The sequence below is a fragment of the Hyaena hyaena genome, unplaced genomic scaffold (genome assembly GCF_003009895.1).
Source record: "Hyaena hyaena isolate Hyena2069 unplaced genomic scaffold, ASM300989v1 scaffold_117, whole genome shotgun sequence".
Lineage (NCBI taxonomy): Eukaryota > Metazoa > Chordata > Mammalia > Carnivora > Hyaenidae > Hyaena > Hyaena hyaena.
Genome location: NW_024080749.1, coordinates 519815 through 591903, shown reverse-complemented (window position 1 = coordinate 591903; position 72089 = coordinate 519815). Strand labels below are relative to the sequence as shown.

The 72089-nt window shown below is 42.6% G+C and overlaps 1 protein-coding gene across 2 annotated transcripts; it reads right to left on the bottom strand.

The window, feature by feature from the left end:
• Positions 1–26408: 26408 nt before the first annotated feature.
• Positions 26409–71266, bottom strand: MOGAT1 (monoacylglycerol O-acyltransferase 1). Of its 2 annotated transcripts, XM_039236830.1 has the most exons (7): positions 70744–71266; positions 56196–56374; positions 55661–55865; positions 50993–51167; positions 50008–50207; positions 36220–36334; positions 26409–27074 (listed from the first exon to the last, which is right to left on the bottom strand). In XM_039236830.1, exons 1-7 carry the CDS (start codon positions 71258–71260, stop codon positions 26840–26842), a joined length of 1626 nt encoding a protein of 541 aa, XP_039092761.1. In that variant the 5' UTR covers positions 71261–71266; the 3' UTR covers positions 26409–26839. The 2 variants fall into 2 exon arrangements, with proteins under 2 accessions (XP_039092761.1, XP_039092762.1); XM_039236831.1 differs by lacking the exon at positions 26409–27074 and having other exon boundaries at positions 34632–36334.
• Positions 71267–72089: the final 823 nt, after the last annotated feature.

Genomic DNA, 72089 nt, shown 5'->3' with positions numbered 1-72089 from the left:
AAATGTGCTTCCCAGCCCCCCAACCCCGTTTCTCCAAACAATGCGGAGTCTTGTGAAGCTGCCCTAGTTTTTTTCATTGCTCTTTGTTCGTTTATGCCTAAGTGGAGGTTAGGAGGATGTGGGCAGGAGAGGGACACCGTGTGTGTGCGCGTGTGTGTGCGTAAGTTGTCTGTAAGTTGACTGAGGAAGGGAAGTGGGACGTATTGCCTCCGTGGCTGCCGAGCCTGAGTACATTGGGAGACACTGCTGGGCAAATAGTTCATATAATCTTAAAACAAATTATTCATAGATTAGGATTCAAGTGAAGAGTCCAGAAATTCATCTTGATCCCGGTTTAGAGAATTGGCCGGAAGGGCCATCTGAGGCTCAACCCAACTCTATCACGGATGGCCTTTACCATCCCTCCTTTTCTTGTTGTGGTTTCACTCCATGAATCTGTGATATTAAAGGAGAGATTCTTCCCTCCTTACCTGTAAGGATGGAACCCAAGAGAATTTCCTGTGCCTGGGAAACACTAGTGGGATGGGACTTCCTGTCCCCATGTGAAAAAGAAGCAAAACTATTTTATCTCCTTGCTCCAGTAAATAAATACTTGTTTCTAGAAGATCAGACTATAAGCTAACTAGAAGAGCTTACTTAGAAAGACCAGCAGCTTATTTAGGAAGACTGGCTTCAAGACCCTCACATCATTGTGGCCACCAATCCAAAGCTATCAGTACCAACTGGTGACTCAGCTTCTAAGACCTGCCTTAAAGTTGCCGGGACCAGGCATCTTCCACTGACTTTCTTCTTCTGGGAGTCTGCTACAACATTTTTTTTAAAAAAATTTATGTTTATTTATTTTTGAGAGAGAACGAGAGACAGAGCATGAGTCGGGGAGGGGTAGAGAGAGAGACAGACAGACAGACAGGCTGTCTGAAGCAGGCTCCAGGCTCTGAGCTGTCAGCACAAAGCCTGACACAGGCCTCAAACTCACGAACTACAAGATCATGACCTGAGCTGAAGCTGGACGCTTAACTGACTGAGCTACCCAGGTGCCCCTCTGCTAAAACTTTTAAAGATATGGTAATAGATCTTTCCAGAATAGCCTTAATAAAATTGCTTTGCTTGGTCAACAGGTCTTTCTGGTGGTCTTTTGAAAAGCCAACAGCTGACATGTACTTCTTACGAAAAATGGGAAAGAACAACGAAATTAATTTGACTCTCCTCCAGTTGGGAGTGATTGGTCGTTCAAAGTTTAGAGGTGGGCATGTAAAATAATCTGGTCACCAATGAAACCAGTGTGTGGTTCCTTAAAAAGCTAAATTTAGGGAGCGCCTGGGTGGCTCAGATGGTTAAGCGTCTGACGTGGGCTCAGGTCATGACCTCACGGTTCATGAGTTCAAACCCTACGTCAGGCTCTCTACTGTCAGCACAAAGCCTGCTTCAGATCCTCTGTCTCCCCCTCTTTCTTCTGCCTCGGCCCCTGCTCATACTTGCTCTCTCTTTCTCTCTCTCTCTCAAAAAAAACAAAAACAAAAACAAAAACACATTAAAGGGGCACCTGGGTGGCTCAGCTGGTTAAGCATCCAACCTTGTCTCAGATCATGATCTCACAGTTCAGGATTTCGAGCCCTGTGCTGGGCTCTATGCTGACAGCTCAGAGCCTGGAGCCTGCTTTGGATTCTGTGTCTCCCTCCCTCTACCCTCTCCCCTGCTCACACTCTGTCTCTCAAAAATAAGTAAATGTTAAAAAGCATTTTTTAAAAAGCACTAAACTTAGAATTGTCCTGTGCTCCACAAGTCTACCCATAGATGTATATACTCTCACGAGTTGAAAGAGCCTCGAACAGATATTTGTGCTCCCATATTCGTAGCTGCACTAGTCACAGTAGCCAAAAGGTGGAAGGAACCGAAGTGTCAACTAATGGATAAATGGATAAACAAATGTGCTACATCGTACAATGGCATTTTAGTTAGCCATGAAAAGGAATGAAGTATGCACCCAAGCTACAACATGGAGAAACATTGAAAACATTATGTCGAGTGAAATTAGCCAGACACAAAATGACAGATACTGTGTGATTACACTAATACGAGGTACCTAGAATAGGCAAATGCATCGACCAGATGTTATCAGAAGCTGAGGGAAGGGGAGAAATGGGGAATTCCTCTTAACGGGCACAAAGTTTCTGTTTGAGGTAGTGAAATGCTTTGGACATAGATAGTGGTGATGGTTACATGACACTGTGAATGTAATTAATGCCACTGAATTGTACACTTAAGACTGGTTAAATAACAATTTTTGTGTTGTGTGGATGTTACCACAATTAGAAAGAAGCCTAGAGGGTCATCTTTCTCTACACCCCCATCTTCATCGCCCTCCAGGACAGCCTTTAGGAAAAGAGAACACAGATCTCCTGAACTCACATGCTTTCAGAGGACCAGGCAAGTAACAGGAAGTGCCAGCCAAGTGTTTACACCAGGGGTAGCAGGGCCTGGGGTAAAGCAGAGAACATAGCACCCTGTCTAGCGGGCACCCCTGCGACCCACCTCCCCACGACTTGTTGCCATGCAGACATGTGGACTTGGTACTTCCGGGTTTTCTCTCGTTCTTTTATGAATATAATTTATTGTCAAATTGGCTTACATACAACACCCAGTGCTCATCCCGGCAAGTGCCTCCTCAGTGCAGATTTTCTCATTTTTAAAGAGACACTGAACATGGGGATTTATACGGGAAAGCTTCCATTTTGAACCCTGGTGCCACGCGGAATGGTCAGTGGGGCTGCTTTCGATGGAGACCACCTGTTTGCTACTCCCGGTCTTGTGCGTGCTGACCCGCCTCTCAGTGTGCAGCTGGTGCCCACATTCCACAATCTGAGCCAAGAAAGCATATTCTTCTGAACTGGGTGTATCAAAGTTACCAAACTGTTATATTTCTGTTTATTTATTTTGGGGAAAGTGCAAGCAGGTGAGGGGCAGAGAGAGGGGGACAGGGGATCAGAAGAAGGCTTGGCGCAGACAGGCTGACAGCAGTGAGCCTGATGTGAGGCTCGAACTCACGGACCGTGAGATCATGACCTGAGTTGAAGTCGGATGCTCAACCGACTGAGCCAGTTGGGTGCTCCAGTTCCTTACAGATTTTTAATAGCCCTTATTCATATTTCCTTTTAGGCTTTGTTGATATAATGGTCAAGTAGGGTCCTGTTCTGTCCCCCCCATCCCTTCTGATCAGGAATCTACAATTGTGTTTCACAAGTGATGTGGAGGAAATCTGCCACGTAGCCCGGGGCGGCGGAGGGGGGGAGCGGGGGGCGGTCAGGAGGAAAACTAAAATAGGGGATATGGGGAAAGGAGTAGGGGAAGAAAAAGGAGAGAGAATAAAAGGGAGGGATGAAAAAAGACAAAAAGGGAAAGAAAAAGAAGAATAGACTAGAGAGTGAATAGTCACTGAACTTCAGGGTGTGGTTGGTAGCTCCTGGATAAAGACCTTTTCCAGGTGTGGTCTCAATTGTTACAGAGACCTGGGAAGAAGATGTTCTTATCTTCAGTTTGCAAAGAAAGTGAAGCTCCTGGAAGTTACCTCTATGGTCCAGTGCTTAGTGGGTGAGTGATAGGGACCCCAGGTGCATGCCCCACGGTGTATATAGGAAAAAGACAGAGGCGCGCCTGTGTGGCTCAGTCAGTTGAGTGTCTGACTCTTGGTTTCAGTTCAGGTCATGATCTCTGGGTTTGTGAGTTCAAGCCCCACATTAGGCTTCATGCGGATAGTGCAGAGGCTGCTTGGGATTTTCTCTTTCCCTCTCTCTGTCTCTCTCTCAAAATAAATAAATAAACCTAAAAAATTTTTTTTATAAAAGCAAGAGATACAAGAAAATCTGAGGATGGAAAGACAGAAAAGGAAGTAGCATGTTTGGTTGGAAGCTGGGAATGAGCCATCAACTGTTGCTTTCAGAGTCTAGACTACAAGGGGCTATTGACTAACAACCTGTATTATGATGGTTAGCCCCTATAAATACTCCATCAGCTCAGCTTTCCTAACTGTGTAGGTCTTTTTTTTTTTAATTTTTAAACATTTTTATTTATTATTGAGAGACAGAGCATGAGCATGGGAGGGGCAGAGAGAGGGGGAGACAGAATCTGAAGCAGACTCCAGGCTCTGAGCTGTCAGCACAGAGCCTGAGGTGGGACTCGAACTCACAAACTGCAAGATCATGACTTGAGCTGAAGTCGGACACTTAACCGACTGAGCCACCCAGGCGCCCCACCAACTGTGTAGGTCTTGATGCTATTGGTTGGCTTATACAGCAAACCATCGTTTGAGAGACTTTGAAGGTTAAAACACACAGTCCAGTGGCACTGTGTGGGGTGGGGTGGGGGGCCTCCTGAAGGTTCCCCAGAAGGTTCTCAGTGAGCTGAGCAGTAACCAGCTCCAGGAGACAGCCTTGCATGAACTTTTGTCTTCTTTACACTCCTGTTCCCTGGGGTCACATTCCCTAAATAAACTATCTGCACGGAAGTCCTTGTCTCAAGCTCTTTGGGGGGCAGATTGGGCCAAAACAGGGCCAACGATTCTACTTCTTCACAGCTGGTTTTAGAAGAGGGTAATTGCCCCGAGTGGGGCTCTGTACTGACAGCGTGGAGCCTGCTTGGATTCTCTCTCTCTCTCTCTCTCTCTCTCTCTTTCTCTCTCTCTCCCTGCACTCCCCTCAAAACAAGTAAACATTTAAAAAAATAAAAGAGGGTAATTATGCCCCTTGAGACCCTGATTAACGACCTTTTTACAATCATGGTCAGGTGTTTTAGATCCTTATTATGTCCATATAAACAAAAAATCACCAAAGGAAAAAAATGCACGTGTAGAGTCACCACACGGGCTGCTGGGCTCCAATTCCAGATTTTCTAATTCAGTAGATCTGGGGTAGGATCTGGGACTATGCATCTGTGACAAGTTCCAGGGGGTTCCTTGGAGAACCACTGGTCTGAAGTAGCACTCTCCAGTTGAACTTTCTGTGCTGGGGGAAATATTCTATATCTGCACCATCCAGTAGGGTAGCCGCTAGCCACGTGTGTCTATTGAAACCTTGAGACACGGCTAATGAGACTAAGGGACTTCATTTATTTATTTAGTGTAATCTTCATTCAACTTTAAATTTAAATATCCACACGTGGCGAGTGGCTGCAGAGTGGGACAGCACAGGCGTACACTCTAGCTATTGCCGGATGGGCTCATGGACCAGCATTGGCATCGTTTGCAGAATATCAGAAATGCCTGTTCTCAGGACCCCACCTCAGACCTGCTGAATGAGAAACATCATTTTAACAAGTGGCCCAGGACACATGTATATGGACTAATTTAAGAAACAGTAGTTTGGCGGGGCTCGTAGGGGCCTCAGTTGGTCAAGCATCCGACTTCGGCTCAGGTCATGATCTCACAGTCTGATCCCCACATTGGGCTCTGTGCTGACAGCTCAGAGCCTGGAACCTGTTTCAGATTCTGTGTCTCCCTCTCTTTCTCTGCCCCTCCCCCACTCATGCTGTCTCTGTCTCAAAAATAAATAAACATTAAAAATAATTTTTAAAAAAGGGAAGAAATAGTGGTTTGGCAGCCATTATTTTCCCAACGCTGCACCAGATTTCCTACCCACCTGTTAGGGGTTAATTTATGTCCCGCCCCTCAGCCTCCACCAAAATACTGTGAAACCCCAACTCCAATAACTGTGAGGGTGATGTTTTGGGAAATACAGCCTTTCAGATGTACCTACGTTAAGGCAAGGTCATTAGGGTGGCCCCTAATCCAATATGACTGATGTCCCTATAAGAAGAAGAAAATTTAGACAGAGGCATAAAGGGAGAACCATGTGGTGACAGAGGCAGAGAGCAGACTGGTGTCACCGCAGGTCAAGGAACCCTGAGGATTGTTGGCCACCAAGAAAGAGGCAAGAAGGGTTGTCCCCTATAGGTCTCAGAGACAGCGTGAGCCAACACCTTGATTTTGAACCTCTAACCTCCAGAACTGTGACACCATAAAATCTGTGACACCATAAAAGCCACCCAATTTGTGATACTTTCTTATGGCAGCCCTGGGAAATAACACACCAACCTTCAGTGAATCCCACAGCATCTCTGATCCCAAAGATTTCCATCTGGGCAAAAGTCAGGCATTCTTTAGTTATCTACTAAACAAGGATGCTAGAGGGATTGAAGAGAACATCAGCGATCTCCGGAGAAAAGATCTCCAAGTGTTGCTGCAACTTGACAGAAAAATCTTGGACTATGACACGGTGAATTACACGCGCTAGGTAAACAGCTATGACAAGAAGATGCTAAACTGGAGGCCACAACCTTCGTGTTTACAGCTTTATGTCATATTTTTCTAGCACAGGCAAGGTGGTGGCTGCGAGTTCAAAGAGATGGTAAATGCAGAATATAACCTCAACCGATAAAGAGAAATGGACTTTCCCCTCAACACTCTGTTCCGTGATAACCTCTGACCTACGTCCACCCCACCCCCACCCTCCCCCACTCCCACCCCACCCCACCCCACAAAGGCATGAATTCCAGACTGGCTCGGTTATCTCACATTCGGCCAATAGCCGACTCAGCTCCCAACGCTTCGTCACCGGCTATTGAAGGAGCAGTAGTGACCGATGGGGTGACTGACCAATGGGCACAGAGCCGGCTTGCAGAAGCAGCCTTCCTGTAATAAAGAACACGATGTGCAGAGAACAAGCAGGAACTGCTACTTGTTGGAAAAAAAAAAAATTAAAAGGAAATGATTCAAGCCACTTCTGCATTGCAACGGGGGACAGTTCCGTAAAAAAGGGGGTGGGCAGTGTTTTCCACTAGAGGATCCATCATTCACGCCCTACTGATTGAGGAAAAAAAATGCTTTCCTGGGCATGGTCTGGAGGAAGAGTATTATCTTAAGAAATAAATACAGATTAAAAAATGTCACACAAGAAAGTAACAGATAGTTCTGGAAATAAACCATTCAAAGGGTTTCAGAGCTCAGCAAACTGAGAGATGGGTAACATGTATGGGGAAAAGTAGATCACTGACAAAATGATATTTATTTACTTACTTGTTCATTCATTCATTCATTCACTTACTCTACTCTTCTTTCTCCCTAAAAAATGATTTTTAAATTTCTTTAATGTTTATTTATTTTTGAAAGGGGAGGGGAGGGGCAGAGAGAGAGGGAGACACAGAATGTGAAGCAGGCTCCAGGCTCTGAGCTGTCAGCACAATTCCCGGTGCTGGACTCGAACCCAAGAACTGTGAGATCATGACCTGAGCTGAAGTTGGACGCTCAACCAACTGAGCCACCCAGGTGCCCCTATAAAATGGTTTTTAAAAGGAAAAGAGGATCTCTGGCACAGGAGCAGCCATAGTAGGTAAGGAAAGTCCTAGAATATGTATTCTGAGGGTTTGGATAGTGGAGATTCCTGCCTTATAACACAAATATATATGTATATATTTTTTATATGTATATTTTTTAATAAAAGTAAAACACTCTCTCAGTTAAGTGATGGGTGGTTGGGTTGTCACTTCTACTTCAGCAAGTTTACAGAAGTCAGTTGAGGTGATCTGGAAGGGACAGAAAGGTCAGGTAGATATTAAGTCCTTAAGGAAGTTTTCCATAAAAATGTGTTGGCAGAAAGCCAATAGTAGCCTAATGCTAAGCACATCAAAGTGCCTGCATCATTCACCTTCCTTTATCTTACCAGGTAGGGCATTTTATCATCTCCTATCGTCGCAAGAAGGGGGAGTATGGCACAATAAGACATTTGGAAAGAGAGAGACAGACCAGAGTCACATAACTTTAATTACAGTATATTGTTATAATTGTCCTATTTTATTATTAGTGTTGTTGCTCATCTCTCACTATGCCCGATTTATAAATTGAACTTTATCAGGGGCGCCTGGGTGGCTTAGTCGGTTAAGCGTCTCACTTTCGCTTAGGTCATGATCTCGCAGTTCGTGGGTTCGAGCCCCGCGTCGGGCTCTGGGCTGACTGCCAGCTCAGAGCCTGGAGCCTATTTCAGAGTCTGTATCTCCCTCTCTCTCTGACCCTCCCTTGCTCACGCTGTCTCTCTCTCTCTCTCCTAGAAATAAATAAAAATATTTTTAAAAATCTTAAAAAAAATTGAACTTTATCATCAGTATGTAGGTATAGGAAAAAACATTCTGTGTGTGTAGGGTTTGGTACTACCTGTGGCTCCGGGCAGGTCTTGGGGAATATACCCTGAGGATCAGGGGGGACTATTCCCTATTCTCTCCCTTCTGGAGAACCCTGATATATATACATATGTGTATATATATATATATATATGTATATATATATATAATCTCTCTGTAAGGGCACACAACAAACACTGCTTGTGAGAAGAGGAACCAGGTGCATGGCTGAAAGTAGAGATAAAGTTCTCACTGCGTATCCTCTAATATTTAAAAATTTCGAATGCTAGAAATGTACCACCTGCTCAAAATATAAAATAAAACAAACACATACGTTTAACAAGATTTGCTGTATTTGGTTATTAGTTAATATTTTGCATTATGATCCGACAAAGAATGTTTTGCTAGAATATAAATCTCTGGAAATGCAAAACAAAACAAAACAAAACAAAAAAACCACCATTTAAAAAATCAAGCCAATTGTTTTCTTTTTTAACTTTTTGTTTTGAGATAATTTTAGACTTACGGAAAAACCAATCAGTTTCTAACGTTACCACCTTTCCCTCCCTAATGTAGCATTCAAAGAAAGTTTCGTAATCGTCTAGGTGGGAGAAGGGTCATTAGGGTTATCGACTGTACAATCTTTCCTGTCCTCACACTTAGCTAAGTAGTGCCAATGTCTCTGATTTCTTGTCCACACCTCAGCACATGCACTTCCGTGATGTCAATCTTCAATTTGTTTCCAGCAGACCCAGGCCAAAGGGTGGTGGATCCTACCTTCATCTTCTTTCCCCACCTTTTCTGTTCTGTGACTTTCTGGTGTGAGCTCCATCCAGCACAGCACCTTCTGGATGCCGCCTAGACGAGTCCTGTTCCCCGGCGCCCACACACCCTTCCAAGTCACTCTTGCCTGGCCTCAGTCTCAGACGATAAATATTTGTTGAAACGTTGACTCTGGATTAATAATGCTGCTCCTAGGGGAACCTCCCTGCAATATGGAAATTCTATAGGCAGCATGATACCCGGGGGCCGTGTTGATGGGAGAAGGGAAAAGGCGATAGGGAAAACCTGAGTATCTGTAAAACTCTAACTCATAAACTGTGTGGCCTTGGCCACATCACTCAATGGCTCAAAGTCTCATTTTCCTGTGAAACAAAAGAACAAAACTAGATGAATATTTAAAAAATATTATTGGCATTAAAGATAGCTTTGAAAATCTGATAAAATAAATCTATAGGCCATACCCTCAGAAAAGTACACATTGTGCTTACATATTTTTTATTTTTTAATGTTTATTTATTTATTTATTTTTGAGGTGCGCGCGCGCCCGCGCACACCCACACACACACACACACACACACACACACACACAGTGCAGCGGGGGAGGGGCAGAGAGAGAGGGAGACACAGAATCTGCAGCAGGCTCCGGGCTCTGGGCTGTCAGCACAGAGCCCAACATGGGGCTCAAACTCATGGACCATGAGACCATGACCATGAACACTTTAACTGACTGAGCAATCCCAGCGTCCCTGTGGTTACATATTTTTGAATATCCAAAAGGGATGATAATATGACAAAATAGGAGGTCACAGACATTCCTCCACATTTCACACTCTAAAGAAGACACTGCATTTGTTTTGCTCCCCATGGGGCCTTAATCATACACATCAGGGTAACTTATAGAAAGGAGGACTGGAAGTAATAAGAGAGGCTGGGTTGATTCACTTAAGGGTCAGGGTGCTAATGTAGACAGTAAGTAAGAATAGATCTGGCTAGATAAAATGCACTTCACCAAAATTGCAAACTTTTTTGCTTCTGAGGACATCATCAAGAAAATGAAAAAATGGGGGACCTGGGTGGCTCAGTCAGTTGAGTGTCCAACTCTTTTTTAAAAATGTTTTATTATTATTTGAGAGCCAGACAGACAGATAGAATGTGAGCAGGGGAAGGACAGAGAGAAAGAGAGACACAGGATCCGAAGCAGGCTCCAGGCTCTGAGTTGTCAGCACTGAGCCCAATGCAGGGCTTGAACTCATGAACTGTGAGATCATGACCTGAGCCAAAGTCAGACAACTGACTGAGCCACTCAGGAGCCCCAAGTGTCCAAGTCTTCATTTCCGCTCAGGTCATGATCCCAGGGTAATGAGATCGAGCCCTCATGTGGGCCTCCATGCTGAGCATGAAGCCTGCTTGGGACTCTCTCTCTCTCTCTCTCTCTCTCCCCCTTGGCTCCTCTACTCCTCTCCCCTGCTTGCACTCTCTCTCTACTATATTAAAAAAAAAAAGATAAAGATAAAAGAGGTGAAGAAAAAACCCTACAAAATGAGAGAAAATATTTACAAATCATATATCTGACAAGGGACTTGTATCTAGAATATATGAAGAACTCTTACAATTTAACAATAAGAAGGCAAATAGCCCAATTTAAAAATGGTCGAAAGATTTGACTAGATATATCCCTAACAAAGGTATACAAATGGCTAATTCACTCATGAAAAGATGCTGGATATCGGTAGGCATTAAGGAAATGCAAATCAACATCACACTGAGATACCACTTCACACCCACTAGAATGGCCTTGATTTAAAAAAAAAAAAAAAAGGTGTTCAATACCAATTGTTGGCACAGATGTGGAGAAATCGAAAGCCTTTTAAAAAATATTTTATGTATGTATGGACTTATTCTTTTAAAAATTTTATTTAAATCCTAGTTACTTAGCATACAGCTCAATATTGGTTTCAGGAGTAGAATTCAGTGATTCATCATTTTTATACAACACCTAGAGCCTGTCATAACAAGTGCCCTTATTAGTACCCATCACCATCTAGCCCATCCCCACCCACATCCCTCTATCAACCTTCAGTTTGTTCTCTATTGCTAAGAGACTCTGATGGTTTGTTTCCCTCTCTCTTTTTTTCCCACCCCCATATGTTCATCTGTTTTGTTTCTTAAATTCCACCACATATGGTTTACATGGTATTTGTCTTTCTCTGGCGGACTCATTTCACTTAGCATAATATATTCTAGCTCCATCCACATTGTTACAAATGGCAACTTTCATTCTTTTTGATGGCTGAGTAATGTTCCATCATATACGCATATCACATCTTCTTTATCCATCATCAGTTGATGGACATTCAGCTGTTTCTATAATTTAGCTATTGCTGATAATGCGGCTATAAACATCGGGTTGCATGTACCACTTCAAATATGTATTTTTGTATCCTTCGGGTAAATACCTAGTAGTGCAATTGCTGGATTGTAGAGTAATTCTATTTTTAACTTCCTGAGGAACCTCCACACTGTTTTTCCAGAGCAGCTGCACAGTTCGCATTCCCACCAATAGTGCAAGAATGTTCCCCTTTCTCTACATCCCAACACCTGTTATTTCTTGTGTTGTTCATTGCAGCCATTCTGACAGGTGTGAGGTGGTATCTCATCATGGTTTTGATTTGTAGAGAAATTGGAAGCCTTAGACATTGGTGGTGAAAATGTAAACGTGTTTCAGTGGCTATGGAAAGCGATTTGGAAATTCCTCAAGAAGTTAAACGTGGAGTTATCTTATGATCAGCAATTCCATTCTTAGGCATATACCTAAGAAAATTAAAAACATGGAAAGAGGTGTTCACAGAAAAGCTCGTGCATGAATATTAGTAGCCACATTATTTAGAATAGCTAAGAAGAGGAAAATCCAAATGGCCATCATTGCATGAATGGATAAATAAAAGATGGTAAATCCATACAATGGAATATTATTCAGCTATAAAAAAGGAATGAGGTCAATACATTATACTACAATATGTATGAACTTGAAGACACTATACTGAGTGAAAGAAGCCAGACACAAAAGGCCACATATCATATGATCCTATTTGTGTAAAATGTCCAGAAGGGCAAATCCAACAGATCCAGAGGGAGTCAATTGATTAGTGGTTGCCAGGGGGTGAGGGAAAGGATAATGGGGAATGACTGCTAGTGGGTACCAGTTTCTTTATGGGGTGATGAAAATGTTCTGAAATTAGTGGTGATGATTGTACAACCTTGTTAATATACAACCCCCCCAGAACTGTACCCTTTAAAATAGTGAATTTGGGGGCACCTGGGTTCCTCAGTTGGTTAAGCATCTGACTTTGGCTTAGGCCATGATCTCACAGTTCATGAGTTTGAGCCCCACGCCGGGCTCTGTGCTGACAGCTCAGAGCCTGGAGCCAGCTTTGGATTCTGCATCTCCCTCTCTCTCTGTGCCTTGCCCGCTTGCTCTCTGTCTCTCTCTGTCTCAAAAATAAATAAACATTAATAAAATAAAATAGTGAATTTTATAGTGTGAGAATTATATTCAGATTTTTTTTTTTAAATAATAGGAGGTAGAGGAAGGATAGAAGAAATAAGGAAGATGAGGAAGCTGGTATGGGTCAGAGTTTGGGGAAGAGAAAAGACAGTTCAAGATCCCTGGCCTTGTATGAGATATGAGAGAGATGGATAGGTAAAGAAGGTTTTTAGGAAGTTTAATGTGTATTTGGGATATATTCCACTGTCACTTTTTAGAATCTTCAGAAATTACATATTTTTAAAGAATTTTGGAATTGGGGGGCACCTGAGTGGTTTAGTTGGTTGAGTGTCTGTCTCCTGATTTCAGCTCAGGGTCATGGAATTGAGCCCATTGGGCTCCAAGCTGAGCATGGAGTCTGCTTAAGATTCTCTCTCTCTCTGACCCTCTTCCCCACTCGTGCTCTCTTTCTTCCTAAAAAAAAAATTAATAATAATAATAATAAAATAAGTAAATAAAAAATTAAAATTAAAAAAAGAATTTCAGGTTTGAGGGATAGGATATTGAATTGCGATTGGTTCCAAAATAATCCACTTATTTTTGGTTTACACATTTATTCACTCAACAAATGCTTACTGAGCACCAGGCCCCGTTCTGTGGACACTGGGGTGCATTAGTGAACAAGAATGAGGTGCTCTCCTCCTGGAGCTTTATATTCTAGGTGTGTGTTCGTGTGAGAGCCGATGCGCACGCATGTGTCTGTGTGTGCACGCATGGGTGTGCACATGAGTACAGCGCAGGCACAGACTTGATGAAAAAAATAAAAATTCTGAGGGCTACATTTTAGGGATACACAAAACCCTTAACCCCTTGGGTTTAAGAAGCCCCAGATTCAGAATCCTTGTCCAAAATAATCTCTAAATGTTCCTTTTATCTAAAAACAAAACAAAACTGTAAATCAGATTTGAGACTGAGTGTTACAGCCTCCAAATTAAGTATAATGTTGAGCTCTAGTTCAGCCTATTGATAAAGAGTTTGCAAAATAAACAATGCTAAACTCAAACCTCTTAACCAACTCCTTCAATTCTGTCACAGGATTTCCTGAAGGTCCACTGTGCCCAAGACACTGAGATAGACACAGAGAGAGCCACATTTGGTGGGCTCTAAAACTGGAAGCCACTTTGGTCGTGATGTAATAATGACTTCAATCCCTTCATTGTATGTAGGAGGAAACTGATATTCAGAAGCTCAAGTAACTTGGCCAAGTTCCCACAGTTTGCTAATCACGGAGCTGGGATTACAGCCCCGATGTCCTAATTCTAGGCTCAGTCAGAGCATTCACTTAAAAAGAATGGATATGTTAATGGAAGATTGTCTATTTACTAAATCAAGGACCTATAGTTCCCTCTGAAACAATATATTGCTTCTTAATTCTGCCTCTACCAGTTACCAATAATGAAACACCATTTTGTTGGTTGATTTTTTCCCCATTTATTCAGTTATCTCTGAAACAATGCACTGCTTCTTTTTTAAAAAAATGTCTATTTATTTTTGAGAGACAGAGCATGAGCAGAGGAGGGGCAGAGAGAGAGGGAGATACAGAATCCAAAGCAGGCTCCAGGCTCTGAGCTGTCAGCACAGCGCTCGACGTGGGGCTTGAACCGACGAACCTGAGCTGAGGTCAGACACTTAACTGACTGAGTCACCCAGGCGCCCCAATGCATTTCTTCTTAATTCTGTTTTATCAGTCAACAACGATTGATTTTTTCATTCACTCAGCACTATTCCAGGCACCATGAGGAATGGGAATATCATTCAGATACAGCCCCGACCTCAAAAAGCTAAAAATCCAGAAGAGGAAATAAGACAGAATCACAAATAATTATGATGTAGAGTAGATCATGGTGACACAATTAGATACTCCCATATGTCATGAGGTTCCAGAGGGGTGAAGTCACGTCTGCTTGGGAGAAAGGAAAACAAGAAAATCTATTCTGACTTCACGAAGCTTCAGAGGAAAAACTTCTGGAGTTCATGCAAATTGTTCAAGTTTTCAAATACCAGTTTTCTATTTATTAAAAAAAAGAAACTATAATGGTAAAGCAGCAATTTCTTCAAAATCATCCAAACCGACTGTCTCTAACCATGGGACACATTTTCTTAATTGGCTGCTGAGACTTTTGGAATACCTAACCGATCCTCCGGGCAAATATACCTAAGTGCACCCACATTGACCTCAGTTGTGTCTATACTCAGAGTAAGATTAAAGTACTTAAATTCTGTTCTCTCTAAATTGATACCTTTAGCCTTCATATTTTAAGTCGCCCACCGTAATTGTGTAGGGGCCTTTTTAAATGACTGTGTTATATGAGTTTAATGAGACTTGATAGCTTGAAATGGAATACATGCCTTAAACAAAAACCCCTTCAGTTTACTAAGTTATAATTTAGATGTAGTAGACATCACACTTTTTAGGTGTTAAGTTCCGTGAGTTTTGGCAAATGGGATGCTTTTCAAGAAAAATTTTTTTAAATGTAACTTATTGTTGAGAGACAGAGACAGAGCATGAACAGGGGAGGGGGAGAGAGAGACACACACACAGAATCTGAAGCAGGCTCCAGGTTCTTCAGCCTGACGCGGGGCTTGAACCCGTGAACTGTGAGATCATGACCAGAACCAAAGCCAGATGCTTAACTGACTGAGCCACCTAGGCACCCCACAAATGGGATGCTTTTTATTGTGATTCCCGCAGCTAGGTTAGCATAGTAAAGACATGCAGAACCGAATGGAAAGAGACAAACTACAAAGTAGTACTGATGTAGAGGAGCTCTTTTGTTTGTTTTAAAGTTTGTTTTATTTTTGAGAGAGAGAGAGAGAGAGAGAGAGAGAATGAGCAGGGGAGGGGCAAAGAGAGAGGGAGGCAGAATCCGAAGCAGGCTCCAGGCTCTGAACTGTCAGCACAGAGGCTCATGCAGGGCTCAAACTCGTGAACTATGAGATCATGACCTGAGCTGAAGTCTGATGCTTAACCAACTGAGCCACCTAGGCGCCCCTTAAGTTTGTTCATTTTTGAGACAGGGAAAGAGAGAGAGCACACACTAGTGGGGGAGGGGCATGGAGCAAGGAAGAGAAAACTGTTAAGCACACAGGGCTCCATCTCACAAATTGTGAGACCATGACCTGAGCAGAAATCAAGACTCAGACACTTAACCTTAACAGCCACTCAGGCGCCCCTCCAGTATGTTCTTTATATGCATAATCATACCTACACCTCCCGTCTCTGTAGAAAATATTCTTTTATACTCTCTAGAGATGCGAAAACTGCAGCTTGGAGAAGTCAAGTTGGCCAGGGGCCCAGACCCAGGAGGTTAGCAGTCTCCCAAGCAGGGAGAATTTCTGGCTTCTGTCATTAAGTAGTTTAGAGATTTGGGGAAATTCATTTGGCCCATCAGGACTTCATTTTGCTCACATGTATAAAGAGAAGCTTGGACCGGCCTTCGAATCCCCGGAACAGCTCTCATTCCCTATCAGAGCCCCACCATCTTGGTTCTCAAGTGGAAAGAAAATGTCTGCCCAGCAGAGCCCCAGACCAGACAAACAGCCCTGGAAGTTAACGAAACAAGTGGAAATGCCACACACGTCTGGAAGGAGCCCAGCCTGCTCCCACACAGATTCTTGCCCCCTCTCCCAACATAAGCGGCTGGCACAGGGGACGAGGACAATGCCATCTCCTGGAGTTCAGGAGGCCAAAGAAACAAATGGCGAGGAAGTACATGGGGCCTTGGTCCTGCAGAACAATGTGGCCGCTGTCTTGGGTTCTGGCTTCTCCAGTCTCGTCACATCCCCACAGACCACAGATCAAGAGGTCTGAGCCAGCTGAACCACCCTCGCTCTCTCAGCTTTGAGTTCTGTGGTTGCCAAGTCATCCTTCCAACACATCACCACAGTTTCAATGCTCCCTCCTCCCGCCACCCTGCCTCAGCAATCCAAAGTTCATTACTGTCTGGTAGTGTTGGAGGGAAGTGTAAAATAAGCTTGGAGAGCTGGGGGTAAGTCTGCCTCTTCCCTCTGCTGCATAGAGTGAGTGGGTGAAGCCCTGGTTCCAAATTCTGACTCAGCTACCAAATCGCTGTGTGAATTGGGACACTCTACTATCTTTTTTTTTTTTTTTTTTAATTGGGACTTAAGTCAAGAAGTAAACTTTTTTATTTCCCATATAATGATATTCCTTTGGGGGTGCCAATGTTAAAAGACTTGGGGAGGAGTATTGCATCTTCCTGGCCATTACATCACCTCTGTACGTCACTCTCTTTCACTGTTGTTGTTTTTTAAAATTTATTTTCTGAGAGAGAGAGAGAGAAACAGAGTGTCAGTGAGGGAGGGGCAGAGAGAGAGGGAGACACAGAATCTCAAGGAGGCTCCAGGTTCTGAGCTGTCAGCACAGTGCCCAATGCGGGGCTTGAACCCATGAACTGTGAGATTATGACCTGAGCTGAAGTACATGCTTAACTGACTGAGCCACTCAGGCACCCCCCTCTTTCACTGTTTAAAGCAACTCTTATCCATGTAAACCAATAGAATATCACGCCATGTGGACGGGCCCAATATGATAAGAATTTAGAGGCAAACGTAATAGGCTTAACCCTTTTCTCATTTGTGCCTGTTGTTGACTTGTTTTTCATGGAATTTCAGTCAACCTGGTCTTCTTTGAGGCCTTTACGTACATGGCAGATACTCAGCAAATACTCGCTGATCATCTGTCATGAGAATCAACAGATAAAGGTGAAAATAGGTCAACTGAGAATGGGTTAAAAATCAAATTTTATAGGGTACAGTACTTTTTGTAGTGGTACAATGTCTGACTTTTTTTTTTTAATGTTTTATCTATTTTTGAGACACAGAGAGACAGAGCATGAACAGGGACGGGACAGAGAGAGAGGCAGACACAGAATCTGAAGCAGGCTCCAGGCTCTGAGCTGTCAGCACCGAGCCAGATGCGGGGCTTGAACCTACGAACTGTGAGATCATGATCTGAGCTGAAGTCGGACGCTCAACCGACTGAGCCACCCAGGCGCCCCTGTCTGACTTTTATAAATCCTGAAATATCGAACTTATTCAAGGGCTCAGTTTCTACCTTTGGAGGACGAGATTAATAATTCCTTCACAACACTCTTTCAAAGACCAAGAGAGATAGAGCACATAAATGCTATGCATAAGTCGTAGAGTATGGTTTCCTGACACATTATACCCGATGGCACTCAGGGTTAAGGTTAAGGCAGCGCAGAAGGAGTTCACGCTGCTCCACGGACTCTGGCAGTGCTAGAGACCCCTACCACCCCAGGTCTTTCTAAGCCACCCCCAAGGATGAGGGGTTAAGGTGCCATCACCCCAGCAATATCTGTATGTCAAGGCACACTTCTTGACAAGCTGTTTTAAACTTTCATACAAGTGTTTAAATGGAATGTAATGATCATACTGATGTGAGATCATATTGATGTGAGTGGATCATTTTACCTTCCTTCGCTCAATGACTACAGGGGACACAGCCTAATCACTGAGATTACATTATTTATAAAAACAATACATGGGGCGCCTGGGTGGCTTAATCGGTTAAGCGTCCGACTTTCACTTAGGTCATGATCTCACAGTTCGTGGGTTCGAGCCCCGTGTCGGGCTCTGTGCTGACTGCCAGCTCAGAGCCTGGAGCCTGTTTCAGTCTGTGACTCCCTGTCTCTCTGACCCTCCCCTGCTCACGCTGTCTCTCTCTCTCTCCTAGAAATAAATAAAACATTAAAAAAATTTTAAAAAAATACAATGACATATTTGGACCAATGGTGAATGTAGGAATGGTTTTGGTTGCACAAAACAGAAAAGTTGGCTTTTTTAGTTCTTGCATAACAGGGAGACTTGAGTTAGACAGTTACTGCTATTGGTTTAACATTTGTTGATGCAAGAGCTTTGGGTTGGTGTCTTTGGAAATTCCTTTGGCTTTGCCCTTGTGGTTTCCAGATGGCCACAGAGAGCTCCAAAATGGCATCATCATATTGTCCTCAGGCATCATGTGGAAGCTCTCTCGGTGCACCAACTCCTTATCAGGAAGAAAAGAATTCCCCAGAGGTCCCTAACCAGACTCCCTTAAATTTCACTGGCCAGAACTGGAACACATAGGCACTCTTAACTTAGAGTAAGATTGAGAAAACATGCTTCTGACCTGTTCAGTAGAATTTCAGTCAGGGAGATGGGGTTTTGAGAAGCCCATTAGTAGTGTCTGACTTACTGCTCTGCAAAGGATTTCTGGTTATAACTTAAAGGGAAAAACAAGTCTTCATTTCCCAATATCATCCAAGCAAAATGACTTCGGATTATTAAAACATATAAACAATTAAAAAAAAATAGAGCATCTGTGATTTCTACAACATCTGCTAACTCTCTGTAGATATTTGGCAGCTTGGTCTATAATGGTTTGCTCAGATTTCTTAAAATAGAAATTCTTACTTTCCCTCCTGAAAGTTTCTAGAGTCTTCCAAATGCCTTCATGTCTTAAGTCTGTGAGCTCTCTCATAAACTGCCTCTTCTCCCAGGTCCATCTGCATCTATTCTCACTAATTACTTCACACAGAGTATTCTTTTTATTTTATTTTTTATTATTTTTTTTGTGGAGGAGAGCGCAAGTAGGGGAGGGGCAGAGAGAAGGGTACAGAGGGGTACCCCTGAAGCAGGCTCTATGCTGACAGGCTGTCAGCACAGAGCCTGATGTGGGGCTTGAACTCATAAACCGTGTGATCATGACCTGAGCTGAAGTTGGGCACTCAACCAACTGAGCCACCCAGGTGCCCCACATGGAGTCTTCTTATACATCCTATGCACATCTTACAAAGAAGTGGTCTTGACGATATGAGGTATTAACATTTTTAATGAAGATATATATGAAATATTTTAGAATGACATTAAAACTAATAAAAGTCTGAGAAAGTATTTTTCTGTTATCTGCTTGGATTAACAAATCCAGTCAACAAGCCAAGTATTGGCTTATAATGAAAAGCAGCAGCTCCTTCCTCCCCTCCCCCACCCTCCATTCCCACTTCCAGAGTCAACAATTTTCAATTCACTTGCCCTTTCCTTTACGTATTTGTTTTTTAAGTAGGCTTCATGACCAGCATGGAGCCCAACGCGGGCCTTGAACTCACGACCCTGAGATCAAGATCTGAGTTCAGATCAGGAGTCAGATACTTAACCAACTGAGGCACCCAAGTGCCCCTCCTTTGTGTATTTGTATCTACATTCTTTCTTTTTTAAATGTTTATTTATTTTTGAGAAGAGAGGGAGCACACAAGGGGCAGAGAGAGAGGGAGACAGAGGATCTGAAGCAGTCTCTGCACTGACAGTAGAGAGCCTGATGCAGGGCTCAAACCCACGAACCATGAGATCATGACCTGAATGGATGTCAGATGCTTAACTGAGTCACCCAAGCACCCCTATCTATATCTACATTCTAAATTACATGGTTAAATTGCTATTTCTTGACTTTTTTATTTGAGACTTTATCTGTTGGCTCTCTTCTAAGCATTATGAGGATTTGGCTCCCTCTTACATTCCCACCTATTTTTGCCCCCTCTCCCCCATCATTCTCTATAGTTATGTCACTTTCTTTGTTCTAAACGCTCTTCTTTACATAGTGTTCTGTTCTTGTTTTATTGTTGCAACATTTCTCTTGTCCCTCTAAAGGTAAATTTTCTGAAGTTTCCCTCTGTCTCATGTTCCTCATCTGTTCTATCTCCCGTTGAAGGCTTTCTTGAAATGCCTGATAATTCTTGAATGTTCATTACTGACACTGAAATGCTGACCAGCAGCTCTGTGTAAATAGACAGTTTATTGGTTGGTGGACTTCAGTATATTGTGGCAGATGGAGACGCACATAAAATTGAAATCTGCAAGTCTTCTTTCTTGGGTTAGTGGGTTTCCCCACAGAGGAATTATCCATTCTCCTATCGGGGTGATAGAAAGCTGGTGCTGAGGATAGTGTGAACCTAGTGTGGAGAGAGATGGGAATTACCATTCAGAAGGGAGACTGTCATTCAACCTGCTTTAAAGGCACCTGACCACCCCATCCCTCTCTATTGAGCCTGGTATTCCCAGAGTGTAGAATCTCTCTAGAATTTCCAAGAGCAAAACTCTGATGCTCTGCTCAGGGAGGAGCAAGAGCTGCCGGCATTAGGGTAGGGAATCTGAGAGTCTGCCCCTTAAAGAGATTTTTGATGATCCCCTTCAGTTTTGATCTCCTCCACACCCAATTTTAGATAGTTGGTCCCCTCAATGGCTCAGACCTTCCAGAATCCTGCAGTGGGAATCACTTGCTTTTTACTGGACACTCTGGCGTTAAGTTTCTGCCTTTTCTGTTCTGGTGAGTCACTTTACCACTTGTCTGTCCGCTTTCCATTTTGCTAAATAGCTCGGACATCACTTTCTCCTCTTACTGCTCCCCTGTTCTCGTTGACTTTTTTACCATTTTTATTCCTCTCTTCTCATTTCAGAGGTGTGTCATGAAAAAAATAAAGATTCACGCAATTCAATTTGTCACGTTTAACTGAAAGTAATGAATGTTTAATTTTCAGGTGTCCAATTTTAGCTGGGCAGACACCCACCGGGCTACTTCTGTATATATGTGAGGGTGTGTTTTTGGAAACAGGAGAAAATACACATTTATATCCCAGGCAAGAGAAAACTGTACTTTCCAGCTTCCCTTGCTCTTGCTGTGCAATGTGGACTAAGTTCAGGCCGACAGCATGAAAGTGTCAGTGACGTGTGCACTTCTGAGCCTTGGCCTTGACAACTTGGCGCTTCTCTGCCCTCTGTTTTCCCCGTGGGCTTGAATGTGGACGGGGTGGCAGCCAGCTTCGACTGTACAGACAAGGACAACCCCCGAGGGGATGGTGGAGGAGCAACAAATGGAAGGAACTTTGTTTTGTAATTTTTCTATTAGATTTATTTATTATTTATTATTTCTTTCTTTTCCTTCTTTCTTTCTTTTCCTTCCTTCCTTCCCTCCTTCCTTCCTGCCTTCCTGCCTTCCTTCCTTCTTTCTTTCTTTCTTTCTTTCTTTCTTTAAGAGAGACAGAGACAGCACGAGTAGGGGAGGGGCAGAGAGAGAGGGAGAGAGAGAATCCCAAGCAGGCTCCGTGCTGCCTGCTCAGAGTCCGATGCCGGGCTCGAAGCCACGAAACCGCGAGATCATGACCTGAGCTGAAACGAAGAGTTGGTCGCATAAACGACTGAGCCACCCAGGCGTCCCGGAACTCTGTTTTTGAATAAACACACGCACCATCTTGGACTGTTCACCTCCAAGCTGTTTCATGAGAAAGGGATGAATTTCTTCAGGCCTCTCTAGTCTTTTCTGCTACAGCAGCTTAGTCTGTACTTTAACAACCCCATTCGGTAGTGCCCAGAGCATGTCTATGAATAAGCTGCCCATATTGCCTGTGGAGATTTAAAAAGATACAGAGTCACAGACCCCACCTTCCCAGATTCTGCTTCAGTCAGTCTGGGGTAAGGTACAGAAATCTGTTGTGTGTTTTTTTTGTTAACTACCTAGATTTTCCTGATACATTGCCACAGTTATGAACCACCGATCTTGCCCAGTTTCCTATAAAACATTTTCCTTACATTCTCATGGTTCCCCCCCCCCCCCAATTCCTCATTCATTTTCTGGAAGTCTCTACCTTCTCTTTCCAATTCTTTTGTTAAAAGTCAAAAAAAATTTTTTAATGTTTATTTCTGAGAGGCAGAGCGCGAGCATGAGGGGGGAGGGGAAGGAAGAGAAAGAGGGGGACAGAGGATTCAAAGTGGGCTCTGTCCTGACAGCAGTGAGCCCGCCACAGGGCTCGAACTCATGAACTGAGAGATCATGACCTGAATGGAATCGGATGCTTAAGCGACTGAACCACCCAGGCACCCCTAAAAGCCAAACGTTAATGTTGCTGTAGTGGACACTTATTTTTATCTTTCCAGAATCTATTCACCCTGATTTCTTTGGGTGATCTCTGTCCGTGTGATTTAGAAAACCAGCCGGCCCCACAGTATCCCCATCTCTAGGGAAGGGTCACTCAACCACAGAGCCTGGGCAAGTCAGCATATCCCCATCTCTTGATCCCAGTGATGTGTTCAGGGATGGACACAGGAGCCAAACCAGACCCAATTCTAGGAACAAGAGTTCTTTTCCCTTTGGGAGCACTGACCCTGTAAGGATGTGTACCTGCTCTTGCTGGTGCCCGCCTTGCAACCATGAAGGGACTGTGACAGAGAAGTCAACACAGTGGAGAGAAGACTGAGGAGCAAGACTGAGTTCTGAGGATTCCATTTGAGCATCTGGATCCATACCTGAATCCCTAGGCTCTTCAGTTATGTGACCCATTTTCTTTTATTAGGAGGGAGTGCTGCCTATTATGTGTATATATGCACATGTTATATATGTATAATTACATGCATATATTTTCTTTTATTAGGAGGGAGAGAGTGCTGCCTATTATGTGTATATATGCACATATTATATATGTATAATTATATGTACATATTATGGGTAGTATATATAATACATAGCATATATAATATGTAATATATTATACATATGTAATATATTAGTAATAAAACATACATTATGCCTAGGTTGTATTATATGTGTACACATGTATACATATGTATATGTACATATGTACATATGTAACACTTTTATACTTACATACAAATACATACACACAACATGATTATAAAATTAACTATAAAGTTCAAAAGAACACAAATAGGGAGTTTCTAAGGGAATGAAGAGGTAACATTTTAGAGATAGTTTCCAAAAGAATAAACATTAGATCAACATATCTAGTGTATCACTCTTCTGTTTTAACCAGTATCTAGGGTAGTATTATTTCTGAATTTTCACGAAGCTCATACAAACAGACCTTTGAGCAATTATGCAAATGTCTGTGTTACAGTGTCCATAATTATCTGGCTACAGTTCTAGACTGCATTCTAGAGTTTTCTCTGTAGGTCTGATCCAGTTTTGCAGTCATTACAGGGCAATTTAAAACAAAATATGTAAAAATATATAAAGGTCTCCTGAGCTAGAATATCAGCGATACAGACTTTCTGAGTTAAAGGCATCTGGTAGAGCTTAATGTGTTTGTGACAAATAACACGACTTGGAAGCAGAATTTGCTTGCTGACCTCAGGAAAATTAAGGTTGGCTTGATAGGTGGAGCTTGTCATCGCTTTCCAATATTCTATATTCAAGGTACAGGGCCTGTTTGCATCAGCACTACGGTGTCCCCCCCCCCCCCCGCCCCCCAAACAATGCTCACCCTCCTCTGGAATCTGCAAATCAAGTCAGGCCGGCCTCCTGTTTCTATATAGCCTGCGAACTAAGAATGATTTTCACACCTTTGAATGGTTAAAGAAAGATCAAAAGAATATTCCATGAAAATTACATGAAATTTGAAGCTCCGTGTCCATCATACAGTTTCATTGGAGCCACATTCACTCATTTATAATTATCTACGGCTACTCTTGCACTACAGTGAGAGTTGAGTAGTTATTGACTAAGTAATTTACTACCCCAGTCTTTACTTTACCCCAGTCAGTGTCAGCTGACTGATGCTACAGAGAATGGAAAGTTAGTAGTCCCTTTTGCAGCCATATCTGTAGCTGGGCGTGACCCGTGGGACCCAGTTCGGACCAATGAGATGTCAAGTAAAGTTTACAAGAGGGATTCTGGGAAAGACATCAAGATTTCTAATAAAGCAAAAGAAGAAAATGGACACTTTTCCTCTTTTTCCTGCCCTAAACATTCCTGCATCGGGGCGCCTGGGTGGCTCAGTAAGTTAAGTGTCCGACTGGCTCAGGTCATCATCTCACAGTTCGTGGGTTCGAGCCCCGCATCAGGCTCGATGTTGACAGCTCACTCAGAGCCTGGAGCCTGCTTCAGATTCTGTGTCTCCCTCTCTCTCTGACCCTGACTCTCCCCTGCTCATGCTCTCTCGCTCTCTCTCTCTCATAAATAAAACATTAAAAAAATTTTTTTTAAATAAACATGCCTATAGTCTCTGGAGGTGTGATCTTTTTCGCCTCCACAATGAAACAAGCTTGAGGTTGACATTTCAGTTTGCTACATTACCTGCTATATTGGTGGAAGATCTAATGCCTTCCCCATTCTCTGCAGGAGGAATTGTCTAGAGTTTTTCTAAACCTATGCTCAAGAATGGTCTCTGTGGAAAGAATAAGTTAGACAGATGCATCTCATGGGAAACTTTCTCTTTCTTCAGGAATTTGATCACGGTCATGTAACCCCAGACTCCAACTGAGGGGAGTTCAACTTCAGCCTAAGTTAAATCTGCCAAGGTTCTTGGGTTGGGGAGGATAAAAAAACCAGTTTAAAGACTGTGTTTCAAGATTCAATGTGCTCATTTAACTGTGGCAAAGATGTAAAAGTATCAACGATCGCGCTAGTTTCTATTACTCGGTGGAACTTCTGTGTAGGAGAGATAATTTTATTATTGGAAATGAATACTCAACATTTTATATTTGTATATTCGGTTCTCATTTTTATTAAGCTTCATGTGACAATTAAGAGTCTCAAATCTCTAACAGAGCTATTCCATCTATGGTCCTTTTGGGAACAAGGCATAAAAAATTAAGATTTGACTATATATGTAAATATATATTTATATACAATAATTATTAATAATTATGTTATTTATAGGATGATCATCATATTTATATTTTTGCATTAAGATAAGTATTATATTAATTATTATATTATTATTTATATATAAACAAGTATATATTTAACAACTAAAAGGTAGAAAAAACAAAATAAAAATTTACAGTAAAGTTTATGTAAAGTTTAGGGCATTTCCTAACATTTCAGATTTTTTTAAATAATTTATTTATTTTTTAAAAATTTACATCCAAGTTAGTCAGCATATAGTGCAACAGTGATTTCAGGAGTAGATTGCTTTTTTTTTTTTTTAATATTTTTATTTATTTCTAGGAGAGAGAGAGACCGTGTGAGCAGGGGAGGGTCAGAGAGAGAGGGAGACACAGACTCCAAAACAGGCTCCAGGCTCTGAGATGGCAGTCAGCACAGAGCCCGACGTGGGGCTCGAACCCACGAACCACGAGATCATGACCTAAGCGAAAGTCGGACGCCTAGCCGACTAAGCCACCCAGGAGCCCCAGGAGTAGATTGCTTAATGGCCCTTACCCACTTAGCCCATCCCCCCTCCCACAGCCCTTCCCACTGTAACCCTCTGTTCTCTATATTTAAGAATCTCTTATGTTTCGTCCCCCTCCCTGTTTTTATATTATTTTTGCTTCCCTTCCCTTATAACATTTCAGGTTTCTAAGTATAATTTCAGTTTCAAAAGTCCCAGTGTCTAAGCACCCCTTCATTAAAAGTAATTTAGAAAACCATTATAGAAGAAAATAATTTCTCCCTAAAGAATGAGAAACCGAAGCCCAGAAAAGACAGTCACAGTCACATATACACACAACAGTCTCCACGGGACCCGGGCTCTTAGGGAATATTAGCTTTGAGGCCACTCCAACGTGACAGTGTGTTAAGGAGAACTCATGACAAAATCCCACTCACAGGTAGAGACCTTCCAGAGCCTGACGGCCATCATTCACATCGACATACAGAAACTGAGACATGTCAGAGTATCACAGGATACATAGTTAAGCTGGAGACTCATTTTCCAAAAATTAGTTTAAAAGCTGATCTCTGAAGCATTAAAAAAATTTTTTTTTTAATTTTTATTTGAGGGGCGGGCAAAGAGAGAATGAGAACAGAGGATCCGAAGCAGGCTCTGTACTGACAGCAGACAGCCCGACGCGGGGCTCGAACCCACGCACCACAAGATCATGACCTGAGCTGAAGTCGGACAGACGCCTCCCTCCCAAAGATGGACAGAACCAGGAGCTGTGCCCTCAGCACCAGGGCCGCGAAGTAGTCTCCCTCCCTGTCCAGGGTGTCCACTCTGCCTGACATTGAGGGGGCCTCTCAGGAAGGGAGCTTTCACTGCCAAAGGCAGGAAAGTCCAGGGCCGACTGTGACGGGCTGCTCACCCTGATCCTGACTAGTCTGCCCGAGTTTTGCCTTGGGGCTCACCTACGTCTTCCTTCTCCCGCAAACATAAATCGATTCTGTTCCCTTCATGGCTCCTCCCAGATTCCCAGCCAGAAGAGATGCAGCTCTCGGCTGGTGCTGCGCTTGAGACACCTGCTTCCCTCTCTCTCCAATGAGATGGTGTTCTCACTCGGCCCAGTTTATGGGCCCAGAGAGGGGAGCACACAGGTCCCGCGCTTTGGTTCCTTTCACCAGTCGGTGCTTGGTCAAGACTGTCTAATTGACTGGGAAGATATTCAGAATGACTGGGCCCTAAGCGAGTCTCTCCACGCAGCACCCTGACTTCTTGCATTTACTGGCAGAAACACACCTTGCAGCCGGGGCCTCCACCCCGCCCTCCATGAGAATCTTTGAATCACTGGGAGATGCAGGAAATTCCAATGGAATCTAGTAACCGCAAACAAAGCTGAAAGCAATTCTTCGGTGGCTTCTTGCCAAATAATCCTGGCAGAGACCATCCCTGATGAAACTCTGTGAATTAGCAGAAAACACATTACATACCCCAGATAGAGGATCCGACTGAAGCCACCGCGTCCCTGTTTCACAAAAACTAGAGCCCAGAGCAACGAGAAATCACAGGCAGGATGGAAGAGAAATTTCTCCTTTGAAATAATGGCCCTGGGGCGGTTTCTAAACCTATCAAGATGTGGAAAAGGAAATAACCTCCACAATAAAGTCAGGCCAAAAGGATGTGGTAACAGCTTCAGAGCGATTCAAAAGTTCAATATCAACAGCTCCTTATGAAAAGCATTTTCTCTGGCCGCAATTGACCAGTAGGGCACGCTGCTTTGCATACACTCTGTCATCCCAACATCTAAACTCGGCTTTGTAGCCAAGTCACCCTGATGGGTTGGCTCACAGAACTCTCAACAGTAAGAGAGGAAACAGATAGCTGTAAAGAGCACAACGCCTATAGAGATTTGAACAAATACAGTTTTCCCATTCTGTGTTCATTTGCCTATTTGATCTTTGTGGAGTCGTTGCTATCATATCATCTGTGAACTTGACATAGTGATGGGGGCAGAGAGGGCTTTCAGGGTCTCCCATCATTTTCAGTTAAGATCTCCAACTGCCTAGCTGTCTAGGTAAGAGTGCAGTCGTAACAATAATCAGGCAATAGCAAAGGGCCTACTCGTAGTGACCTGGGAAGGTTAAGAACATGCGGGCTGCTAACCCAGGAATCACTCCTTCACATTAGAACCAAGGGGTCAACAAGAGGAGGTGACCTTCCTTCAAAGGAATACCATTTCCGAGATAACATCTCTCTTAGGCAGCACCAGATGTGCCCCCGTCATCTGTTACTGAAAAGAAGACCCTCTGGGACAGGGGCTCACCGTCCAGTGGAATGTGGAAGACGACCTGTCTCTTCCCGGGGGCTGTTACTTCCCCACACGGTGACCTCACTTCCTTTTCAACGTTTCCCTACTTCTTGTCCTTGACCTTCCCCCTGACAGAAAGCAAGTGTTCCTTAGTTGCCTCTTGCAATTTAACTTTGCCCTTTGCTTCCTCTGGAACCACTTTGAAGGCCTGGCTATGCTTGTGTCTTGGTTTGACACAGTAGGCTGCTTCCTACTGAGACATTTGTCCCGTCTCCTGCATCTATTTGTCATAATAATGGCACTCAGTTCAATCACTATGTAGTATTCAAAATATAAACCCAACGCATCTTTAAAAGTATAGCTAGTTCCCAAATGAATCACATTTGCTTTTGTCCCCAGTGATTTAAATTTTCCTTGATTTGGGTATTATTTCAATACCAGGAATGAATACGTATCTCCATATCAATGTTTCTATTTATATATGTCATATATAAACCCTTCTGCGAATCCCACTGAAATTACTTAATACGACTTAACATTCTATACTTCTGGATTCGATGTTATTTTAAAGTTAAGTGAACTTGAAATGACAAATTATACGATCCTGCTCTGACACAGTCAACCCATCTAAGATAGATGACAGTATTCCATTATTTTAGCATCACCCATGAAATGCCAATGCCAGGTCAAACTACAGCTCAAATTTCCTTTCTGTCTAGAGTTTTTAAAGATGTTGTTGGGGCGCCTGGGTGGCTTAGTCGGTTAAGCGTCCGTCTTTCGCTTAGGTCATGATCTCGCGGTTCGTGGGTTCGAGCCCCGCGTCGGGCTCTGTGCTGACTGTCAGCTCAGAGCCTGGAGCCTGTTTCAGTCTGTGACTCCCTCTCTCTCTGACCCTCCCCTGCTCACGCTGTCTCTCTCTCTCTCTCTCTCCTAGAAATAAATAAAAAAACATTTAAAAAAATTAAAAAAAAAAAAAGATGTTGTTGATGAACTGGAGAAGGCAGGGAGGGAGACATCAAACGGGAGACCTTTCTTCTTAAATTTGGAACATGCAGCAATTGTATGAAGAAAAATTTTAAAAGGTACTTGCAAACACACACATACATATACACATGTAAGAAACACAATGGATCTTAAAAATACGGTTTGGAGAAACAGCCTTTCTCCAACTAGCGCTCCGTGCAGTAACAGCTACCAAAAAATAAAAAAATCAAGACTTTTAGCTAAACAGGTGTTCTTAATATAACATTTTAAATGTTTAACTTGGACAACAAATATTAGCCCACTTAAAATGAAACTTTCTTATTCTGTCCTTCTAATGGCGTCCATAACATTTTCCATCTCACAATTGGTTCTCAGCGTTGTTTCAGTGTTGAGAATGGTCCCCGTGTCTACTGGGTCTAGGTGTGGGTATGCTGTGCTACGGTGTGGGGGAGCGGCGTTCAGAAATGTAGATGGCTTTAGAAAAGAAATCACCAGTAGAGGGACCCACCAAGAACCCTAGTAATCATGTCCCACCTTTTCATTCCATAGCTAAAGAGTATAAGGTCACTCACCCAAAGTCACACAAGTTAGTGACAGAGAGGGTGGACCCCCCTACCCACCCACCCAGGGCTCCTGAGCCCTACATCCAAAGCATGGGCTGTGGCCACAGGACCTGGCATCGTATCTGAATCCCACCCCCAACATGAGGGTTGCCTCAAGCAAAGTTCTTAGCCCCTCTCAACCCCAGTTTTTAAAAAAATTGTTTTTTATGTTTATTTATTTTTGAGAGACAGAAGAGAGAGACAGACAGAGCATGAGCAGGGAAGGGGCAGAGAGAGAGGGAGACACAGAATTCAAAGCAGACTCCAGGCTCTGAGCTGTCAGCACAGAGCCCAATGCAGGACTCAAACTCACTGACCGTGAGATCATGACCTGAGCCAAAGTTGGACACTTAACCGAATGAACCACCCAGGTGCCCCTTAACCCCAATTTTTTTATGGGATAAAAACAGTACAGATCTCACAGGGCTATTTTAAGAGTTAAATGTCATTATGTACATAAGGTCTCCTAACTCTGTATCTGGTACATTGTAGGTGGTCAATAAATATTGATAGGTTTTATGTAATATTTATTTAGTATTAGCCACAGTATTAATAAAATACTGGGAAAAGTTAAAGTCAAGCAGTATTTTTACACAGTAATAAAACAGCATGTTCTTTATCCAATAAAATATTTTAAGAGGATTGAAAACACCTGTTTTGATAACACCAACAAGTCTCAAAAATCAAAGTGTAAACTTTATTATCCAAAATGCTGGCACCAAAGGCAGGCAGGCAATTTTACGTCTCACACATTAAAAAAAAAAAAAGAAATTTAGTTTTTAGCTTCTTCCCTTATTATGCCAAGTATATGACTGACTTAAGTATATAAAACAGCTTTACTGAGGTGTAACTCACATATATTAAAATCCACCCATTTGAAGAGAGGCGCACATGTAGTTTTTAGAATATCTGCAGAGTTATGTAGCCATCACCACAGTCACATTTTAAAACATTTTCATCACCCGAAAAGAAACCCTGTACCCATAACAGTGATTCCCTTGATTTGGAATCTATCGATATTTCTACCAGTTTCTGAACAGTTCTGTAAGTAACAAGTTTCACTCTTATATTGATCACGGCAGCTTCCTGTCCTGTTTCCTCTTCCTGTTCTCTGCTCTCATTTCATCTGGCACATCTGTACTTTTCAGTTAGCCCTGTCCCTGCCTTCTGTTTTGTCTTTTCTCTCATGTGGGGGATCTAAAACGCTGGGCTCTTCGGTAAGAGAATTTGCAAAGCTCACAGTTCCGCTGCATCTGTATCTGTCCTCAAGTCCAAGTGAATTCAGCGTTGGCAAGGCGTGGAAAGATAAACCATTCTACTCGGATGAAACACCAGAGCCACACATTTACAGCTTGGGCATAAAGCCCATTTATTGGTCACAACTTTATCAACCAAGAGCTTTTAAAAAGCACAGAGCAAACACGTACGATGTAGAAAATCTAAAAACCCACCACCTCCTATAAAGATTTTAACAAGGAATAAACTGTTATTTTCACAGTTTTGAAGTGTGTAAAGGAGGAAATCGCTTAGAAAAATGTCTCCAATTAAAAAAATTTTTTTTAATGTTTTAAAAAATTTAATGAGAGAGACAGAACGCAAGCAGGGGAAGAGCAGAGAGAGAGGAGAGACAGACTCCAAAGCAGGCTCCACACTGTCAGCACAGAGCCCAACGCGGGGCTCGAATTCACGAGACGCGAGATCATGACCTGAGCCGAAGTTGGACGCTTAACTGACTGAGCCACCCAGGCGCCCTTCCAATTTTTATTTAGAGAATGAAATTGTTTCATAGAAACACCATGACTGAAGGTCACTGTGATGCTGGAGGAATTTCCGTAGCAATTTCTGTTGTGCGTGTACTAAGAAAGGGGGACAGTCACTGGAACTCTCTGCATGTCCAAAGGAACACAAAGGAGGGCGGAAGAGGAAAAAGAAGTCTACAGATATATCTGCATCTCCCACTAGATGTCATTACCATGACAGAACAGGCAGAGACCAGAAAGACAGAGCCAGAGGGAGCCTTCGAGATCATTCGCTCCTAACAGGAAGGAGAATGAGCCCAGGTCACCCCGCCAGTTAGTGGAGACCCAGAGGCTAAAGGGTTATTTGAAATAGAAGCCTGGAAGGTAGACAAGAATAGCACAGGTATGCTTTCTGGCTGTCTCCACATGACCATAGCCCAGACTGGACAGTTGGAATCCAACCAGGAAGCTCCAAGTTGGTCTGGAAACAGACTGGGGAAAAATTATACAGCCCTTGGGAATACAAGAAGGTCAGATTTGTCTTTATTCTCAAGAGAGCCTCGGAAAATTCTTAACCAGAATCTAAGAGCTATAAAAAAAGAAAAGCAGCTGTAATAACCCAGCTGGGTGAAGCTACAGCCAGAATGGGCTTGGGGCTTGAGGCCGTCAGTGAAGTGACCACAGCCCCGCTTCCACTTCTGTCTGAGCTACAGGACTGCTGTGACCTGTCTGAATGGTGGCAACATGGCTGAGAGGGGGAATCCTTTGTGGGGTCTGTCACCCATCCTGGGCGCAAAGCCCCTCGCCTTATCCTGCTGCTCAAATACCGAAGGCTCTAGTGGCTCAGCCCGCTGTTGAAAGCTTGGATGTCACCCAGCGCACATCACCAAAATAGCTCTTGCAAAAGGGAAAAATCAACAATGCGCTGGGCCGGTCTCAAAAAAGAAAAAGAAAACTGCTCTAGGCCCCAAGAAGACAGAGCTCGCTTCGGAGTGGCTAAATCCCTTGCTTTATGAGTGTTTTTCATCATCTTCTATGTTTTGACACTTCTGTTTTATCGGAAGATGCATGGGTTTATTCATCAACAGCTACGAACGAGCGCTATCTACTGTTCCACCAGAGCAGTGTAACATGAACATGGACTTGGCTCCAACCCACACTAAGCCACTGGGGTTCAACTGCTTCATCTGCAGAAGGAATAACTTGCAGACTGTGACGCCCCTTCTGCCTCTAAAGCTTGGCTTCTAGGACTACGTTAGTGCCACGAGCCTTCACTGAGAGCGGGGACAGCCTGCTCTGTGGGTCCAGGATCACAGCACACACACGACACAGGCTCTGCTACTAAGGAACACCTCATTCCCTGGGGAGACTATGGATGGGGACAGACCTTCTCCTTCTTATATGCGGTATTAAGGCACTGAGCTATGCGTGTCTCAGAAGGATTAATGAACATTACTGAAATAGAAGGCATTAGACAAATCCTTGTTTTAAATATAAAAAACTGCTTCTGTGCTTGCCAGCCCAGAGAAACCAGAGGGACTGACTGGTGATATAGAAGTTGGCTTGTTTTTATCCTTTAATAGGATATACAAATTCTATTTGAAGGAACTCTCCCAGCCCCAGAAATAGATATTTTATCACTTGGTTAAAAAAAAATACAAATACAGTATAAGACCTGGCGATCTTGGGCTACTGGGGTGGGGGTGGGGAAACAACAACCAATCACCAAATCCCTTAGGGGCACCTGGGTGGCTCAGTCGGTTAAGCGGCCGACCTCAGCTCAGGTCATGATCTCGCAGTCTGTGGGTTCGAGCCCCACGTTGGGCTCGAGCCCCACGTTGGGCTCTGTGCTGACAGCTCAGAGCCTTGAGCCTGCTTCAGATCCTGTGTCTCTCTCTGCCTCTTCCCTACTCATGCTCTGTCTCTGTCTCTCAAAAATAAAATAAACCTTAAAAAAAAAAACCCACAACAAATCCCATCAACACTGTCTGTCCTGTCAAAGGAAAAGAAGACAGAGTAAATAGACCCCAAACTTGTTTTCAGATTTATCATGTACTTTGGCCATTTGCATCATGGGTGAGGTAGTCTGGAAGAGATGTGAGTTATATCTTCCTGTGTTTCCCACGACCAAAGCGTACCTTCTACTGAAGAGAGGGATTTTACTTTTAATGCTATGCATACACTAAAGGCTCACCCTTCATCCCTGAGGTATATATATACTTCGATTGTTTCCGGAGTCTTAGTGAAGGGCTTTTATAAACCATGTAGTGTCCCTTGTCCTGGTTCCCCTTGGGACACAGCAAAGCTGGCCGGCCTTTCTAAGCACTAAAGCTGTCATCTTCAATGTGAGCATAACAGACTTCACGGGATATAGATCATTTCAACCCTTCTAGCTGCAAAACAAAGCACATGACTCAGCGCATGCCCAGTGAGCAAGAGACACAGGAGGAAGAAATATCCAAGCCACATGGCGCAAACGCACATTTCCTCAAGGCAATTAGGTCTTGTTTCTCTTACTGTGTCCTGGGGTTATCTATGTTGCTATCATTGTTTGCCTCACTGCTTGAACATCAGAGTAGATGAGAATCTTTAAAATAGAGGCGCTCTCCGTCAAACCCTATTAGTGAGTACAATATATGGCTCCCGATTGTGCTGTAGCAAAGCTTCATGTCCAAACCTTCACTTGCAATTTGTAGGACTATATGGAGCTTACAGCTAGGCTTTGGGTCTGTGAAAGGACCTCTGGCTGGCTGAAGACCCCTGGAGACCCAAAGAGAGAAAGGAGATAAAACCTCTAATATGTACCTAAAAATAAGATTTTACGGATGCCAGAATAAAAGCTTGCTGATGCCTAGGTTTTTGACATGGCAAAATTCTCGACAAATTCATCAGAGCAGAACTTTGCTTACTTTCCAACACCTCTGCTTTGCTACATGTGGGCTTTAACTGCTTTATTAGATGATTTGACTAGTGTTGGGGGGTCAGCTTGGCCTCCCAATACCAAGTATGAGATTAAAAGTCATATTTTTATGAAATCACAGGAGACTTTAATGAACTTCTCTAACGCGATGACATTCATGGATTTTGTAATAACTGAAAGGTCTCTCTAGTCGTTGTGGTATTAGGAAAGACTGATCCCTGACTGACCAGGGTGTCATTTTCTGTAAATGATGCTCCCTTATACCTTGTTGGTGTTGAGTAATACCAAAAAGGGTTTCTAGGGGTGCCTGGGTGGCTCAGTTGGTTGAGCGTCCGACTTCGGCTCAGGTCATGGTCTCATGGTCCGTGAGTTCGAGCCCCTAGACAGCTCAGAGCCTGGATTCTCTGTCTCCCTCTCTCTCTGCCCCTTCCCCGCTCATGCTCTGTGTCTCTCTGTCTCTCAAAAATAAATAAACATTAAAAATTTAAAGAAAAAAAGATTTCTAGTTGAATTTTCTGCATCTATTAAAAAGAGGTTTTGTCCTATTCCCTGCTTTGACAAAAAAATTGATCTAATTTCAAGGCCAGGGGTCAGGGGACTCCTGGATTGCTCAACCAGTGTGGAGCCAAAGGCATGTTCATATTTTCCTGTGTGAAATGCTTTCCTACTCAAGACATTACCCAGCATCATTTTGTTTGGCGGATGCTGAACTCAGTCCACGCTCCAGCCCAGGGCTCGATGTTTTAAAAATTAGAGGCCTGAAGATATATTACTAGTCAGTTAGAACAACTCCATGAAGTTGCCCCAAATACCCAGAGTACAGGAGGTAAAGAAGCAACATATAGCAATGGAGATCATCTGGAAACATTCTTCTCGCTTATTTACTGAATAATTACTTAACTCTTAGCGCCCTAATGATCAGAAACTCCCTTTTCACTTGCCTCATAAACGAGCCTCCATGAGACAATCAGGCTCCGCACGTTCTCTCCTTCTGAAAATGGGTCTTTTCTGAAAATAGGTTCATCCTATGGTACAGCTTTAAAACTTCTTCACCTTTGTGGGTTCATCCATAAAATATTCACTAAACAATGCTTATTTTGTGCCCGACCGAGGCCCTAGGGAGGTATCAGTGATCAGAAGGAACGAAGACCAGACAGCTGTAATTGTACACGTGACAACCAGAGAGGGTGCTTTCTTTCATAGCTGGCCTTACTCACAGAGGCTATTTGGGAAGGAAATTCAAATCATTTCTATGGCCACGAGAACCTTCCAGAATTTTAACGTTCTAATGCAGGTCTCCCAAAAGACCTCCTTGTCTGTAGCATACGAACATGCTCCTAAGCAAATGACAAGCATTGAATGTTTCTAAGCATGAAGAGAAACGAAGAGGCACACTCTCACCCACGTGGGTTTCCAAATGGTAGATTCATCCTATTTCCACAACTGCATAAAAATTCTGCTCTGCTGTATAAAAATGCATTGGTTGACACGACCTAAAGGGATCAAATGATCTAAGCCTGAAAAGTAACATTATTCACCAAAAAAATGGTCTATTCAAGCAGAAAAAAAAGAAATGATCTCCACTCGCTCTGTGTGGAAAATTCGCTCACACACGGTCTCCTAAGTGCTCCAGCTGTGCTAAACCACAGCCGCCATCGTCAGTGAAAACACTACCTTAAATTATTGTGGTGTTTAGTAAAAGGGCCTAATTACTTTTTCAAGCCGTCATTTTTTTTTTTGAGCACGTGAATAACTCTTAACTTTTTCTTCACCTGTGAAACAACTGGCCCTTCCTAAATGAGGAGGATTATTAGAAGGGTTAGAGTCCTCTCTAACAGTCACCGATGGTATTTTTCTTGCCCACGGACACTCATCAACATCTATCACCACAAACAATACTTTCCAGTTGCAAATTTGATTCCATCGTCAGAGAAGAAAATCCTTATTTAAAATATGTATTCTCCAATGAATGGGACGTTCTCCATCCTCTGGTATGCCTCCTAAGAGTATAGTCATTTAAAAATGAGAGTTTCATGTTCTGGAATACCATACTTCCTTTTGTGCGCCTCAAATAATTTCCTTAGCTCCTCCATGTAGGTCTGATGTAACTCCTCAATCTGCTCCGTGGTTGGATGCAGAGTCTGATGAACAGGGATCGGACGGCCAACTGTAAAAATAGAGACTACATCAGCCAGAAGAAACCAAAACCACACCATCACAACCCACTGCCTCTAAAGGACGGCTCTGGAAAGTGCTGCCAATCAGAATCTGTCAGGCGTGCTCACTCCAATCCCTTGTTCATTTTACTGGCTGCTTACAGTCGTCACACCATCCTCTTTGATGACAAATAAAGAACTTTCCTTCTCAGCGGTCGCTGGAGTGTAAGTACCCTGGTGGTTTTGACTTTGAGTCAAATGAACCACTGTGCTGACCACAGCTGTGAAGTAAGAGGACTTAGCTGTGCGTGCACGTCACAGCATTCTCCCTCTGGTACAGCTGACAGCCAGGCCACAGTGCCCTATTATGACTGATGGTGAAGTCTTGAATCATGAGGCATCAGCCCTCTACTTTCTTTTTAATGTCATCCTAAAAAATCTGAAGAATGTATTTCTTCATAGCCAAGAATCTGTACTAGAAAACACACATAATCAGAAGACTCTCACTGTTTAAGAGTAGAAAACAAAACCAACCAGAAGTCTCAGTAGGAAAATTATTAAATAAACCATAGAAGAGTCACTCAATGGATTCCTAGGCAGCATTGTTTTTAAAAATGAAATTATATGTGTACACACACACACACACGTCTAAATTGTATGAAGTGGGAAAAGAGTTGTAAAATAATACAGTATGATCCCATTTATGAAAAAACATTTATAGTTCCAGGTGAATTATAAGCTTTAGTGTATTAAAGAATCTAGGGGCGCCTGGGTGGTTGGGTAAGTGTCTGACTCTTGATTTTGGCTCAGGTCATGAATTCACAGTTTGTGGGACTCTCTCTCTGTCTCTCTCTGCCTCTTCACTGCTCTTGCTCTCTCTCTCTCTCTCAAAATAAATAAAAATAAACTTTAAAAAAAGTCTAGAAAGAGAGACTGATAACCATTGCCTCTAGGGAAGAAGGTAGAGATGGGGTAATTTTCACTTTATCTGTATTGTAGGAATTGCCTCCAATGAGAATTCATTTGTTTTACCTGTAATTTAAAATGAGCTAATAATTTTTTTAACCTGTCAACTTCTCTACATATTTAAAAAGGCGTCTAGATTTGTCTCAGAGTTTTAGAAACTACAAGATACACAAGGCTCTGGCACCTGCTTTCCCAGGTCTTCCCTGCTGCTCACTGCGCCCCCTGCTGGCCTAATGCTGCTTCCTGATGCCAAGAGTTGAAAACCTACAGGATGTTAGGTGACTCACAGACAAACAGCTTCTTATTACCCATTAACTCGGGCATGAGGTCAAGTGTGGCCATAGGTAATAGAATGGGACTCAGGGTGGAAGGAGGAGGTTTCCTTTGGCCTACCCTAGGTCATTCCATGCTACACCCAAGGTTCAAATCCATGTCAGTTAACAGGTGGTGGTGAGTTAAGAGAAAACCAAGCAAATGTTAAGTCACAGAGAAAGAAGGAAGTGACAAATGACATCAGTATGGGAGGTAACGAGGCACAGAGAAGGTAGTGACACACACGCGCATATAACAAAACGTATTATTAAGAAGATATCTCTATCTATATCTAATGTTGCAGTAAGGAGACACATATAGACATATATAGTAGATACGTATCACCTTATTGCAGTATCAATATTTGTAAATTTCTAAGTTTTTAACCAGATATAGGCCCGAGAATCTCACATAAAGTTCTGAGGGCCTGGATGTCAAATTCACATAGAGTAGGCATCAGTCCTTTGTAACTCAGCATAACAAACGAGAACCATCTTACCGTCAGTGTGCTTGGAAATATAACAACCCAGGAGGAGGCTAACATGGTGATGGGGTGGAACGGGAACTGGTGCTGCACAAAAAAAACTGGACTCACTAAGTGCACTGAGCTACCAAGTAACTTCTTCTCTGGCCTTATTTTTCACATGTTTAGAATAAAAAAGCAGAACTCAATGACCCTGAAACTTCCTTCCAACTCTGACCTTTTTGTTTCAAGAAAAAATTGAGAAATCTACAGGTGAACTGAGAATCTACTAGCCCTTGCCAATCTACTAGCAAATTTACAGTTTTATAGAAATAGCTTCTGCTAGGTGATATTAATCCCAAAAGAGAGGTCAAGTACAATTATTCAAGGTGGAAGTTGGGGGTGGGGAGACTTAGAAAGAGGCACGGTGATCTAAGAAGATGTTGTTCCCAGATTACTTTAATTAAAATTGAGGAATTCTGGGCCCCTGGGTGGTCCAGTCGGTTGAATGTCTGACTCTAGATTTTTGCTCAGGTCTGATCTCATGTCTCATGAGTTTGAGCCCCACGTCTGGCTCTGTGCTGACAGCATGGAGCCTGCTTGGGATTCTCTCTCCCCCTCTCTCTGTCCCTCCCCAACTCTCTCTCTCTCTCTCTCTCAAAAATAAACATAAAAAAAAAAAGACTTGCGAATTCTAAATTATTAATCAAGCCCTATTTCCTATGAGCTGTCCTACAGATAATTTCCATCCTGTTCTTTTCTTATTAATGGTTTTAGTATGTTTCAGGTTTTAGTATATTTCAGGTTTCAGGTTTTAGTATATTTTAGTATTTCCTTCCAGAAAGCTCAAACATGCCCATAGTTTTAAATTTATCACAAGACTTTCCCCTTTAAAGTGTGAGATGGACGGCTTCCTCTTTGCCTTTCTCTTGTTTATGTGTTAGAGAAACTGAGATACTGGAAATTTCTAAACTATATTTTTAAAAAGCCCACAGAAATTAAGGAGGTAAAGCCAGTGGCCCCGCCCCTCATTACAAAAACTGGACCAGGGAGCAAGAAATCTTTCTCAATTACTTTGTGAGGGATCTAGACAGAGGTGACAAAACAAAAACATGTAAATCTGAGAAGAGTCTCCAGAGCCCTGCAAGACCAGAATCCTCTGTCTCCACACACAGGAGATTTTTACCAGTACGAGGAAGAAAACAAAGCTAAGACTAGGTTAGCTGAAACTGCCCTGTAACTAACTCTCTTTTGACAACACAAAGGGGGGAAAATGGCTGCTCTTTCCAGGACACAGAACTCCTTGCTCTGGAAAAACTCAGCCAACATCTCTCCTGGCGGCAGAGTCGGGAATCCTAGCTCCTGTTCGTGTTCTGGTGCTTTTTATAGCTGGCCGCTCATGTGTTCCATTTCCTGGTCCCATCCAGCAATTCAAGATGAGTTATGCACTCACGGCCTCACACAGAAGTCTCGCTTTTATTTCTATGGTGCCATGCTGTATGTACCTCAGAGGAGGAATGGGCAGCTTCATGAACCATATTATACACAGCTGGAGAGGAGTTCGGAAATGGGCATTATGTTCTTCTCATTGAGACAAAGAATAGATCTTTGCCAATAAGAAATCTTTGCTGTTTTTCTTTAATTCTGAAAATTCCACAGGGGTGATCTCTCTAATGGTCTCTCACAGGAATTGCTCTTCTTCTGGACGCTACACAGCTGACCCTAGAGAAAGGCTAGGCTGTGGGCAGAGGGGGCTGGCGAGGGTCAAACTGTGGGTGCCAATGACACCTGGGTTCATTGAGCCTCTGGCTCACGGTGGAGGCTCAAATAATATGCCCGATGTGAAGAAAGAGTATGTGCCTGTGTGTGTGTGCGTGCACTCGCGCTTCCACACACACTTACAGAGAACATTTATTGAACACTTAACGTGTTATACTGGGCAACATACTAATCCCCTTAACGTCCTTATCCCTTTAAAGCCTTAACTTGACATTTAATTTTAAATTAGGCTCCCCTTCCTTTCTTTGTATTTCAGAGAATCCCTTAGCCTGCTTTTTTTTCTCATTAGGACATAACCATGACTTGAAACATAACAGACTACTTTTGTCCTCAAGTGGGTTCAAACTAGTTTTATTTTATTAAAGTACATTCCTTTCCCTATCTTTATGTTAAAAATTCAAACCTACAGCAAGAGTAATACAATAAACACTTGAGTACTCTTCCTCCAGACACTAGTTTTGAACATTATGCGCACAGGTGCGCGCACACATGAGAAGATATACGTATGTGTTATTTTTATTTTTGTAGACCCATCTGAAAGTAGGGTGCAGACATGAATGGTTCAATTGTGTTATCATCCCCAAATATTTTGGCATGTAGTTCCTAAGACAACACACTGTCCTTTTTTTTTTTTTTTAAATGCTCATTATCTATTTTTGAGAGAGAGAGAGAGAGAGAGAGAGAACAAGCAAGCACAAGCGCATGTGCAAGCAGGGGAGGGGCAGAGAGAGAGGGAGACAGAGAATCTTAAGCAGGCTCAGTGCTGTCAGCACACAGCCTGACGCGGGGCTCGACCCCACAAACTGTGAGATCATGACCTGAGCCGAAATCAAGAGCCAGATGCTTCACTGACTGACCCACCCAGGCATCCCAAGAACACTGTCCTTTTTAACAATACGATTCTCATACCCAAGGAATTTAACCTCTACACAATTATTTTGTACGTAGTTCACATTCAAACTTGATGAACTATCTCAGTGATATCCTTATTGTTTGCCACATCCCCCCAACCATCCATGACAGCTGCTGTGTGTTTGAGTACTCTCTCCTTTTGGTCTTTCATGACATTAATATTTTTGAAGAGTCTAGGCCAGTTGTTTAATACAATGTCCCACAATCTGAATTTGTCAATTTCCTCATGACTTTACACAGGGAGATGGAAACACATTTAATGCCTCTCAACAGTCTGGTCAGGGAGCCCCCTGGGCTGTACATCAACTCGAACTCTCCTATTCTGGGGGTGCGCAAAGTGCTTTCCCATGTACAACATCATCTGACCTGCAGAATAACCCTTAGAGAAGACAGGAAAATTGTAATGGTTTCCTCTTTAGAGTTGTAAAATCTGAGGCTCACAGAAGATAAATGAAACCACCTAAGTCACTCTGAATCAGGCCCCAAGACCATATTACTTCCTTCTGTACATGTGGTTGAGGCATGATAAATGGTTTCGTAATGTCAATTTTGATTTCTCTGTGTGGCTGGGGGCTGAGTGTTAGTCACTGCCCATCACGTTGGGCCTATAATGGAAAGAAGCAATTTCTTAATTGCAGTGATTATATTTTTTCCATTTTGCCATAAATATACACGTGAAACAGCAATCCCAATCACAATAACACGAGCATTCTTCACAGAGCTAGAACCAAACAATCCTAAAATTTGTGTGAAACCAGAAAAGACCCTGAATAGCCAAAGCAATCTTGAAAAAGAAAACCAGAGCAGGAGGCATCAGACTCCTGGACTTCAAGCTGTATTACAAAGCTGTAGTCATCAAGACAGTATGGTACTGGCACAGAAACAGACACTCAGATCAACGGAACAGAACAGAGAACCCAGAAATGGACCCACAAACTATGGCCAATTAATCTTTGACAAAGCAGGAAAGAATATCCAATGGAATAAAGACAGTCTCTTCAGCAAAGGGTGCTGCGAAATTGGGCAGCGACATGCAGAGAAAAGGACCTGGACCACTTTCTTACACCAGACATAAAAATAAATTCAAAATGGATGAAAGACCCAAACGTAAAACAGGAAGTCATCAAAATCCTAGAGGAGAAAGCAGGCAAAAACCTCTTTGACCTCAACAATAGCAACTTCTTACTCAACACATCTTTGGAGGCAAAGGAAACAAAAGCAAAAATGAACTATAGGGACATCAAAATAAAAAGCTTCTGCACATCAAAGGAAACAATTAGCAAAAGGCAACTGATGGAATGGGAGAAGATATTTGCAAATGGCATATCGGATAAAGGGTTAGTATCTAAAATCTATAAAGAATTTATCAAACTCAACACCCATAAAACAAATAACCCAGTGAAGAAATGGACAAAAGACACGAGTAGACACTTCTCCAAAAAGACATGCAGATGGCCAACAAACACATGAAAAGATGCTCCACATCACTCATCATCAGGCAAATACAAATCAAAACCACAATGAGATACCACCTCACGTCTGTCAGAATGGCTAACATTAACAACTCAGGCAACGACAGATGTTGGCGAGGATGCGGAGAAAGAGGCACCCTTTTGCACTGCTGGTGGGAATGCAAACTGGTGCAGCCCCTCTGGAAAACAGTATGGAGGTTCCTCAAAAAATTAAAAATAGAACTACCCTGTGACCCAGAAGTTGCACTGCTAGGCATTTACCCAAGGGATACAGATGTGCTGTTTCAAAGGGGCACATGCACCCCAATGTTTATAGCAGCGCTATTGACAACAGCCGAAGTATGAAAAAAGCCCAGATGTCCATTGATGGATGAGTGGATAACAAAGTTGTGGTATGTGTGTGTATACACACACACACACACACACACACACACACACACAATGGGGTATTACTCGGCAATCAAAAAGAATGAAATCTTGCCATTTGCAACAACGTGGACAGAACTAGAGGGTATTATGCCAAGTGAAATTAGTCAGTTAGAGAAAGACAAATATATGACTTCACTCAAATGAGGACTTTAAGATCCAAAACAGATGAACATAGGGAAGGGAAGCAAAAAGAATGTAAAAACAGGGAGGGGGACAAAACATAAGAGGCACTTAAGTATGGAGAACGAACAGAGGGTTGTTGGAGGGGGTGTGGGAGGGGGGATGGGCTAAATGAGTAAGGGGCTTAAGGAGTCTACTCCTGAAATCATTGTTGCACTATCTGCTAACTAACTTGGATGTAAATTTAAAAAGTAAATTAATTCATTTTTAAAAAGTGAAACAAACACTTCCATCACATCCATAATCAAATTTAGGCTGAGAAATTAATAGAAATAGAAAGAAAGAGAAATAGGAAGTCAGGGGAAGGTGTGCGGCTGGAGAAGACAGGGAGGGAGCCTTTCCCATGTCCCACGGAAACAGCTGAGAAGCCTCTCTGGGTACCCAGAATTCAAATAATCTAACATTGGGAGGAGGGTGGCCTCTTCCTTATGGTCAATGCCAACTAATTAATATAGAAGGAATGCTAGAGCTGGAAAATCACCAGTTTGTAACCATGACTGCAATAATCGATTTAGGCAAGAATTATCAATGGATATTAAAGCCACCAAGTAAAGTCTGATGAACAGAATAATTTCGGCGTCTAAGTAACACTATCCCTACGTTACTTGCTAATGGAAGGGAAAAAGTCTTCATATTTATAAATATAAATCTAACCTACATTATATACTTACATATGTAAACATAGAAAGATTTCTGCAGATAAATCTTTGTAATTTATCTTTATGGCAGAGAAACTTAGCAAACCCCACACTCACGTGATCAAAGTGAGGGTCACCAACAATGGGAAACACTGACATCAAGAGCCTCCTGGCACATGACGTGCTGAGGAAGATGCAGCACCATTCCTGTGGAAGTCTTGCCACAGTCACATAACTGGAATAATAACCATGACCGACTGGGGCGCCTGGGTGGCTCCGTCGGTTAAACGTCCGGCTTCAGCCTAGGGCACGATCTCACTGTTCCCAAGTGCCAGCCCCGCGTCAGGCTTTGTGCTGACAGCTCAGAGCCTGAAGCCTGCTTCGGATTCTGTGTCCCACTCCCTCTGCCCCTCCCTCACCCGCGCTCTGTCTCTATCTCTCAACAATAAATAAACATTAAAAAATAATAATCATAACCACGACGGACCATACCAACCCAAGTTAAAGACCATGCTACAAACGACTGGCCTATATGCCTCCAAATTGCTTATGTCATAAAGACAAAGGCAAGTTGAAAAATTATTCCAGCTTAAAGCAGCCTAAAGAGATGTGATAATTAAATGCAATGTCTGTTGAGGGAAAAAACACCCGACCAGCCCCCTTCGCCAAAAAGCACAGCTAACAAGGCAATGATTGTGGCAATTGGTGAAATTTGAAATATAGGCCATCCACTGCCTAATAGTACTTGATCAGTGTTCAATTCCCTGAATTGCACTGACATTACAGAAGAGGATCATCTTGCTTTTAAGAGAGATACACAGAAACAGATGTCATGATTTCAGCACTGCTCAAAAAGTTCAGTGGTATATTATACCACTGGAGAGAGAGAACCGTAGCAAAATGTTACCGACTGGTCAATGTGGGACAAAGGCACACGGGAGTTCATTTTACTACTCCTGAAACTTTTCTGAACCTTTGAAATTTTTCAACATAAACTTACAGAAATTAAAAATCAACATGTACAGTGATACACGAAATCTCTCCCTTTAAATGGCAAATCTCCCTGTCGCCTGCTTTCTTGCCTAAACATGCAACTTCCCATCATCCTACCTGCACGGGCTCTACAACTCGAGTTTAGTAGCAGCTTGCCTTAAAATTGTTGGGGCGCCTGGGTGGCTCAGTCGGTTAAGCGTCTGACTTCGGCTCAGGTCATGATCTCACAGCTCGTGGGTTCGAGCCCCGCATCGGGCTCTGTGCTGACAGCTAGCTCGGAGCCTGGAGCCTGTTTCAGATTCTGTGTCTCCCTCTCTCTTTGACCCACCCTCACTCACGCTGTCTCTCTCAGAAATTAAAAAATTAAAATTAAAAAAAATTAACATGTACTTGTTAGATGCTTATGAACTTAAGAAGAATAATCAGACGGGCATAATTAAACAATGATTTGTTTACATATGGGTCTTGAGCTCCTACCCTGTGGGCTCTGGGAATCCAGCAGAGAACAGGAAGGGAAAATTCTGGCTTTCCTGGAGCTCTATACTGCGGACAGAAACAATTCCCGGAACTGATTCTTAAAGTCTAAACGTCTTTCAATTATCCCTCCTGATTATTATGATGCATGCAATATTTAAATCAGTTTCTCTCCATTATTTATGTGATGAAACAGGAGTCTGTGAACATTTTATTGTATTTCGATAAAGCAACAATAACATCAAATATGTAAGCGATATACTATTTTTGAAATGCACAAAGAAAATACATAGTATCTTCTTTTATTTATTACTCTTTAATTTTAATTCCAGTCTACACTGTAATATTAGTTAACCTACAGTGTACTAGTAGTTTCCGGTGTACAATATAGTGATTTACCACTTCCATGCATCACGCAGCACTCACCACAGCAAGTGCACTCCTTAATTCCCATCACCTATTTCCTGCATCCCATCACCACCTACCTCCCCCTTCATAACCATCAGTTTGTTCTCTACAGTTAAGAATCAGTTCCTGGTTTCTCTTTTTTCTTTGCTTGCATGTTTTGTTTCTTAAATTCTACATATGAGTGAGATCGTATGGAATTTGTCTTTCTCTGACTGGCTTAGCTTGATTGGCATTATACTCTTTAGCTCTATCCATGTTGCTGCAAATGGAAAGATTTCGTTCTTTTTCATGGCTGAATAATTTTCCAATATTCCATATGTGTGTGTGTGTGTGTGTGTGCGTGTGTGTATCTCACATCTTCTTTATCCATTCATCTATCAATGGATACTTGGGCTGCTTCCATAAGCCGACTACTGTAGATAATGCAGTAAGCACATGAGTGCATGTGTCCCTTTGAATTAGTGTTTTTGTATTTTGGGGTATAAATCCCCGGTAATGCTATTTTTAATTTTTTTTTTTGCAGTTTTATACCATTATTTGACAATCAATAATTAGTCCGTGATTTTTGAAAGCAGTGACAGGTACACAGGTACCCAACCCAAAGGCCTGTTCAGTAGATCTTCACCCTTGTTACGTTTTTTGCACAACTGCACACAGATACGGCATGGAACGTTCCTTATTCCTCTGTCTCAGACAGGTTTGTTGAGCCTGGTATCAATGCCCATATCTGGACTTCCCATCTCCATTGGGGCAAGTTTCCCGATGTCTCTGAGTGCCCAGGGGGCATGCTTCTTGAAATCCACCCCACGGATGCACTTGGAAAAGTGGATGGTTTATTCTCTGGTCACTACCTTGTTGACAGCAGAAAGGCACTGCCTCTCACCGCCCTTCTTTGCAGGAGCCATTCTGCCGAGACTTGGTTGGAAAAGCTCCATTTTTAACTTTTTGAGGAACCTCCGTACAGGTTTCCAGTGTGGCTGCACCAGTTTGCATTCCCACCAACTGTACACCTCCTCCCTGACTCTTGCTGTTCTGTGTTGTGGTTTTGGTTTTAGCCATTCTGACAGGTGTGAGGGGCTATCTCATCGTGGTTTTGATTTGCATTTCCCTAACAATGAGTGATGTTAAGCATCTTTTAAGGTGTCTATTGGCCAGCTGTGTTTCTTCTTTGGAGAAATTTCTCTATTTCTTCTGCCCGTTTTTAAATTGAATTATTTTTGGGACACCTGGGTGGCTCAGTCAGTTAAGCGTCCGACTTTGGCTTAGGTCATGGTCTCATGGTTCATGGGTTGGAGCTCCGCATTGGGCTCTGTGCTGATAGCCAGCTCAGAGCCTGGAGCCTGTTTCAGATTCAGATTCTGTGTCTCCCTTCTCTCTGACCCTCCTCTGCTCACACTCTCTCTCTCTCTCTCTCTCAGAAATAAAACATTAAAAAATTTTTAAAAATAAAAGATTTTTAAAATTTTTAAAAATTTAAAAAAATTTAAAAAATAAATTGGATTATTTTTTGGATGTTGAGTTGTATTAACTTCTTTATATGTTTTGGGTACTAACCTTTCATCAGAGATTCATTTGCAAATATCTTCTCCCATTCGGTAGATTGTCTTTTAGTTTTATTGATTGCTTCCTTTGCTGCGCAGAAGCTAATATATGACATCTGTTTTTATAAATTATTTACGCTGAATGACCCTCAGCAAAGAGGAAAGAGGGTTTTGATGGATACAGAGAAACCTGGTGGTGCAGCCAGGCTTGGTGTAAGAACTACACAGAGGGTAACTGCGACCTTGTGATGGCACTTTGGGTTTAATGAGAGCATATTTCTTGGGGCGCTTGGGTGGCTCAGTCGGTTAAGCCTCCGACCAGCTCAGGTCATGATCTTACCGTTCCCGAGTTCAAGCCCTGCGTCGGGCTCTGTGCTGACAGCTAGCTCAGAGCCTGGGGCCTGTTGCGGATTCTGTGCCTCCCTGTCTCTGCCCCGTCCCAACTTGTGCTGTCTCTTTCTTTCTCTCTCAAAAATAAATAAACATTAAGAAAAAATTTTAATAAGAACATATTTCTAAAAGGATTTAATTAGTAGGATATTAACAGACACCGTGCAGTGTTAATGATTCTCTAATACGAGTGAGAATTACTAACACTGAAATGAATGCTCTAACATCAGTAAGGAAGTGGGGTCCCACAGATGTGTGGAGAGACTGGAAGATGGACGTTCTGAGCATCTCCAGACAGCTGTGAGTGAGAGAATTAAAGATGAAGTGATGATTTAGGATGAATTAAACTAATATTTACTGAGTTTTTATGATGTGAGCTAGAGATAAGTTCACAAACTTTTTTTTAACCACTTTTTTAAAAAATGTCTTATTTTTGAGAGAGACAGCACGTGAGCAGGGGAGGGGCAGAGAGAGACGGAGACACAGAATCTGAAGCAGGCTCCAGGCTCTGAGCTGTCAGCACAGAGCCTGATGTGGGGCTTGAACCCACTAATGGTGAGATCACGACCTGAGCCAAAGTCGAACACTTAACCTCTGAGACACCCAGGTGCCCAATTTAAAAAAAAAATTTTTTTAACACAAACTCTTAATTAAGTAGAAGGGGAGCAGAGGGACCATAAAATAACTTGCTGGTCTGGAAGCTACCTGACCTGCCTGGGCAGTGTCAGGGAGTCCGCAAAGAAACAACTCTGAGTTTGAAGTACATTGATTTAAAACAGAAAGGAACACAGTAATTTAGGTCTCTGTTGTGAATGTCACATTGCAATCGATTGATACATAGCTTTGCTTTTGTTTAAGGAATTGTCAATATTCTGTCCTTACTTGTGTTATTTCAAATAAAATCTTTAAATGCACATCGTCTGTGCGAGTCCAGTTCACCCAAATCAGGCTCTCAATCATCTGACTGATGCTAAACCCAAGCTCATGGCAGCTGAGGCTTTATGCAAATGTTCATATTCTCAGCCTGGTTTGTAAAAGGCTTCAAATAACAGCAGGATACTGAGGGTGCTAGAGACTAGACATGGTATTTCCGATGTAATCATTTGGGAGGTAAGCAGAAAGATGGACTGAAGCAATTTCCCCTTATTCTAAATCTTAAAGAGAAGCACATTAGACAGGCTTGAGTGAAAACCAGAGCTCTAGTTTTCTAGTCTTAACAACGAATTCGGATCTTCGGATCTGGTCATTTCTATTTGACCCCTGACCAAATAATCCTTTGTCAGCAGAGTTACAACTACGCTGTGTCAAGTGATTAGCACTTAAATCTAAAGCTTAGCCCTGCTTGGTGATAACTGTAATCATTTAATTCGACAACATGCCTTGGTTTTCAACATTGGCAACTTCTTTCATATGCCTATGAGTTACACTTAAACCTTTAGTTTCTAAAAACCATGTCTTTCAATTTTGCTCATATCCCCCAAAATGCCCACTATAGTACTTTGCACATAAGGGACCAAAACCAGTATCAGGACATAGAAAAATCATGCTCTAAAACATGTCGGTTACCTGCTTAAAAATAGATATATATTATGCCAAAGAAATGTAACCAGCTTATCTTGGAAAAACACAATTGCAAACTTATCTCTGTGTTTCCATTACGGTAACTAATCAACAGTCTGTTAACATTCCGTTTGAGTTAAATACACATTTAAAAATAGTGTCATGTGACTGCACATGAGATGCAATGTTCTCAGAAACTGAAAGTAAGTAGTAAAATCCCATTCTAAGGAAACAGACCTAAAAATATCTTGCATGTCATTTAATGGACTATCTATGGTGAAAATATAAAGGTTGGTTAACTGTGCTATTAGTGCGTGGCTCTGCACTTTCTCCTGCTGGGAGGACCAGGTCCCTTTCGATGGGAAGAGCTAACTACTCTGCTCCTCAGTCCTTCTATCAACATGGTCTGCCACCTTCCTCCCCCACCTCAAATCCCCCCAATATACAACTTTAAAAAAAAAAATCAGTCTATATTAGAATACGTATAACTACAGCGAGTGGCCTCCCAAAATTGCTTTTGCTACAGAAACTGATGCCTGTGTGAACTGAACACGATGAAGACATTTATTACAATGAAATATGCATATGTTAATAGACTCTGGCGTAATGCATTCATCAAAGAATTGCTATGTTACAATCTGCTCGAACAGAGAAATAGTTTCATATAGAGTACTAGAAACTTTATGTCTAGGGGTGCTTTCGTGGCTCAGTGGTTAAGTATCCAGCTCTTGATTTCGGCTCAGGTCACGATCTCGCGGTTCATAGGTTTGAGCCCCACATTGGGCTCTGCGCTAGCAATGCAAAGTCTGCTTGGGATCCTCTCTCTCCCTCTCTCTGCGCCTACCCTGCCTGCTCGCTCTCTCTCAAAAATAAATAAGTAAACATTAAAAAAAAAAAAGAAAAGAAGCTCTATGTCTAAATTGGATTCTCCCTGTAGTTCAATAGCAATATTCTTGAAAGCAATCAATTCCCAAATGGAAAATACAATCATTTCTTAGCTAAAGACATATCATAAATAAAGCTCAAATAACATGGATAGGATTCTTATTTTAGGAAGCTCTTCCTCGAAGTCACTTTCTCTTCATTAGCACCACAACAGTAACATTGCTCAAAATAAGGTAATACTTTTACTTATTCTAACAAGCCTTTAGTCCTTGATGTACATACCAACGGTGTGGATGGGTTTCCTGTACGGCATCAGGCCAAAATTGTACTGAAAGATCCCTCTGGCATGGAAAAGAGGCAAAGCAAACCCCATGATCTTCTGTAGCTTCTCTTGCACAGTTCGAAGCCAGGAGCCTTCGGGGTTGTTAACTTGCTTAAATAGCTCATTTTCTCCAAAAGAAAACACTGGGACCAAGGAGGCGCTACAAATAACAAAAGGGAAGAGAATGAATTTTCAATGGAAAGGACTTACGTATTTTATTCTGTCCAGCTAGCTTTTGCAACATATTCCTAACAATTTTTCAGTGTCCCTCTGCCTCCCTACCTTGCTAATTTCATGAAATTTATACTTGAAATCCTTTGAGAAGGTACTTCAGCAGCCTGGCAATCTATGGAAGTTTATCCGACAGCCAATCAAGGCTCCAGGAAGCTTCTTTTCCACCTATAGTTTGGGCCATGGTTCATTTGTTCATTTGACTGGAAGTTTATACTGCGAATATGAAATTTTATACTTCTGGGTCGCCTGGGTGGCTCAGTCGGTTGAGCATCCGACTTCGGCTCAGGTCAGGATCTCATGGTTCACGAGTTTGAGTCCTGCATTGGGCTCTGTGCTGACGGCTCAGAGCCTGGAGCCTGCTTCAGATTCTGTGTCTCCTTCTCTCTCTGCCCCTCCCCCGCTCATGCTCTGTCTCCGTGTCTCAAAAATAAATAAATGGTTAAAATAAAAATTAAAAAATTTTTTTTTTAATTTTGTACTTTTTTGTTTGCTTTGCTTTGAAAGGTGAGTTTAGTTGCCGGATGCCATGGCATTGAACCACCTTCCTGGGAAGGCTGGATTCCATTCCCCATGAACATCCACATCTGCTTTGATTGTCAGGTCTCCTAAGAGGAGGTCTGTCTTTAAGGACAAGAAAAATTACTTTATTTCTTTGTGTTCATTTAATAATGTCTTAACTTCTCGGATCCAGGTACCTGAGAAGCTACTTACCCATGGGTCAGAGCAATTTTAACAAATCCTTTCCGCTGGCGGATGAACAGAGTGAATTTTCCAGGATGGGCATCCAGTGATTCTTCTGCACCCCCAAGAACAATGACTGAAATGTTTCCACCTCCCTCCTTGCTCAGCACATGGGACACACTTTTCTTAGAAACTGAGACTGGCCCTTAGTGAATAAAACAAAAAGGATAAGTATTTACTGTGTTTCTGATATTAAAAGCATTTTCATCCTAATATTCTACGGCATCAGTGACCACTTAACAATTAATTCTCTACCCTGCTTACAACTGACACATCTTGTAGTTTATAATTTTGTCATAGCCAGATCTTTGGTAATGTATCCCATTAATAAGATCTAACATTTTGGCAGGTGACAGGTTGGGTCTTTAAAATGTCACTTGTTATTGGGACGCCTGGGTGGCTCAGTAGGTTAAGCATCCAAATTTGGCTCGGGTCATGATTACGTTTGTGGGTGTGAGCCCCACATCAGGCTCTGTGCTGACAGCTCAGAGCCTGGAGCCTGCTTCGGATTCTGTGTCTCCTTCTCTCTCTGCCCTTCCCCCACTCACACTCTGTCTCACAAAAACAAATAAACATTAAACATTGTCAAAATAAAGTTAAAAATAAAATAAAAACAAAATGTCACTTGTTATTAAATCTACCACTTATTCAGGTAGGTTGCACACTGCTCAACTCTATGGACTGTATTCGTATTGCATTATAAGTAAAAGGGCCCTCTGCAGTTGTTCAGTGTTCAACCTGCACAGCTGTATTTGGTGGCCTTGATCAGTACCCTGGCGAATCCTGGCTCAGAACCAAAAATTATATCCTTTTCAAGAGGCTGCAATGGATCTTCTGAACACAGAAGGGCCTGTTTTCAGATATTCTATATGGACTTTTGTTTCCCAAACCTGCATTTATAATGTTAATGGTTTTAAAAGTTCAGACATTTAATAAATAACCAGATCTTTACATGGGTCCAAGATGCCTGGTCTGACTTTGGTTTATTTGAGACCGTGATATAATTGTTCAGTCTTTGTACCAGGCTTTCCCATGTAAAAATAACTTTAAAGATTCCTTTTCAGATTCTGAATGTACTATGTACTCTTGGAGGAAAATATCATGAACTCTTACAGGAAAAGAAAAAAGATGAAAACACAAGCCATTCATGACCTAATTTCAGAGATGATTCCTTCTTAATGTCTTATTGTTTCCTCTCATTCTTGGCTTTATCCATTGTTTTTAGTCATAAAAGAATTATGTCGGACACGTTTTATTAAGACACAACATACCTCATTTCTCAAAGGAAAATTAAACGCTTATTTTACTGTGAGTTCCTATTACTGGGTGAACATAAAATAATGCAGGACTCTGACCAACCACTTTCTTAAGAAAAGAGGCAGGAGCCTGGGTGGCTCCGTCGGTTAAGGGTCCGACTCTTGATTTCGGCTCAGATCATGATCTCATGGTTGTGAGATGGAGCCCCCTACCGGGCTCTGTGCTGAGCGTGGAGCCTGCTTGGGGTTCTCTCTCTCCCTCTGTGCCCCTCCCCCACTCATGCTTGCTCGTTCTCTCTCTCAAAATAAATAAACATTAAAAAAAGAGAGAGACTGAGAAGAGGCAGAGAGCGGTAGGTTAAAGGGTAGAGAACCTGAGCCTCAATGGGTTTGCACTTCCACTGAGTTCAAGGCATGGCCATTCTGCCCTCTGTGGCCTGAGTGGGAGCTAGAGCCATCACTTCCATTGAAAAGAGGGCCTTGTCGATTTCTAGACACCGACTCTCCTCGGTCACTTCTCAGTTTCCCTTTCCAGGCTCTCTTTATAGGCTATCTGTAAATGCTGCTATGTCTTAGGGCTCTAAGAAATACATCTTTGTATCCCTCCAAAATTTCTATGTTGAAACCCTAATGGAATGGCATTAAGAAGTAGGGCCTTTGGAAAGAAATTAGGTCATGAGAATGCAGCCCCAAGACAAGATCAGTGTTCTTATCAAAAGAGGAAAAGAGATAGGGTGCTCAATCTTTCCATCACGTGAAGACATAACAAGATGGCTGTCTACAAGCCAGGAATGGGGCTCTCACCAGACACCAGATCTGACAGCACCTAGATCTTGGACATCCAGCCTCCAGAACAGTGAACAATAAAGGTCTGTTATTTAAGCCACTCAGTCTATGATATTTTGTTATAGCAGGTTGATCTATGACAGGCTCCTTTGTTGTCTCTAATACCTTCTAATGTTATCCACATACATGGATTCAACTACCACTTACATGTGCTGAGTCCTCCCAAATGTATCTCCTGGGACATCTTCCTCCTGAGGCCCTACACCCACACTTCCAACGGCCCAATGGACACTCTACCTTGACAACTCAAAGACATCTCAAATTCTATGTTTCCAAACCCAATGCATTGTATTCTTCCTCAAGGTTCTTCTCTTTGCAACATTACCTCTCAAGGTAAATGGGACTATCATCTATTCTGTCACCCAAGTCAAAAGTATAGGCTCCTCCCAAATATATCCCCCCTTCTTGGCAACCATGTTGACTCATCACTCATTCCTTCATTCAAAACACATATTGAGCACCTGCTACAAGTTAGACACTGCGCTAGACGCTGATGATATGATGACGTATACAGTTGATGGCTCCCTTCATAAGCCTGAATCAATCAATAAGTCTTGGTGAATCTATCAGCTACTTTTCATATTGACCTCCTCCGTGTAGGACATAAGACTGTTGTGATCTGATCTATGCTACTTGCCCAGCCTTAATGGATACACAGGAAGGAACATGAGTCTTGAAATACAGACTGTGTCCTGGCTGACATCTGATGAGTATAGATTCATGAAAATGGACCAAGAGGAATGGTTTGGAGGGGAGACTTACAGGGACTTACAGCAACAGAAATCTATTGTGTGCGACCAAAACAGGCACTGGTCAGCAAAGGCCCTCTGAAACCCCACTGGTTCTTTATTACCAGGGGTTCAGTACACATGTCTGTCTGTCTTTCATATGGAGAGGGATAGCTACGAAGGCAGGCACAGAGGAGAAGGGGCTGTCCTAGGAAGCCGCTTCTAGGAAAAATTAAGAACTCTCTAAACTTTAAGACAAGGACACCCTAAAGGTTCGAGTTTGGATATTTTTATTTAGCTTTTAGGATATCTCAGGTTAGAGCCAAAAGGAAATCGTCTCATAATGTCATAAGCCTGATAGAACAGACAAGTTTAATCTCAAATGCCAGCTTTAGTAATGGCAGTGACAGTGAGGGCACTACATGGAGAAAGATGCTAAGGTTGGTTATATGTATCTGATACGGCCATAGAGAGGGGTGTATTGACATCTCTTGTGCCACGAACTGTCACACCTGCTCTCAGTATCACTGCTCAAAACAAACGCACTTGTGGCTTGGAACCAGCAACCGTGCCCTGTAAATGTATTTCTGTGCTTTTTTTGCAATTTAAAAAATTTTCCTTTAATTTTTTTTTCCTTTTATGAAACAAACCCGATCAGTATCTCAAAAACAGGGAAGAGATGGGATATACATATCTATGTATTTTTCTGCCTCTATGGTAGTATGGAGGTTTGGTGCGCCCTCTAGAGGCCAGATACAGCGGCGGCCTAGACCGAACAGAGAGCCCAGGGCTATAGGGGTGAAGGTCCGTACACAGAACCCGAAAACCCAAGCCAGGGATCCTGATTCTCTGGTGCTTAGTGACTTCCTATCAGGTATATAGCAACAACAGAGACTTGAGAAATTAATAGGAAGTAATGAAAACCTGGAAGGCTCTAGAAAATTCTATCTCTGAATATGCCATTTATTGATCCTAAAACTATAAATTCTCAAAAACAGACTAGCCCCTTTTCTTTACACCTAAGACATGCAAGACAATAAAGTCAACCTACACAATGACCGTAAACATGAAGTGCTTTGTACGTTACTGCAGTTCATGCCAAGCCAATAAGCTGGTCCAGTTAGAAGCCCAAATTGAACCCCTCAAATTAAAAGTGAGAGCTGTTAACGCAAGCTTAGCCTCTGGGCATGTTAATATAGTGTCTCCAGCATTCCAGCTAAAGTTTATTCTTGGAATTGGTAGAATTATGGTTTCATTAATCAAAAGTCTTCCCCTAGTTCAGAGTAGCAGAGTAGAATGAACTCATTTCTGAGCCAAGTTATATTTAATCTGGGAAGAAAAGGGCAGATTAAGTACGCGTAGTTTACATACTGCCATTACTTCAAGACATATTGGAGCACATTTTCCATCTCTAATGTTTATAAAAACATGCAAAGTGCCTCTCCAAAGGCGCCGTCTATCACTTGTTTGACCCCAGATTCTTTTTCATATCTCGATGCACAAAATGCACTCATCAATTTGTTCTTTCATTGAATTAATGTCTATTGAACTTTCCTATATTCCAGGCACTAGGCTAGACACTAGCTGTGTTTAAAGAAAAAAAAAAAAAAAAGACACATTCTGTGTCTTCCTGGAATTTCCAGTCCAGCAGGGGAGGCAAGAATCACCCAAGCAGCATGTGAAGAGTCAGAAAGGGAGAAAGACCCAGGGCTTTACTACGAAACTGTAAACTTGTGTTTGGGAAGGAGCATTCGGTGTGGTCCTGCCACTTTAGAACATGGTAGAAATGGTGATCTGCCTTCACTTACCGCTACTCATCAGATATTCTCGAAAGAGAGGACACCGGAACCAAAATGGGAGCACATGAAGATACGCGGTGAAGCCGGGAAACAGCTGTTCAAAGTCCGAATGATTCGTACAAAAATTTCCAAAGGCTCCAGCAACAAGCACTCCGTGGGGGTGAAACCCAAATATGTAGTTGTGACTTGGATCCAAATCCCAAGTTTTGATGAGCTACAGTACGTATTGAGATTAAAAAAAAAAAAGTTCCCTGATTAGTTTCCAATAAGAAACCAAAAAACCCTCACGATTAGTTCCTATGTCAAAAGGAAATGGGAGAACATGACTCATGTCGTTCTCTGGGTCAGAGATGTTTCTGAATTTTTAAACTATTTCCTAAGCCCAAGGCCCCTTGCACAGCCGTCTAGATCCTGTTCAGTGATTTGGGCGGGTGTGCCGGCTTTCTCCCTCTGAAAAGGGAGAAGCTTCAACTATTTGTGATGAAAACAAATTTTCATTCTTCTCCCCGCTCAAAATAATACTACATAGAACAATTCTACTCACATGAATTGGAAAATAGTCCTTAAAATACCTCCAAACGGTCCAGCCTCTGACCCAGTTGGATCTTCTGCCCCCCCGTTCTGGGGTACGCCAGTCAAAGTAAAGCCATGTCATGTAAGGGACATAGAGGAACCAATAGTTGTGTATGACCAGTATCACAATGATCCCAAGGCACACCTGGGCTGTAAGAAAGGGAAAGACCTCAGGAGTCAGGGTCAGTTAGTATCCACTCACTGTACGGTATAACCATTGGCCCATGGCAGGGGGATTTAATGCACACAGAGTGTGTTAAACTGAGCCTCATTTTGGGGTGCCTAGGTGGTTCAGTCGGTTGAGCATCGAACTCTTGGTTTTGGCTCAGGTCATGATCCCAGAGTCTTGGGATCAAGCCCTACATCAGGCTCTGCACTGATTCTCTCTCCTTCTGCCCCATTCCCCTGCTCACAAACACACGCTCTCTAAAAAGACAAAAACAAAAAACAAAAAAACTGAGCCTCACTTCAAGTGAGGTAATATAACAAGACAGCAAATGATAGAGTATTATTTAACATTTATTGGATGTTTACTACATGCCAAGTATTGTACTATGTACTCTGCCAAAATATTTTCATTTAATCCTTATACAGCTACCGTATCAATGAAACAGCTAAAATATGTTTAATGTCCTTTTAGTAGAAAACAGAGGTATAGACAGGTTAAATTAATTGCCCAGTCCCACAGAATGGAAGTGATTGATCTAAATTCACAGTCCAATCTTAGGGCTCCTCAGTCAGTTAAGCGCCTGACTTCGGCTCAGGTCATGATATCATGGTCCATGAGTTCGAGCCCCGCGTTGGGCTCTGTGCTGACAGCTCAGAGCCTGGACCCCGCTTCAGATTCTGTGTCTCCCTCTCTCTGCCTCTCCCCGCTCAAAGTCTCTCGCTCCCTCTCTCAAAAAATAAACAAGCATTAAATAAAAAAATTCACAGTCCACTCTCAAAGTCCATGGTCTACACCACCTCCCTGACATTATATATGGAGGAATCATTGCTGAAAGGATGCAGAGGAGTTCCTGATACAGGTATTTACCCTGCTGAGCAGCCATTATTTATGTGCCCACAGAGAACATTCCAGCGACAAACTCTGTGTTCAGAGACTGTATTAACAGAGACAGACACAGCAGAGGAGGACCTCTTGACATCTCAGTTTACCTACCACTGCTTGCAACATTTCCCGATGACAAGGCAAAACCCAAATGGTTTACACACCTCATGACACAGCTTCACAATATGTGAAGCAAGAACGGACAAAACTCGACCTAGGTAGTAGTGACAAGAATGTTTGCCTGAGGGGCGCCTGGGTGGCTTAGTCGGTTAAGCGTCCGACTTTCGCTTAGGTCATGATCTCGCGGTTCGTGGGTTCGAGCCCTGGGTCGGGCTCTGTGCTGACTGCCAGCTCAGAGCCTGGAGCCTGTTTCAGTCTGTGACTCCTTCTCTCTCTGACCCTCCCCTGCTCACGCTGTCTCTCTCTCTCTCCTAGAAATAAATAAAAATATTGAAAAAAAAAAAAAGAATATTTGCCTGAAAGTAACACATTAAACTAAGACAGTTTCTTTTCATGTGTGTGCTATCATACTAAAAATATTTATAGGGAGAGAACTAGATTAATGAGAAAGGGAGAGGAGCATCAAGTCATAAAGCTTGACACAATAAATGCCAGCAACTGCTATTACTTTAAGAGGTGCCCTTGCCTCCCTCGCTTCTGCCATGTGCTATCCTGTTTGTCATAGAGCTGACTTCAGTCACCCAAACTCTCGAATCCTCTCCATCAGCTTTGTTACAGTTTTGTTCCCAAACGATCCATCATCAGATCTGATTAATAGTACCTTGACCTATGATAGTTTTATAGACACAATCTTTTTAAAATTTTGTTTAATGTTTTATTTATTTCTGACAGAGAGAGGGAGACAGTGTGAGCAGGGGAGGGTCAGAGAGAGAGGGAGTCACAGACCGAAACAGGCTCCAGGCTCTGAGCTGGCAGTCAGCACAGAGCCCGACGCGGGGCTCGAACCCACGAACCATGAGATCATGACCTGAGCCTAAGTCGGATGCTTAACTAACTGAGCCACCCAGGCACCTCAATATCATTTTTTTTTTTTTTTTTTGCTAAAAACAGAATATTTGTATTTCTGGAGATATATAAATTCATTCATATCCCAGCATAGATTTAAGCTAAAAACAGAATAGATTCCAGGAAGAGGACCGACCTGCTTTCTCCAGGGTAAAGTCTGTTTACAAAAAGGTGCATGAAAGGTTAAGGAAGTGTGTGTCCTCCAACCCTCTGTGGGGTGTTCTGTCGCATTTTGGAACAGCTGGAGAATTTTCCATGACGCCAGAGGCACAGCCTAAGGGTGTCCTCTGCTCTCCTTCCTCCCAGGATCATTTCATCTTGCTTCACCTGCTTGCCTCTACCCAGGTCTGAGTGCTGACAATTTACCACTGTTGGTTAATCTTCTCTTTACTAAAATGTGCAAAAAATGTACAAGAAAACTTAGGTAGCTCTCATTACTCTGTGCTCTAAGCTAGATCGGGTGAGCTAAGGTGGAGCAGGGAAGGGAGAGAACATTTAAGATGGAGCAGGGAAGGGGTGACCATCTCCCACAGGCAAGGTCATTTTCTCCTCCTCACAACCCTCAAGGTACATATTACTGTACCCATTTTGCAGCGGTGGAAACTGAGGCTCAGGGATTTTGAGGGTCCAAAGGATTTGAACCTGGATCTGCTTAATTCTTTAAAAAAAAATTGTTTTAATGTTTATTTTTGAGAGACAGAGATAGAATGTGAGCAGGGGAGGGGCAGAGAGAGAGGGAGACACAGAATCCAAACCTCCAGGCTCTGAGCTGTCAGTATGGAGCCCGACACAGGGCTCGAACTCACAGAGTGCAAGACCATGACCTGAGCTGAAGCTGGACGCTCAACCGACTGAGCCACCCAGACGCCCCTGGATCTGCCTAATTCTTAAACCCACACACTTTTCTTTTCTTTTAATAAAACCAAATGATTCTTAGCTAATGGCAACGGCACCATAACTTGCCAAGTCCTTATTAAAAACGCATAAGCAGGCTTGTAAACATAAAATATCAGACAAATGGGAGGTTCCATTTTCCTTAGTATGATGATGGAGAAACTGAGACCAAAAGCATACTAACTTACTTTGAACCAGAGAGGGAGTCAAGAGCAGATCTAGAACTAAAGTCCCCCAGCTACTAATTCAGTGTTTCACTAACCCAACCACATACGCACTAATCGAAAACATACTGTGTATCTCTTTGACAGCCACTAGATGTTCTGCATGTAGGGTGGTTAAGACCTGGATTTGGAATCTGACTGCTTATGTTGGAATCTGCAACCGACTCGATGCGGAACATGAGGCGAAGTTCTCTTACTTAAGAGCCTTAATTCCTTTGCCTGTGAGATGGGCTAATAATAGCACTTGCCTCCACCAACTGTGGGGGAAACGCAGCAGAGGTGCCACCGGGCCTTGCACGAATCAAGCACTTGACAATGGCAGCCATCATTATGGTAACTGTGTTTATTATTTCACATTTGGAGAACGCAAGAAGTAAAAGCAGAGAAAATATTGCCCATATTCCTGTCACTCCACAAAAAGTACTGTTAAAATTTTTCCTTGTGGTCTTTTGTGTTCCTATGAACAGGTTCTATCTCCTAAATGTGGCTGATCACATTTTTAAAATTTCTGTATTTTATCTCTTATGATTCTCCTATGTTAGCTGTTTTATAACATCAAGTTGGTCTTAAAACCTCCATAAATATTTTTGAGAACTGATTAATATTCCAGTGAATGTCAATACCACGTCAACCATTCTTCCTTTTTGAACATGTGGGCTTTAAACAAATTTTCTCTATAAACATAATCTTGCATAACATTCCCCCACATTTTAATTGACTTCCATAGGACAGTTAGTAAAACACTGCATCACTGAGCAAGAAAGGCAATGTCACGTGATACACTTTGATACCTTACTGTCCAAAGGAGTTGTCCTAATTTAAACCCCCCACTCCACACATGGCATACATTCTTTAACATTTCATATCATAAACAGCACCAAAATAGCTTTTTAAATCCCATGATCCTAAATGGGATCAAAAGAAGAAAACACTAAAAAACTAGGTGACCGGATCACCTCTATTTTCTATTTTTATCTCATTATGCATTCCGAGGTAAATGAGTCTTCTGAATTGGAGGTCAAAGAGAAAAGATACAAAGATCTACTCGGACACATGGTGCAGTTCTCCAAACTAGGATGATACCTCTTAAAACTGTCTTGATCCACATTCCAAATTGCAAGGGAAGCCTGAACTTCAGTTGCTTTGACTAGGGTGCATGTTGGATGAAAAACCACAAGCCAGCCTCTGTCATTCAAACTCTAAACTGATTTCATTCCCATAGATTCTACTTTCTCTGCATCATTAAGAAGCTGCCTCCCCTTCACTTTTTCTTTTATTGAGGTGAAATTCACATTATTATAAGTCAACCATTTTAAAGAAATCCATCCAGTGGCACTTAGCACATTCACGATGTTATGCAACTACCACTTCCATCTAATTGCAAAATACTTAGATCACCCGAAAATAAAACCCTGAACCCAGTAGGCAGTTATGCACCATTTCCTTCTCCTCTGTCCCTGGCAACCACCACTCTGCATTCTATTTCTATGGATTTACCTACTCCAGATGTTTCATAAAAATGGAAGGGTCCAATATGTAACCGTCTGTAGGTTTTCAGTTAACATCAAGTTTTTGAGGTTCGTCCACCTTGAAGAATGTATCAGGACTTCATCCCTTTTTAGGACTAAACAATATTCCCATATATAGGGCCATATCATTTGTTTATCCATTCATCTGTTCAACATTCATCATTCAATGGCTAAAATTAACAACTCAGACAACAACAGATGTTGGCGAGGTTGCGGAGAAAGAGGAACTCTTTTGCACTGCTGGTGGGAATGCAAACTGGTGCAGCCACTCTGGAAAACAGGATGGAGGTTCCTCAAAAAATTAAAAATAGAACTACCCTACGACCCAGCAATTGCACTACTAGGCATTTACCCAAGGGATACAGGTGTGCTGTTTCAAAGGGGCACATGCACCCCAATGTTTATAGCAGTGATATTAACAATAGCCAAAGTATGGAAAGAGCCCAGATGTCCATCGATGAGTGGATAACAAAGGTGTGGGATATATAATACATACATACAATGGGGTATTACTCGGCAATCAAAAAGAATGAAATCTTGCCATTTGCAACAATGTGGATGAAACTAGAGGGTATTATGCCTAGTAAAATTAGCATTTTGCCAAAAATACTGAACCTGACTCCAATAAGAACAACAAAATTAGGCAATTCCAGACTTTGGGACATTCTAGAAGATAATTAGCAGTGGCTATTTGGAAAATATCAGTGTTATAAAATTTTACAAATAAAAGGCACAGGAGGTAGTCTAGCTTTAAAAGGAAATTTGAAGGGGCACCTTGGTGGCTCAGTCAGTTGAGTGTCTGACTTCGGCTCAAATCACGATTTTGCAGTTCATGAGTTCAATCCCCACATCACATTCTCTGCTGTCAGCGCAGAACCCGCTTTGAATTCTGTCCCCCTCTCTCTGCCGCTTCTCCCACTTACGCTCTCTCAAAAATAAAATATGAAAAAAATAATTTAAAAAAATTTTAAATGGCAAATTTGAAGGCAATTAAGGAAATTTGAATATGAGCCCTATGTTACATAAGATTATTGTATAGCTGACACATTTCTTGGGTATGATAACTGAATTGTGATTATGTAGAAAATCCTTGTTTTCAGGAGACACATTCTACAGTATTTAGGATGAAGCGCAAGGATATCTACAACTTAATTTCTTACTTTCAAATGCTTCAACAGCAGCAATAATAACAAAGTATGGAGAGGGAAGGAGAGAAGGAGGGAGATACGGAGAGAAGGAGAGACAGACAGTGCACGCATATGTGGAAAATTGCTAAGGGCTGGTGAATCAAGATTTAAAAAATGCTCACTGAACTATTCTTTCAGTACTTCTTTAGGTTTGAATTTTTAAATTTTTTTAAATGTTTTATTTATTTTTGAGAGAGAGAGAGAGAGAGAGAGAGACAGAGAGAGAGCGTGAGCAGAAGAGGGACAGAGAGGGAGACACAGAATCCGAAGACAGGCTCCAGGCTCTGAGCTAGCTTATCAGCACAGAGCCCAATGCGGGGCTCGAACCCACAAACCGCGAGATCATGACCTAAGCCAGACGCTTAACTGATGGAGCCACCCAGGCACCCCTAGGTTTGAAAATTTCTAAAATGAAAAGATGGGATAAAGTTATGAAGTACACAGATAACTGATACTAGCAGGTTAATAAGCACTGCTGCCTGGCTGGGAATGAGCTTCACAGAGCCAGCCCAACATTTGCAAGAAAGTCTTGCCTTCAAACCTCTCCCATGAAGAGGGAATGCTTGATTCAATGGCCCACTTATGGCTTCCAAGCTGCCTACAGGTTTCCTTAGCTTTATAGAAAAGAAATGTTCTAGCAAAATCAGGGATGAAATTGCATTTTCTCCATGAGCTGAAGACTTTTGGCAAGGAGTTGTGGCAAGGTGTCCACGGGGGGTGGGGGAGGCTCCTTCAGTGCTGACTTGGACACGTGCCTTCTCTGCAGCATTTAGCAATGATCTTCCTCTGCTGCTCCCTACCCCCCACCCCTCAATTTCTGGCTCCAGTGTGCTCACCTGACTGCAGCCATCAGTGAAATGGTGCTGAACAAGGAGACCAAACAACGTCTAATCCAGGGCAAATAATCCAACAGTGGTAGCAGAATTTAAGAAGTCAGGGAATCCTAAAAACATGCTTTGCCAATAGGCACTTCTTCAAAGACCTGACGTACATAAATTCCTTTATGTTCTAAGTTTAACTTTATCAGTTTTTCAAAATTCAAGAAAATAATATTTATAACATGGAAAAATAACTGGTTAACAAAACACACAGATAACACAAAAAGCCTGAAGAATAGTGATGGTATATAGGAAACACTCAACAAATGCTATTAACCACCACTTAACTGCTTGGACCTTCGAAAACACCAATATTCCAGGGTTCAATCCAAGATGTTTATATTACTTTAGTAAAAATAAATTTAAAAAAAAAGGTATACAGCAAGAGAAACTATGCCAAAATATTAACAGTGATGATCTCTGAATGAGAAAGTGGGATTTTTCTAGGCTCTTGAAAAGTTGGACATTTTTCAATTTTTTAAAAATTCTTTTTAATGTTTATTTTTGAGAGAGAAAGAGACAGAATGTGAGTGGGGGAGGGACAAAAAGTGAGGGGAGACCCAGGATCCAAAGCAGGCTCCAGGCTCTAAGCTATTAGCACAGAGCCCCATGCAAGGCTCGAACTCACGAACCATGAGATCATGATCTGAGCTGAAATCGGATGCTCAACCGACTGAGCCACCCAGGTGCCCCCAACATTTTTCAATTTTTCTAATAACTAATCTGAATTACCTTATAATCAAAAGTTGGGCGCCTGGGTGGCTCAGTCGGTTGAGCAGGGGAGAAGAGCAGAGAGAGAGAGTCAGAAAGAAAATCTCAAACAGGGTCCATGCTCAGCAGGGAGCCTGACATGGGACTCGATCCCACGACCCTGGGATCATGACCTGAGCTGAAATCAAGAGCTGGACCCTCAACGAACTGAGCCACCCAGGCACCCCAAAAGATTATATTTTTTAAAAAAGAAATAAAACAGCTCCACCAGAAAGAAAAAAAGACTAAAAAACCCTGCAGAACAAATCTACTTAAGTAACAATACTCTCATCTTGAACATGATTCTATTAAATTTCCATGAGCAAACAACATCAGAAAAAACATTGCAAAAACTATGGAGGTTTTGTTTACTTGGATTAAACAGTGACCAATATTAAGAAATAATTGAAAATATTTAATTTGTATATGCAGCCTTCCTACTTGTTTTCATTTTTCCCCTATGGAAATTGTTTCTATTCTTATTTTAACCACGGAACAGAGGATGAAGAAAGAAAACGGAATTCAGAGTTCAGCACGCACAGTCTTTTCTTTTCCTGTTCCTGAGGCGTTGTATTTCAAAACACAATCAGAGCCATCTGTTGATTATAAGAAGGGAAGCATAACATTCTTCTGATTTTTAAAATTCTTATTTTAAGAGAACTTACCCCCTCCCCCCAGAGTTTTTTAGGATGATGCTAAGTGACAAATCTCAGACCCCTCTGCAGAATTTTGCAGCTCAGTATTCCTCAAATGTGGGTCTGCTCCCCAATGGTTTTAAAAAGTTTTATGGAGAGGAAACTGCAATTTTCTTGTTTAAAAGTAATTTCAGGGGCGCCTGGGTGTCTCAGTCTGTTAAGTGGCTGACTTTGGCTCGGGTCATGATCTCAAGGTCCGTGAGTTCAAGCTCCGTGTCGGGCTCTCTGCTGACAGGCCAGAGCTCAGAGCCTGGAGCCTGCTTCGGATCCCGCGTCTCCCTCTCTCTCTGTCTCCACTCTCCCTCCAACCCCCCGGCCCCCCCCTCCTCACCCCCCGCTCTGTGTCTGTCTCTCAAAACCGAATAAAAGTCAAAAAAAATTTTTTACGTAAATTCATTATTGGACCTACTTCCTCACCTAATGAAGGCAAATAAATTACAAGGATCAGGTCAACTAGTCCCTTGTTCTTAATATTTCTGAAATGTTTACAAGTTGAAGGACAAAATAAACAGAACTGCTTTGTATAGCTACAAATTGAAAATGATAATAAAAGAGAGACATAACGAAATACAACATGTGGGTTCCTTTGCTATAAAGGACATTGGTGGGTCAGTTACTGAAATGTGAATAGGGTCTATGTATGGATTAGATCACCGAACTGCATCAGTTAATTTTTCTCATTGAGATAATTGTACTGTGGTTCTGTAAGAGAATGTCCTTGGTTTTAGAAAATGTACGCTAAAGGACTAAAGGACAAAGAGAAACCATATCTGTAGCTTATCCTTAAAGAGTTAAAAAATAATAATAACTGTGTGTGTGTTTGTGGAGAAAGAGAAATAGGGACTGAGAAAGAAAAAAACATGGTAAAATGTTAACATTGGGGAATGGGATAAAGGAATAATGGAATTTTTGAAACTTTCTAGAATTTTTATTTTCAAGAACTATTATTTCTGGAATTATTTCAAAATAAAAAGTTTAACAAAGTTAATGGCCCTTCGTGCAAACTCTGAGGAATCCGTATTTTAACAAAAATGCTCAAGTGAATCTTAAATATGCTCTAGAGTTTAGGGGCACTTGGGTGGCTCAGTTGGTTTAGTGTCCAACTCTTGATTTCTGCTCAGGTCATGATCTTGCAGTTTGTGGGACTGAGCCCCATTTTAGGCTACACGCTGACAGCAAGGAGCCTGCTTGGGAATCTCTTTCTCTCTCTGTCCCTTCCCCATTCATGTTCTCTCACCCTCTCTCTCTCTTTCTCTCAAGACAAATAAATATTCAAAAAATATGCTCTTAAGTTTAAAAACTTCTGATAGAAATAAAATCACACAGTGGAAGACTCAATATTTTTGAGATATCAATTCTCTGCAAATTAACCTATAGACTAATCTCAATCAAAAATCAATCCCAGGGGTGCCTGGGTGGCTCAGTCAGTTAAGTGTCCAACTTCAGCTCAAGTCATGATCTCACTCACAGTCCACAGTCTGTGGGTTCGAGCCCCATGTCAGGCTTTGTGCTGACAGCTCAGAGCCTGGAGCCTGCTTCGAATTCTGTATCTCCCTCTCTCTCTCTGCCTCTCTCCTGCTCCTCCTCTGTCTCTCCCTCTCAAAAATAAATAAACATTAAAAAATTTTAAAAAATCAATCCCAATGAAAATCCCAGAAGATTCTGTGTGTGTGTGTGTGTGTGTGTGTGTGTGTGTGTGTGTAAATTGACAAGCTGATTCTCAAGTGCTTATGAAAACACCAAGAATCTATGATAATCAAAACAACTCTTAGGAAAAATGACCAGGGTTTCAGAGTTAATGAGATCTGATTCCACAAATTATTAATAAAGCTACAGTAATCACAAAGCATTGTACTGGCATCAAGACAGATCAGGGGCGCCCGGGTGGCTCAGTCGGTTAAGTGTCCAACTTCAGCTCAGGTCATGATCTCACAGTTCATGGGTTCGAGCCCCACATCCGGTTCTCTGCTGCTGTCATGGAGTCCACTTTAGATCTTCTGTCCCCCTCTCTCTCTGCCCCTCCTCTGCTCACTCTCTCTCTCTCTCTCTCAAAATAAATCAATAAACTTTAAAAATTAAAAAAAGAAGGAAATACTGCCATTTGTGATGGACTTTGAGGACATTACCCTACGTTGAATAAGTGAGACAGAGAAAGATCAATACTACATGATCTCACTTCTGTGTGAATCTTAAAAAAACCAAAAACAAAAACCTAATTCATGGATACAGAGAACAGAGTGGTAGTTTCCAGAAGCAGGGGGGTGGAGGGTGGGCAAAATGAGCGAAGAGGGTCAAAAGGTACAAACTTCCAGTTAGAAGATAAATAAATCCTGGGGATATAATGCACAGCCTGGTGACTAGAATCAACAATATTGTATTGTACTTGAAAGTTGCTAAGAGAGTAAGTCTTAATGGCTCTCATGACAAGGAAAATTATTTGTAACGATGTGTGGTGATCAATGTTAACTAAACTTACTGTGGTCATCATTTTGCAATGTATACATGTATTAAATCATTATGTCATACACCTAAAACAAATACAACATTTTTTGGACTGGATGACAGGTATTTAACATTTATCTCAAGGAAAGGGTGTTTGATTTCATGACTAAAGGAAACAGTTTGAAATTTTTAAAATATATTTCAAGGGCTAATAGCTTGAAGTCATTTCCTGGAGAGGAAAATGCATTCCAAGACTTTGATTTAGAGATCTTAAAATATATAGCTAATAAAAACCCTCTTGTAGGGGTGCCTGGGTGGTTCAGTCAGTTAAGTATCTGACTTCGACTCAGGTCATGATCTCAGGGTTCACAGGTTCGAGCCCCGAATTGGGCTCTGTGCTAACAGCTCAGCGCCTGGAGCCTGCTTCAGATTTTGTGTCTTCCTCTCTCTCTGCCCCTCCCCTACTTGCGCTCTGTTTCTCAAAAATAAATAAAATGTTTAAAAAAAACCTCTCTTGTCACCACTGAAAGTAGCTACAACATCAATTCCTTACTTCAAAATTGACAATTAAATGGAAAGAAATAAGCTCCTAGCCTACCTTTTCCAGTAAGAACTGAATTGTAGAATAGCCAAATGGCCCTAGATGATGGGGGGAAATTATTCTTTCCACAAATTCTAGCTATGAAGAATAAATGACAGAGTAAAAATACTACCATTTTGCACTTCTCAATAGAATAGTCAATTCAAGCGAGATCATTAATGGAGACTTAAACCACTAGGTAGAAGGGCAATGCTCAATGGAGAACTTTCATCTGCACGTGTCAATTACCAGCCCTCAGACTACTTCCTATTTGGACCCACTGATCACTCGTAGACACGACTAATGGGACAACTAGACATTCTGGGCATCCTGAGTAACGTGAAGCACAGAGCAGTACCTGGCAAGCAAGAGGCCTGGCCACAAAGCTTTCATCTAAATCTAATCAAGCCTTAGCTCTAACTCTCACCATAGAAGAAATTATAGGAGATTGAGGAACAAGTTAGCAGTACAAAGAAGCAATCATGGTGACATCTTGCACGACAGATAACCGGATTTCTGTAGTTCTTCGCTGACAAGGAAACAGATAGGAAACACTGTTCTAAACTAAAAGATATATATATGTGCAGGGGCATCTAGGTGGCTCAGTCAGTTAAGCATCTGACCTCAGCTCAGGTCATGGTCTTGCAGTTCATGGGTTTGAGCCCCGCATGGGGCTCTGTGCTGACAGCTAGGAGCCTGGAGCCTGCTTCGGATTCTCTGTCTCCCTCTGTCTCTGCACCTCCCCTGCTTGAACTCTATCAAAAATAAATAAACGTTAAAAGAAACATTAAAAAACAACAACAAATGCAATACAGAGGTCTTGTTTGGGAACCTGGTTCAAATAAATCACCAATCGAAGTGTTTTTTTGACTCAGAAAATACGAATTTAGTTTAAATGATTTTAAGCAATTATTATGCCACATATATACTCTGATTATGTAAAACACTTAATTTTCTATATGCATACAAAATATTTAAGATTAAAATATCCCAGTGTGATTTGTTTTAAAATATCTTTGCAATACAACTGATAAAATGAATACAGCAAATTGTCAAAATAGGTCTAAATCCAGGTAATGGGAATATGAGAGTTCACGCACTTTTATTTTTTGTACATTTGAAAATTTTCAAAATAAAATTATCAAAGTATATAACAGAAAGTCATATGCTCCTAGTAACACAAACATCAAATGCACGCAATGAAAGCATTTAAATGGTCTGCAAGTCAGTCTACCCTGACTCAAAATCAGAATCACAGGTGATGTCTACTCACTGGTCCACTCCTATTTAACACCTTGGCTCCACCGCCTACCTAGAGCTACGTGACCTTGAGCAACTTCACCTCTGAGCTCCCTCCTCTGTAAAACGAGTGTGGGAGTAGCGCCTACCTCGCAGGGCTGCTGTGAGAACGACACGGGTTACTACAACTAGCGACACATGGGATGGACAGCTTCCGCTGTGGGTGACAGAGTGGAGACAGTCATTCAAAAAGTATTTATTTCGTACCTTCCACGGGCCCAGCACGTGCTGAGGGCTCCCACACTGAGCTGGCGGACAAGGATGGGCACGCTCAAGTCACCGCAGACATACACAAACAATGACATACACAAACACAAGCAATGACAAATCCAGGAAAAGGGCAGTGGGCCACCAGAGGTGTGCTGGTTGATCAGCAGGGAAGACGCTCTCCAAGTTCAAGCCATTCACGTGGGCAGCGAGTGGTGAAGGCAGGGACTCTGGGTAAATACTTAGGTTTGCATCCAGCTCCTCCGCCTCCCACTGTGTGTGACCTTGATCAACTTACTTCACCTCTTCATTTCCCGTCTGTGCAGGAATGAACAGTCCTTACCTCGCAGGGTCGTTGTGAAGAGTGCATGGTTAATAGTGTACAGTGCTTAGCAGAGGACCTGGCACATACTACTCCCTAATGTGTCTGTTATTATCTTGATGGTCCAGTGCAGAATGGGGTATCGTGCTGCCACCCCTTTCTCAGTTTGGTTTGTGAGGACTTAATGAGTTAACGTTTTGAAGTTCCTTTTTCAGGAAACCCTAGCTGTACCCTAGAGTCTGTGTGTGTATATGTGCACCCATAGTTACACATTTACGGAGACACACACATATTGATGCATGGGCTCCATTCTGTAGCAAATGAATTAAGACATTCTAGGGATAAAGCCCGGGCGTTTGTATTTTTTACAAGCTCTTCCAGGGATTCTAATGTACAACCAAGGTCGAGAACCACTGATCTAGGCATTCAAAACTGGGAAACCATTTCAGAAGTGTAATCTCTACAGTGCAATGGGTTTATTATTACTGATAGCCGTACAGTACAGCCGTACTGATAGCGTGTATCAGTGTACAATCTGTCAGCCCGTTAGAGCATACAAATGAGGTTAACCTTCAGAAGAGTGCAAGTTCTCCATAATTCCTCTCTCCTCTTATACCATCCCCCACCTACTCCAATTGCTGAACAAACATCCAGGGGGAAAAAGCGCTCAGGCAAGCCACTCTGCTCTCTCTAGCGACTGCCTCACGTCCAGCTTCCAGACGGGATTAATTTGGGAACTGGCTAGAACATGCCCTTGGGTCGAGTTATTTACATATAGAAGCCACCCAACCCAACCCAACCCAACCCAACCCAACCCAACCCAAATCACGCTGACGTTTGATGCACTCGGTTTAGTAGAAAGGTACCTTTCTGCACCCGGATGACCTTACACACAGAAAAGTTAACCAGGCTGTTTGTCACGAGGGTGGGAAGAGGAAGGAATCAGACTGTAAATAGTTGGGCACTGGTTTTCCTTTTACGAATCGACGATTCAAAAAAAAAGAGTTTAGCAACTTTTGAGGGGCTACAGTGGAATGTTCCATGGCTTGATGGGGTCCTGGTTACATCTGGGCATATCCATTTGCCAAAATTCATCAAGCTGTATGCTTATCATCTGTGTCTTTTATGGTAGGTAAGATAGGCCTCAATAAAAAAAAAAAAAAAAAAGCAGCACAGGTTAAAATAGTTGGCAAACAGTCGTTCGCTCTGAGGTTCACACGGGGAGAGAAGCCAAAAAGGAGAGTCGCAAGTTAGCTCGAACTCCCTCTTTGACCTGCTTGCTCTGGCTTAGGCGGAAGAAGGGCTGGAACTAAGCACGTCCTTGGACAAGGGCTGACCGCGAGGGAGGAGACGGAGCCCCCCCCACCCCCCGCGCCCCGCACTGCGGGGTCTGGCCCGGGTCTGGCGCGGCCAGGAGCACGCGCGGGGTCCTTACCGAGCAGGAGGAAGGACAGGACCCACTGCAGCACCGCGGCCGTCTGCAGCCGCCGCGCCAGCGGGATGTTCAGCGGCGCAAACTCGACCTTCATGGTCAGCCCGGGAGGGGACTGCGCCGACTGAGGGCGCTTCGAACCTGGTGGCTCCGCGGCGCCTGGGAGGAGTGTGCGGCCGGATCCGGGCCCCGCGCCGGACACCCCCAGGGCGGAGAGCGGGGACTGGCTGCGGCCGCGGAACGGGCGAGGGCAGAACTTCGTCGCGGGGTGGGGCGCGAGGGCTGAGGCTGGGGGCTGCCAATCGCGCGCGCCCGGGCCCGGGTACAGCTGGCGCGCCCGGGGCGCATTGGCCGGCGCGCCGCGGCGCTGGTGCGAGCGCGCCGCCTGGGGCACTAGGGGTGGCCGGAGGGGTCGGCTGGCGGCCGGTCCGAGCGCGGCAGCGTGGGCTCCCGCAGCCTCGCGGAGGACCCGGGATCCCCTCCGGGACCCATTGTTCAGCTGATCGACCACCTTCAGCATCCGCCCTTAAACCCACCCCTTCCTCCGAACTCTCTGAGGCTGGGGAAGTGTTAGTTCACGGAATCGCCCACCAGGTGGAAGAAGGTGCGGGCCGTGGCTTCTTTGCTCGCAGGGTATACTTGTGTTTACTGGTCTGTATCCCCTCCACCGCGTCCTAAACTCGGGGTGCGGGGAGAAGGGAACAGGGATTTGGCCTCCTCGCTTGGGTACTCAGATCTCTACGCTAGTCCTGGAAACCTTTCAGTAATCATTTATCCAACAGATATGGACTGAGTACCTGCCACATGAAAGGAACCATTGTGGCCCTGAGCATACACGTGGTAACCCAGGTGCGCATTGATTCTGCTCTCAGAGAACAGAGATTATGGGCGGAGACAAACATTAAGCAAAAATAACCACACAGTTGGGTGTACGATTGCAAAGTGAAACGCTACTGAGAATGACTGAAGGAAAGTTCTAGGATTTAGACTGGCGATCAGGAAAGTCACTGAACAACTGACCTTGACTGGAGGTCTAAAAGTGAATCTAGTTAACTGAGGGAGTCCAGGCAAAGAAGCTCATATGTGCAAAGGTCCTGTGGCAGAAACTCAAAACTAATATAGTGGGAGCTCAGGGAATTAGGAGATTGGGGTGGAATGAGGCAAAAATGGCCGCCAGAGGCCAGATCCTTGCAGGCTGTGTTTAGGGTTCAAGCCTTGACCCTAAAATTTGCTGAAGGGTTTCAGTTATGAAGCATTAAATGGTTAGATTCTGAATAATTGCCTAATCCTTGGGAGCACCCACTACCTTTTCTTTATAAGTATTAGTTACTGTCGAGTTGGACAACTCC

What these genes read in the sequence shown, in the direction of transcription:
- MOGAT1 (XM_039236830.1), bottom strand. Translation starts at nt 71,260, where the DNA reads ATGCTGAAGGTGGTCGATCAGCTGAACAATGGGTCCCGGAGGGGATCC. An exon ending in CCTGTCCTTCCTCCTGCTCG is followed by an intron (nt 56,375 to 70,743) that starts GTAAGGACCCCG and finishes CCTTTCTTACAG; the next exon opens with CCCAGGTGTGCCTTGGGATC. An exon ending in AGGACTATTTTCCAATTCAT is followed by an intron (nt 55,866 to 56,195) that starts GTGAGTAGAATT and finishes TACGTACTGTAG; the next exon opens with CTCATCAAAACTTGGGATTT.